The sequence below is a fragment of the Lissotriton vulgaris genome, chromosome 5 (genome assembly GCF_964263255.1).
Source record: "Lissotriton vulgaris chromosome 5, aLisVul1.2, whole genome shotgun sequence".
NCBI classification, from domain to species: domain Eukaryota; kingdom Metazoa; phylum Chordata; class Amphibia; order Caudata; family Salamandridae; genus Lissotriton; species Lissotriton vulgaris.
Window position 1 is genome coordinate 1,772,338,810 of NC_141693.1, and position 72,089 is coordinate 1,772,410,898.

General features: G+C 42.1%; 1 protein-coding gene across 1 annotated transcript; it reads right to left on the minus strand.

The window, feature by feature from the left end:
* Positions 1-40,689: 40,689 nt before the first annotated feature.
* LOC147717137 (glucose-6-phosphatase catalytic subunit 1-like) lies at positions 40,690-50,633 on the minus strand. The gene is made up of 5 exons (XM_086924075.1): positions 50,282-50,633; positions 45,924-46,033; positions 44,943-45,048; positions 43,235-43,350; positions 40,690-43,048 (listed from the first exon to the last, which is right to left on the minus strand). The coding sequence occupies exons 1-5, from the start codon at positions 50,509-50,511 to the stop codon at positions 42,537-42,539; spliced, it is 1,074 nt and encodes a 357-aa protein (XP_086780201.1). The 5' UTR covers positions 50,512-50,633; the 3' UTR covers positions 40,690-42,536.
* Between the last annotated feature and the right edge of the window lie 21,456 nt (positions 50,634-72,089).

Here is a 72,089-nt window from a genome sequence, read left to right on the forward strand (position 1 = left end):
CACATAGAAGGCACAAGAGGGTATCTATTGGAACAACTTGGATTTAGAGTATTAGCAAACACTAAACAAGGGACCAAAACAAGGGGGGTTGCAGTGTTGGGCAGAAACAGTGATATAGTAGTAAGAAGAAAGAAAGAGGATCAATGGGGGAGGTGGGTGATTCTTGAAATTTGTTTTAAAGGGGAGACTTTAACATTAGTAACAGTTTATGGCTCTACTGAGGATGATCCAGATGTCTTGCAATATTTGGATATTGAACTGGCTCAATGGCCAGAGCCTATTGTATGCTGCGGGGACTTAAACATTCATGTACCAGATAGCTCCTTTTTGCAGGCTGGAGGAAAGTATGGGGGGAGGAAAAAGAAAGTATATAAGGCTCTGGTAGATCTGGTGTCACATAATGCTCTGGTAGACCCTTGGGTCAAGCTGCACCCACATATAGATGGCAGTACATTTTTTTCAGCCCCGCATAGGACTTTGGTTAGGCTAGATTATTTCTTAATATCTAGAACATTAATACAGGGCTCGCAAATGGAGAAGCAGACTCGGATAGTGTCAGACCATAGCCCATTGATATTAACTTTGAAAATGGGGCAGGAACAAAACATCAGAACACAATGGACTTTTGAAAGAGCTTTACTAACAGACCCCGCCTATAGAGAACATATGGAGAAATGGATTAAATTCTTTTGGGAGATTAATAGAGAAACCGCATCACCAGGTGTTGTGTGGGACGCTTTTAAGGCTGGGATAAGGGGAGAGACTACACGTTTTGTCTTAGCAAGGCAGAAGAAAGAGAGAGCAAGATTAGAGGAAGTAAGACTGAAGTTGATAAAAGAGGAAGAAGATTTGGCCTTGGCTATAACACAGAATCGCCCGTTAGAAGTATATTTATTTAGAATTATAGCTCTAAAAGCAAAAGCCATAGAAGGTATTGCTGAGAAAGCTACAAAGAATTACCTGACCAAAAAAGAGAATGCATATGAACTAAGCAAAAGGGTAGGGCATATTTTGGCCGTGCGCACTAGACAGAGACTGGCTACTTCAGATATTAAAGAGATTAAGGATCACCAGGGCAATATGGTAGGTGAGACTGAACTGGTTAGAGAAGTATTTAGGAACTACTACACCACCCTGTACACTCCCGAGAAGGAAGGAAGTATTGCTGACATTGCAAGATATCTTAGAGAAATTGATCCCCCTAACCTGTCTGAGGAGGGAAATGAAGATCTAGAAATGGCACTACATATAGACGAATTTAATGTTGCATTGAGTAGTCTACCATCAGGTAAGGCAGCAGGACCGGACCAGATTCCGGTGGAGTTTTATAAAGTATTTAAAGGCTCACTGACAACTGATATGTTTAACATCATGGTTATGGCACAAAAAGGAGAGTCGATCCCCCAATCATGGGGGGGGGGGGGGGGGCGGACATCATCGTAATTCTGAAAAAGGGGAAGGATCCAAAAGTTACGGGGTCCTACAGGCCGATAACATTGATGAACGCTGATGTTAAAGTGTATTTCAAAATATTAGCCACAAGGTTGGCAGGGATTATTGAGAGCTTGGTAAGTCCAGCCCAACATGGATTTATCCCCGGTTAAGGTACAACGCAGCATATTAGGACGGTAGTAACCATGTGTGATGCGGCAGGTGTCCTGGGAGACCCTATGGCAGCGCTTTTTTTAGATGCCGAAAAGGCATTTGATAGGGTCTCCCGGGAGTACTTATGGCAAACTATGAGGTGGTGTGGTATAGGAGAAGGATTTATTAGGGCTATACAGGCGCTATATAAGGAGCCTACGGCTAAAATCAGAGTTAACAGAGGGTATTCGGCAGCAGTTAAAATTGGGAGGGGGGCGAGACAAGGGTGCCCCTCATCCCCATTGTTGTTTGCACTTTATCTAGAGCCACTTCTGCGTAGGCTCGAACTCAACCCACTGATCCCTCCTATGAGGGTGAATGGATGTGTGGTCAAAACACTGGCCTATGCCGATGATGTGGCAATACTTACCCCAGATCCTTATTTGTCAATTAGCGAGGTGGAAGTCGAAGCTGAGTTGTTTGGACAAATCTCTGGATATAGTCTTAATAGATCAAAGACGCAGATTGTAGAAAATGCACATTCTAGCTGTAATGATCCACGGGTGGTTACCTCCGCAGTCTATTTAGGGGTGGCTATTTCGTCAGACCTAGATAAAGTTGTTGAAAATAATATTGCCCCCCTAATATCAAGGGTAAAATCTGATTTGGAAAGACTAAACAACCTGCATTTATCCTTGGTAGGTACTACTAATATTATTAAGATGTTAATCCTCCCCAAGTTTCTTTACTTATTTAGAGCTATCCCACTTTTTTTTTAAATTAAATGGTTCAATTCATTAGAGATTATTTTGAATAGATTCATCTGGGCGCAGGGTAAGACCAGAAGGGCTTACAGATTTATGGCTTTACCGAGAGAGAGAGGGGGGTGGGGGGTACCTGATTTTAGAATGTACTATTTTGCGGCTGCCCTACAATATATGCAGGGGTTAATAGGGGGGGGTGGTAATGAGCAAAAAGTGACAACCATGTCTACAGAAGTCTACGCAGCTGTTTTAGGAGAGGAAGCAGAAAACTGCTTCTTAAACTGCACGGATTATGGGTACTACAAGAGGACCAGATTTAAAACACTTAACGCAGCAGTTAGAATCTGGAATGCTTTTTTAAAAAAGGCAGGTCTTGGAATATTTAATAGATATACCAGGCTATATAAGAATAGGTCATTTCCTGCGGCAGTCTTTGCTGACGGTACAATGGCTAGATGGGTTGAACGAGGAATAGTACAGATTGGGGATTTGAGGGACACGGAAGAGATAGTACAGTTTGCAGACCTTACAGCGAAATATGGTATTGATAGGAGATCGTTTTTTAAATACCTGCAGGTCAGGAGCTTTTTGAGTAATAAACAAGGAGGACCCGCATGGTATCAAAGAAACGAAATTATGGAGAAAATACAGATCTCTGCAGACTGTACAATTAGGACTTTGTATGCATGTTTGGTGAAAGGGAAAGCAGATGATATGGAAAAGTACTGTAACAAATGGGTAGATAAATTGAGCATTCCGATTGAAATATTTCAGGAGTCACTTGAACTGGCGCGTATGGTATTGTGTTCTGCTCCCCTTCAATCCCAGCACTACAAAACTCTGTACTTATTATATTTTACCCCAGCGAGAATAGCTAAATGGGGAGGTACTACTGGTATCACCTGTCCGAGGTGCAATTTCCTGGAGGCAGACATTGTGCATGTCTTTGCTACCTGCCCCCAACTGCATACCTTGATTGGAAATATAGAACGCTTCTTAAATGGATCATTGGATATTCAAATAACCCTCACCCCCTCATTGTTGTTGTTGGGGATAGGCCCAGATTGGGGAAATACGCAGAGAGAATTTATCTTTGTGGCCGCTGCAGTGTACAGATTGACTATAGCCAGAGCATGGCTCGATAAAAATCCACCTGCCATGCAAAACTGGCTGGCTAATTTACTAGCGGCTTATAATTTGGAAAAATCTATATATGCTCGGAAAGGGGTAAGGGGTAAAATGAGTGGATTGAAAATTTGGGAACTTATATCCAGATGGAAAGAGAATATGGGTTCGCATTAAGATTAAGATTCTTATTGTAATGTAGAGCTAAAAGATGTACTGTATATATATAATAGAATGATATATTTTCTTTGTTTTTGTAAACTTATGATTGATATGAAATGTTTAAATGTACAATGTGCAATGTGCAAAGTGTGGAAAAAATCAAATATATAAAAAAAAAAAAAAAAAGAATTCTGAAAATCTATAAAGAAAGCAGGAAATATAGTACAAAACATCCGCAGTACATGGACAATATCACTTTCAGGCAAATAGTGTTTAAAAAACAATGCATACCCAAACTATCAATGTTCTTTCTACAGACAATAAAGATGAATTTTAGAAAACCCTCTTGTATTTTACAGTGGAGATACAATTTTTTTTCCTAAAAAAAAATAAAAGATGGTTGCAAATAACCATGCAAGAACATTTTTCTGTAACAGGTATGTTGCGGACAGAAAACAATTGTACCAAATCAGTCAAATTCTCAAACAGATCTATTTTGTTGTTATATATTGTACAGACCACTCTACAAAAGAGGTATACCATCAAGCCAGCAGCCAGATAACCCAATCAGCAGAACATTATATTGTCAGAAAAGAGAATTCCAAAGAATTAAAACCATCTCAAGTAAAAAGGCAATTTTCAAGCAAAATTTTTTTGTAACTTTCTTTCACAGATAGTAAATGAAAAATCTAATCTTCACTCAAAAATTATGCAGAAAGAATAGAGCATTTGTCCAATTACGAGAGTGTCTCACTAAAACATGTTAAACATTTTCTCCTTGACAAGTGCATTTTAATCAAAAGGAAGTTAACCACATAATTTCAGCAGAACATTTAAAAAAGAAATTCTCTTGTTTTCATACAGGTCATTCAAAAATGGCTTCGGACAGACAAACAACATATGCTCAATCCCGAACAGGTAATAGGTTACTTGAGTATTGTGGCTACCTAAACTGTAAGGAGAAGCTAACTGAGCCCAGGAGTCATTGGTCGTGTGTGAAGTATTTTTCATCCTATTACAAAGGCAGAGCGGTTACTCTGGTCGACACTGTGGAAAGGACGACAGAGGATATCCACTCTGCCTCGGCAATGGAGATTGAAATGCAAAGCAGGGCATCCAACCACCAAATAAAAGCCCAAATCCTGAAAAATTTCTTTTTTGAAAAAAATCGCATTTTCACCCCAAAAATAAAGATAGCAATCCGCAACATAAAAAAAAGTGTAAGCCAAATTCCCATTCTTAAATCCCCAAATCTCCAAAGTTTGCTCCATCCCCTTCGTAACCAAAATTCCCCTAAAAAAAAAGATACAAAAACAATTGGTGAAAGAAAACATCCTGCATTTTGTACATTGCAGCAGGCGGGGCTGTAAGCAGCACCCGCCGCAATGTACAAATTGCATGTAGTGCATTTGCATGCACAAGGTGGCAGGCACCATGCGGTGCATGCCACCTTGTGGATGCACATGTGCACCCCCACCCTCCAACACTCTGGGGGACCACAAGCGGCCCCCTTCCTGAAGGACCACATGCCTTTCAATGGCGGCAAGTCCGCTATGGAAAGGTTTTCCTCCACCTGCATGTTAATATGGATGGCGATGTCTAGCAGACACCGCCACAATATTCAGCCCGTCCGCCACGGACCCCCCAGCCATCCTGATATGGCGGGGGTCATTCTGGCATGGTTGGCGGGCGGATCGCCCCCGCCGTGCCGGCGGTGGCTACCGCCGGGCCAACGAGGGCGATCCACCCGAACACATACTCATTTGCCCCTATGTGTTGTACAATGCCCAAATACCAAAAATGTCCCTTAAAAACAAAAAGGAATTCCATGTAAAAAAATCCAATTGTCATCCATTCATGAGATATCATCAGTTTCCTCGCATAACGTGATGTGTCTGCCGATTCAAATTCCAAAGTGGTACAAAAACACGTCGCAAAAAAACAAAATGTTGTTTTTTTCAAATAGGTTTAAAAAATGAATCACTATTTCTGTATAAACTTTTTATAAACCTATCTTGAAAAAAAATCAACCAACATGGCCATACAAATGCAACCTGCACTGGAATGAGAAAAGTGTAAAAGCATGTAGGATATACAATACTGTATGCACCTACATCTAACTACCTCCCTCCATCTATCCTAACAATAAAGTTAGACAACTATATACTTTTACATTTAAATAAAATTGTTCTTACTGGACCTCAGCTCTGCCTTGCCTCCAATTGTGCAAAAACAACAGTTGATGGACAGAATGCAGAACAATGTCATACATTCACCCCAGTACAGAGATCTGGGCCTAAATCCATCGTATTTTTGCACTCCACACCACCCCAGTTGTTCAGACATGGCCATATGCAAATCAGCCTTGACCCTGTGCCTCATGGGAATAGTCCAGCCTGAACTGCCAAGCCATGTCTTTCCTGGACCGGAATAAAGCATCCTAGGACCGGTTTCTGGCTATCAGTCATCTTCAGCCAGGATAGCTTGACTCCAGTGGTGTGGAGAGCATGGGACTCACGTCTGAGCATACCCATCCCACTCGGGGTGACAAATGCAAAAATAACAGTTGATGGACAGAATGCAGAACAATGTCATACATTCACCCCAGTACAGAGATCTGGGCCTAAATCCTAAATTGCCTCCAATTGTGACACACACACCTGCGAACGTCATGGCCGAAAGAAAAATGTAAAAAGGACAATTTCTCCCATTGAAGTCAATGGGAGTGAAAAATGTTAAAAATTGTTTAGAATATGTTAAGATATTTGTAAAAAAATATTTTTTTAAATTACATTCTATTCTATAGTATTTATTGTATTTTTCCCAGGTTTTTAAGAAAATGTAATAAATATTTGTATACAAAACTTGGTGCGATTTTTTTACTTTTCTAAATAAAATTATTATAAATGTCTTTTTTTTATATTGTACAAATTTTACTGTAAGTTTTCTTTTAATTAGTACTGCATTTTAGGAGTGGAAATTATCCATTAATTATTTTATTAGTATTAAATTATTGATTTTATTTTACGAATGAATACTCATCAAATTGAATGTAATACCTGTGCATTATTACACTTCCCTATACCCCTATATCTCTATATCACTGGTATCCCATGCCTAAAAGTGACTTTTACAATTAAATTTCAATGTTTTAATAATTAATATTAATATATTAAAATGTGTAAATATTAATACTCAAGTAGTAATATTACTACCTGAGAAATTATACACTTTCCCACCCAATATCCCTTTATCCCTTGCAACTTGGGCCATAAAGTTAGTGCTACCATTAAACAACCATTTTTTAAATAATGAGTAATAATTTATAAATGGTTAAGGGCCTAATTAGTAGTGCGTCGGTCCTGGGTCCGCTGTACCCGTGGATGGTGATCCGACAGCCGGCATCAGTTTGAGCCTCCGTCCCGATTACGATGATGGAAATGGGACCGCCACAAGACTCTCACCACCACCAGGATCCATGATCCGGCAGCGGTGGGGTAAGTAGGCAGGAATTGCAGCGGGGCCTCTGCTGGCGTCATCGAGCAGATTATGACAAGCATTTCCACCAAGCATTTCATGGCGGGACCCCAGCAAGAAATTCTTGGATGGAAAGGCATGTAAAGGGGCCACCAATAGAGCCCCTGGGCAAGTCTACCCATGAGGCTGCGTGCAGGGTACGCATGATGTGTCCCCCCCCAAAAGTGCATGGTCATAGGTGCACTGTGTGGCATGCATGACATTATGCATTCAACACCATGCACAGACATGCTAGAGGCAGAGCTCTCCTATGAGCCAAATATTCTTGCTGCCATGCCACCATTGCCACCACACTTCCAGGTCTGGATTCCTGTCTCAATCCAGTGGGCGGGCTTACTACAGCCTTCTTGGGACCTGCGCTGTGGCAGTCCGACAGGAAGATCGCCAAACCCGTAATAAGGCCCTAAATATTAATACGCAGGCATGAAAATTAGTACCTGAATATTATTACTCATCCCTATTATATATACCTATATCCCTGGCATCCTGTGCCCAAAAGTTAGTGTCACATTTAAATATTCATAATTTTATCTTTATTGTTAATATATTCAATTGTATAAATATGAATTCACAGGAATTAAAATTAAGGCCCAAGCATTAATGTAATTCCCCAACCAATACAAGTATACCCCTTGCATTAATGTGCCTAATTATAAGCCTTCCAACAATATTACCCTATTTTTTATTGTTTATATTAAGTTATTAAAAAGTATATAAATGAATATTCAGGTACTAAAATTAATACCTGAATGTTACTACACGTCCCAATCCTATACCCCTGATATCCCTTGCATCCCGTGCCTAAAAATTAGTGTTACAATTAAATTACCATATTAAAATTATTTATATTATATTTTAATATACAAATATGAATACTCAAGTATTATACTTAGAATAAATACCTACACCACCCAATATACTTCCCTATATACTTACACATATAATGTGCAGTAATGACATGCGTGGTAATGACATTCCTGGTTAAGGGTTAAGTGGTAATGGGAAGTGTGGTAATGTTGAATGTGCTATAATGACTTTGTAGTAAAGGCATGTCGTGGTTTAGGCTTCGTGGCAAAGGATGTTTCCCTCCCACGATCGGGCTGATATCCGGGCTGGTTACCTATTTCGCATAATGGGTAGAACTGTTATTGCATACCTCTAGCTAGGGAAATTAGGGCCATATGTATCATTAACCTGATTTGCGATTATCAAATAGCGATTTTTAGGAAGTTGCTATTTGAGAATCGCAAATAGGTATGTATGTACAAAATCGCATTTTTTTGGCGATTTCTTAAAATTCCTTAATTGCGATTAGCAAATTGCGAATCGCAATTAAGGAATACTTTCCCATTCTTTTCTATGGCCCATAGGTATGAATGGGAAGTTATTCTCAATTTGCGATTCGAGAATAATTTCAAGGGTGCAGGGGTGTCCAAAGGATACCCTGTTGCACCCCTGAAATATGCATGGGTGCACATGTGGCGCACATACATGCCCTAAGGGGATGTATGTACGTCACATGGCACTTTGAAAAATGCAAAATTGTGCATTTTTCAAGGAATTCGCAACTTACCACCAACTAGAAGTTGGTGGTAATTTGCGATTCCTTAAGGACATTTTGCAAAAAAAAATTGCTTCTTACATTGCATTTAAGGAATCGCAAAATTTGCGATTCCTTAAATGCAATTGCAAAATAAGGAATCGCAAATTTTGCGATTCCTTGTTTTGCACCAGATTTTGTTTAATACATACCATTTAGTAAATTCTCGAATTTCGGCCTTTGCGAATGCGAATTTGCTTGATACATATGGCCCATTATCTTTTTAACATAATTCATTCTTAAAAAGTGCATGATTATTTCAATTCTAGAGGCTATGGATAGGTTAAGGGAAGTCTTATGCAGAACTTGAGTATTTAACTCACTGTAAGTTACGATCTTTCTTGCTTTTACTAAGTCTACGCCTACAAACTGACAATATTTCCTCTTCAGCGCTAGTTGGTGCTGAAAATGGACATGCTGATTCCTCGTGTATTAACTTAAATACCAGTTTTCTTCACGACTTTGACCCACAATGCAATTTAATGATATTTTTATTCTCAAGCAAATTTAAAAGGAGCTCGAAAGTGAAAAAACAGGGTCTAAAACTCTGTGAATTTCAGTTATTAACTGCAAACATTTCTGGATGTTTGCAAGATAAAAGCTTTGCAATTTCTCACACCCCATATTATGGATAGATTAACCAGACAGAGTAAGCATTGTAAGATCTCTATGGCCGTTTCCTTCAAGAGTCTCCATGAACTCAACGGAATATATATGTTCCTAATTTTTACCCTGAAATCCCCTACTGCCTACATGTCATCAATTTGAAGCAAGCTAGAGGAAGATTAACAAAAATATACCAGGGGACTTTTTTCCCTATCGATTACTATTGAAGTTGAGGCTGTTTTGGGTTGTAGAAAGCTAAAAATGCTGCCTTTTGGTTTTAAAAGTCAGGAGTTTTCGCATCATTCTGGTCTGTTGGCTTGGCATGCATGCCAAAATGCATTATATGGTGTTCAAATGTCCCACAAAATGGTAAAAACTAACCATGGTATGGCCACAAACTTTAAGATTGAAATGCATTCTGGGAGGGCATTTTAAGCAAACTAATGGTTGATGATTCTATACTTTGTTTGTTCGATATATAAATTAATTCTTTGATGAGGCAGGGGCCAGATAAAATCGTGTTCAATTCTCTTGCCACAAAGTTTCTCTGGAAGCATCTTCCAGTACAGTGGGCCTTATGTTGCTCCCTCCTCCATATTGATAAAGACCCCCTCCCAAGGACTAACTGACCGTTCCACCACCCTGGGGTCGAAACGTTGACATTTCTAAACATATTTACCTGTACTTGAAACGTGTCCACATTCAGATAAAATGAAATTTGTACACTGTATCTTATAATTGTGGATTACAAAATATGTTAAAAAAAATTCACACAGGTTTTAGCTCTATTGTCTGTACATATTGTATATATTCACATTTTATATTCTCACTCCCTCTTCATTAATACACAAGCACTCTATCAAGCACTCGCCTTTTCACTCACCTTGGAGCAACTGTTTTATACAGTATATTGTATAATTTATTTGTATGGCATTAAAATTCAATACAAATTGCGAATGAATTCAGTTTGAAAATAGTTTTTTTTTCTGGACTACAAATGACTTTCCAATTTTAATAATTTCCATTGGGTCCAATTTTATTCTGTAACTCAATTTAGGTGGAGCATGGTCCTGCTCTTGCTACCTTGCATAAATATTTTAAATCACAGTAGTTGTTTGTTAACGCATGTCTTTGCATGCTTCCAAATGTGGAAACAGTGCTCCTCAGACTGGGATATGGAGGAATTTAACACGGAACGACAATTTGATCAAAGTTAGAGCCAAGACTTGGGGTAACCCAGCTTTTATGTTACATAGTCAGGCAAACTCCAAATATCCCCAGATGGTCGCCTCCTTCGCCATAAATGCATACATGTGTGTCCTGTAGTAACCTTGTGTTAGTAACAGAACAGTGTCACCTGCTGATATCCCAGTATCATAAAGCAGTAACTTCTCCCATGAATCTCTCATTGTTCTTACACAATAGGCTTCCTGCAATCAGGACTGTGACCTTTGCAGCGACGGCCCGTGGAGGGAGTTACGGTGGGGCAGGAGGGCGGGGAGGGGGAGGGGCAGGGTGGAGGTTGCTAAAAACCGGCATATGGATAATTGCAGGTAAGTAAACAATTTAATTAATAAAACGAATTTCGTAGTGCGCCTTGCATCGCAAAATGCAATGCAGTGCGAGCTACGAAATTCGTTTTATTAATTAAATTGTTTACTTACCTGCAATTATCCATATGCCGGTTTTTAGCAACCTCCGCCCTGCCCCTCCCCCTCCCCGCCCTCCTGCCCCACCGTAACTCCCTCCACGGGCCGTCGCTGCTTACCTGCAATTATCCATATGCCGGTTTTTAGCAACCTCCGCCCTGCCCCTCCCCCTCCCCGCCCTCCTGCCCCACCGTAACTCCCTCCACGGGCCGTCGCTGGACCTTTGTTTCACTGTTAACATATTCTCACGGCTGAGCTGTTGCTTTGCTCGCAGAGTGCTGCCTTCACTTTTGTGCAGCTAAGGGTTTATCTTTTTGTTGCTGACAGTAAGTTCTTCTTCTCTGGGCGTAGCATTTGCATTTTCTTTTCTTTTTTTAAGGTAAAGTAGCATAATTGATACTTAACAATAGTACAATAACAACTATTAGGAAATAATTCAGACATAGGTTTTTTGCAGAAAAATAAAAATCATATGGTGGTTTAAAGTTTTCTGTCGAAATACAATTAGTATAATAATGAACAGCAATATCTAAAAATGAAGTTAAAGGTAGCCAATATAATTCTCTATTAACAGATGGAGAATACAATGAAGCAAAATTAGTATCTAAGCTATGATAATAACAAACATCATACCACCAAGCTTTATAAGAAACCTTTGATGAACATTTCCAATTGAGTGTAATTTCTTTAATGCTAAAGCCAACATAAGATCTAATAGACTCAAATTATCAAGATACGAGGATAGGTCTTCAGATAAACTTCCAGGAAAAAGTTTCAAAGGTGATAAGGGTGATTTGAAGTTAAAGCTTTTAAAAAGTTGAAACCAAACCTTTCTCCAAAAAAAAGCAGTAGAAGGGCAGTGGAATGAGAGGTGTGCAAGATCACCATTTGGGTGCTTACATGACCAACATGTGGGAGAGGCAGTCGTAGAATTTCTGGCTATGGTAAAGTCTGTGATATAAAAATAACAATGATTGTGAAGTAGAAGCCATTCTGGAAATGTTGCGTATTCTATCCCATATCTTGTTCCAGAGAATGTCTGACATAATATCGACAGACAGAATATCAAACTACAAAAATATCGGAACAAAAATATCGACATCAAAAATATCGGAATCCTATCTTCATAAAGGTAAGTACAAAAATATCGAGAAAAAAATATCGTAGTACAAAAATATCGGAATTAAAAATATCGTTTTTTTAAATGTATTAAAAATAATGTAAAAATAATTTTAAAATACATATAATTTTACAAATATTAAATAAAAATATTAAAACAAAATTAAAACTAATACATATACATTTAAAATAAATAAAACACTTAATAATTTAATGTAATTTTTTTTATGTTATTTAATTGATTTAATGTAATTTTTTTTTGTTTTTACCCTGTACACCTGTACCCCAAAAACCCAAAACTGACCCTGAACCCTAAAAATATCCCTGTACCCCAAAAACCCAAAACTGACCCTGAACCCTAAAAATACCCCTTTACCCAAAAACTGAAAACTGACCCTGAACCCTAAAAATACCCCTTTACCCAAAAACTGAAAACTGACCCTGAACCCTAAAAATACCCCTTTACCCATGAACTGAAAACTGACCCTTATCCCTAAAAATACCCCTTTACCCAAAAACTGAAAACTGACCCTGAACCCTAAAAATACCCCTTTACCCAAAAACTGAAAACTGACCCTGAACCCTAAAAATACCCCTTTACCCAAGAACTGAAAACTGACCCTGAACCCTAAACATACCCCTTTACCCAAAAACTGAAAACTGACCCTGAACCCTAAAAATACCCCTTTACCCAAAAACTGAAAACTGACCCTGAACCCTAAAAATACCCCTTTACCCATGAACTGAAAACTGACCCTTATCCCTAAAAATACCCCTTTACCCAAAAACTGAAAACTGACCCTGAACCCTAAAAATACCCCTTTACCCAAAAACTGAAAACTGACCCTGAACCCTAAAAATACCCCTTTACCCAAGAACTGAAAACTGACCCTGAACCCTAAACATACCCCTTTACCCAAAAACTGAAAACTGACCCTGAACCCTAAAAATACCCCTTTACCCAAAAACTGAAAACTGACCCTGAACCCTAAAAATACTCCTTTACCCAAAATAATTAATATTATTTAATTACCAATTAATTATTAATTAACAATAACAATAAAGTAAAATATATTAGCACATTAGCTGTAATTAATTTAATTTAATAATTAATATTATTTTTCCCAATTAATTAATTAAGAATAACAAAAAATTATATATAAACAATTACTATAATTAATTTAATTAACTAATTAATATTAATTAATTACCAACTAATTAATACTTAAAAATATGTACAAAATTATATTAATTAATTAACTAATTAATATGGATTAATTACCAATTAATTATTAATTAAACTATGTACAAACATATATTAATTAATTAATTATTATTAAATTACTTCCCACCCTATTCCCCTATAAACCCATAACCCGCTACAGAACATATTTATCAATTAATCAATTAATTAAAATTAATTAAAAATTATTTCTCAATTAATTAATAATTAATTCCTACTAATTAATAATGAATTTAACATAATTAAATTACTTCCCACCCTATTCCCCTATAAACCCACAACCCGCTACAGTAGTAAAAGACAATATTTAATTAAATTACATTAAAAATAAATAATAAAACATAATAAATACAATATAATATACACTAAATTTATTTTAAAATTGATATTAGTAACATCGAAGTTATTTATTTCGATATTATTAATATCGATATTTAAAACTTCGATATTACCGATATCATACTAATATCGATATTAAGACTGTCGATATTACTACTTACCTTCGATATTTTGTCCCATCGATATTTAAACTTCGATATTATTGTATATCGATATTTAAAACTCGATATTTTGTCTGTGTACTGTTCCAGATAGGCATAGTCCAGGTACATCCCAAATCAATTTCCCATTGAATTTCCTCTTTACTTTTAGGTCAAGAAGGTGGAGAACAATACAAAAGTTTGTAAATAAGAGATGCCTTAGGAATAGACTTAAGGTTAGAGGAAAGGAAGGGTTGCAAAAAAGATGATAACGAAGAAGGTGCCAATGAATTAGGAACATCCAAGAGAATATTAATGGGGAGAAGGTACTCAGGAAAAAATGAGCAAGGACAATTAAACATTCGTTAAAATTGAGAAAAAGAAATAAATAAACCTATGACCCATATTATGCCCCTTTGTAGCCAAGATTTCCAGGACAAGGATTTATTATTAATAGTAATAATATTGTTATGCCAAGAGAGGAATGTAGGTAAGAGTCACGAGTTACAGTTGAGGATTGATAATAAGGTTTTAGTAAATTAAATGGACATTTACAAAGTGGAAAAGCTGTGATAGAAGTAATAGAGGAGAAGAATACGACTTCTATGGGAGAAAAGGAGGTAAGGAAGTAGCACTCATTGTGTAGCCACAAGGGTGAAAAGGGGGAGCGTGATGAAGAAATTCATCTACCTGCTTGTTTAAAGCAGAAAGCTTTATGGTAGAAGCATAAATTTGGAAAAACACCCCACCTTCTTTCTTAGGTTTTCAAAGGTGAGTGCAAGAGATTCTAGACTTCCTATTGCTCCAAACAAATTTGGATAATTTTGAGTCCAACTGTTTAAAGAATGAAACTAGGATATGTACAGGGGTCATGGATAAATGATACAAAAGAATGTGTGGAATCATCATTTTAATGGAGTCCAAATGACTCTATGACAAGAGAAATAGAGGATTCCATAATGAAAGAATTTATCAACCTTATCAAGATATTCATTTGTATTTACATTGATGGAGTCCTTGATTGAATAATTGAACTAAAAACCTACGTATTTCATTTTAGTTGCATTCCAGTGAAACCCTTTAGCTAAAAACTGTTGTTTAAAATAACATTTTGTAAGTGGGAGGATGTCAGTTTTATCCAAGCTGATCTTGTAACCAGAAACCAAAGAAAATTGAGCCATTTTATGAATTAAGGCAGGAACTGAAGAATCAGGGTTAGAAGAATAAGGCGTATATCATCCACTTATGCAAAGAGTTTCAAGTGCATATCTCCATATCCATCAACTTTTGTGTTACTTCTAATGCGAGACAAAAGGGGTTCCAAAGCTAAAATAAATAAAAGGGGAGATAAAGGACAACCTTGGCAAACTCCCCTTTTCAGGGGAAAGTAGCTAGAAATCTTACCATTAACAAAAACAGATGTCACGGGCGATAGATAAAGTAGCTAAACAAGTGAGATGAAATGGGGACCTAGTCCATGCCAAGACAAGGATTTCAATAAAAATGACCAGTCTATAGGCTTTATTTAGGATGTTGGTCGGATCGCAACTGGCGGTCTGTCGGTTGTGATCCGACATCTGCCCCTGCGTTCCGCCTACCGCATTATGATGCGGAGGTTAAAGGCAGCATGCGAAGAAACCTACCGCTGCTGTTCCCATCGGCCTAGCGGTCAGAATGTAATCCCTACAATAAGGGCGGAGCCTTCCCAGGCACTAGATTTCAGTTTATATAGCGTACCTATCCATGCGTTCGTAAACAATCAGGCTGACAGCTGACAGCAGACTCGAACCGTCAATAATCCCTAGATCCTCAGTCGGCAGCTCTCACTGCTGCACCATTTCCTTTCCTTGGCCATGTTGCAGGGTGCAGTACCATATGTGGCCAAAAGAGGTCCCACTGGATACCCAGTGACAGCCTGTGATACTGCACCCGGACAACACTGCTTGTTGTTCACTGCTGAAATATTTTTTGCCAAATAAATAAATATAACAAACTATTACCGGCCACCATTCGCATAACTTTTATAGGCATGGGCGCCATGCTCTGTTTAAACAATTTACATTTACAAAAGCAATTGCGCTAAGTCTCACAAATGCGAGACCTATTGCATTTCAAATGCTTGTTTAAACTAGAAAACATCAATTCATCCACCCTATTCACTCAGGCACGCTGCCATAACCTCTCCAATAACCTCAAAATGTCATAATTAGGGGTGTGTGAAATTTGTGCAAATTTGCCTTTATGTAATTTTTCTAAATTACATAGAATTGCTCGTAATTATTCAAAATGCAAGCCTGTTATATCGCTCTACGTTTTAGCATGAAATGCATCCTCATGTCAATTTTTGTCATGAGGACATGTTAAATAAAAGCCCTGTGAACCCCAGCCTCTCACATTCTGTTGCTCCTGGGTGTAGTTTAATAACCGTTTACCCTGAATTCCGCCATTTGCAGTAAAAAAAAATCATCACAACTGGCATGTAATTATGCAAAGTGGTGTAATAGCATAATTTCAGGAATTTCATTTAGAAAGTCTAATGTGAAATTCTGGAAATTAAGTTAATATGGTCAGCATGATTTAAATTTCACCGAGGCCTAGTCATAATCAACAACGACTAAAAGGGCTTCCTTTATGACATAGTCACACACCTTTCCAACACTCATTCTCCCCTCCCACAAATGTGTTCCCTACATGATAACATGGACTCACACCTAACTTCTGACCTGCATCCATGTATACTGAGTGCGTGGAATCCTCGCTTGAATACTCTGTATCTGAATTGGTATTTGTTCGGAATATCGAGGGAGGAAAATTGACTTTTTAGAATAACGTTTCCAAAATATTGGTAACCTAAATATGGAGGCGGGAAGCGAATATAGGTAAGTATAGATTTACTCTTCCTAACTACACATCTACTTATCTTGAAGAGATGTATATCTTGAAGGTACATATTGAAGATGTGGGAAATTTTCATAATTATGCAAAATTACATGAAATTATGTGTGAAATGCAAATACATCATTGTGCGCTATATTGCAGAGAGGACTGTGTCCTCAAGTCAATTTTTGATACTAGGACACATTTTGTGATAAAACATATATTGTGCAAAAAAGCAAAAAGCACTGCTTACAACGGCTGCTCGCATTTTCTTCTTGTGTGTTTGCTGTGAATTGCTACTGCTAATGGAACATAAGTAAATGAAATGGTGTCATTTTTTTTTATTTCCTGAACCTGCACAAATTATGCCAGTATTATTTACCTTTTGTCCAGGCCTACTACAGTACCCTACTTGCAAAATAGTACCTACACTATCGGTCAACTCTTCCATATGTATGGATGTGCGCCACAGCTCTCAAATGTTCTGTCTCAATTGTCTGCCCTAATGATCTCTTTGGGCAGTCCTAGTGGACGAAGACACTCATGGACCAGAGAATATTGCTGATTCACCAAAGTCATACCGTGGCATAAATGACATCATTAGTGACGGCAGCTTCGAAACATGAGTAGTTGGGAGTGGAAGGGGGAAATTGGATTAAAGAAAATTAAAACATACCTTTATCGCCACCGCTGCATACCTCTCTTCCGTCCTCACCAGCACCGGAAGGACCCAGGCTCCGGGAATCTCTCAACCAATCACGACGCCGCATGAGCAGTGTCATGATTGGTCTGATCGGTCTGTTCGGCCGCTCAGGCAGTACCTGGAAGCCTGGGCATGTTCTCTGCGGTGCAACACACAACGCAGCCCCATGGAGAACATGCTAAATGCGCATGATTATTCGGCTGACCCAAGAGGGCTGAGCAAAAAATCATGTGCACTTTTAGAGTGCAAAAACCACTCCTCACTGTACTCTAGTGTCCCGCCCCTATCTGGTTCCAACCTCTCGCAAAAAAATAAAATGATAACAACGGCTTGTTATTATCAGTTTCTTTTTATTTTTTGCGCTGCTCAAATAGCAGTGGGGCAACGCTCCTCCACCTTAGCGGAGGAGCCGCCACTGGGCATTACGTGCTCTCTTACCCATCAGAGAGCATCAACTACAATAGCATGTCTTTAACACTGATGATGATGCATTATAAGTTTTCGGTGATTGTTATTGAAATCTCGCTTTGGGAGTTTGGTTTAAAAAAGAAAGCTAAAACTTTTCAAAGTTTGACAGGCAGATGGGCTGTATTTCAAACTTTTAACACATTGACAGGATGGCAGTGCCTACCAAGAACTAGAGATGACCACAGGGTTAGCAGATATATGTAACAGGGGATGATGTGCACTGTACACTCAAGATCAGGCCTTTTGCCTTTTCGCCACCTTTATCTCTCTTTCCTTCCTCTCCTTTTTTTTGGGGGGGAGGCAGTTTTATATAGGGTGAACTCGACCCAAAGGTATTGGAGAGCTTTACATGAGCACTGGTTACATTACACAGGGACACATTGATTGTTTTGGTAGGCACAGAGGGATTAAGTGATTTGACCAGAATCACAGGCTGTTGAGCCGAAGCCGAGATTCATACCTGGTTCTCCAATTTCAAAGTCAGCAGCCTTGACCATTACTCCCTACTGGGGCCTCAGTAATAAGGCATGGGAAGATGGAGCGAGTGATGGAAGGGGCCCTGGGCCTTCAGAAACAGGCTCTAGCCCGGTAGCCCCTTCCTGGGGAAGTGCCTGATGAGATAAATGGCTAGTCTACCAGCGGCGCCCAGCACAGGTAAACACGGTGGAGAAGTGGGGCGGGGGCAGGGGGAAAGTTGACAGATGGTGGAATAGGTATAATTAAATAAATTAATAATACCTATTCCGTCGCCTTTCGACTCCCCCCCCTGCCACACTCTGCTCTGCCCCATCACGCTTGCCTGTGCCGGCTGCCTATGCATTTCACCTCTGGTACCCCACAGGAGTGCACAGTCTGCCTTATCTCATCTCCTGAGGAATACCCAGCATTTACAAAGTTGATTAGTGGGACTCGCACAGCCCTGGTTCTCTAGTGTATTCTTATGGTTATGATCTGTAGCGTGCTCCAGGGGAATCGCTGTCTAGTCCATACAGCGTAAAATGACCACGACTATTGCAAAGCTACCCCAACATGGGGGAAGACTCCTCTGTGCACAGCTGTGATGGACGAAAAACGTCTGATTCAATTATCAAAACAATAACGTTTGTTGAGTTCAATAAGTTCAGATGTCAAGTCTTTTGTATTGATCAACTCATTATCTTCATGGTTGTATTCAATCAATTCATTATATCCTCATTGTTGACATCATGGTTTCGATTTCACCAATAAATAATCCTCCCATTTTTTATTGTTCCCAATGCATTTCGGGATCTGTGAAGGCCCTTCATCAGGGGATGACTCTACAAATAAAGAAAGTGTGTGTCAGTAAATGACTGTATCCAACTGTCCTGATCATAAAGAGTAACGTGGTATAGTGAATCATGCGGTTACTAGATGTGTCTATATCAAGCTGTGAATTGGACTGTGAACCATATCATGCTTCTGGTGCCTGCAATCAAGGCATGCGTCTGAATCGAAATCTGTGATCATGCTCGAAATGCTGTTCTATCTATCATTCGGTGGTGTCAAACGAGTGAAGGATGGTGCTCGGGAAAGTGCGTGCATTGATGATAAAGAGTGACGTACCAATGTTTTATTGTAACATCTCCGTGTGAGTTACGTGGCTTTATTAAAAGGATATGACAACAGAAGTTCACTCACGTAAACTGTGGTGTAATCGGCTACATGCCTAGGAAAAACTAGATGAAACGCCGATATTGAAATACCGCTAGCGTTTACAGCATGATAACCATTAGCGCGTCCTCGTGGAGGTACTCACTGTGATACGATGTGACTCTACAACGATTCCGCGTAGTGCTGGTGCTTCCGCGTGTGTCCCGCAGTGTATCTGAAGATTATCAGAAGGGTGACGTGTAGATTAAAGCCGGCGAGTGAAACTAACTAGACAGTGAAGATGGACTATGAATACGGTCGCCATCTTTGAGTGGTGAGATCGGCCTGAAGCCCTCAGACTGGAGGTAGTATATGTAAACATATCCCCAACTGTAAATGATGACCACATTATTCAAAAATTCAGACGACTGATAAAATTAATAAAGCATGAAAAATAAAAATAATAATGAACGATGGATATATGCAATGCATGATATTGTTAAGACATGTCCAGCTGTCTTTCTTTCTATGTCCCCACACGCACCCTCTGTTCTCAAGGCCAGGCCTTTGCTGTAGTCCCTAGATTTAGGCTCAGCCGTATGGGGGGTCGCTCCTTCAGCGTAAAAGCTGCACTAACCTGGAATTCTCTTCCGGTTGAAATTCGTTTGCTGGAGGACCTTATGACCTTCCGGAAAGCAATAAAAACTTTTCTGTTTTAGCTGCCCCTTTTAAGTCTTGTCTTTTCCTGTTGTGTTATGTTCCTCCTTGTCTATGCGCCAGGACGCTCATTGGCTGGAGTAGCTGTGCGCACAACAAATAACAATAACATAACATAACATAACAACATAACATATTGTAAAACGACATTGTGCATAATAGTAACCACTGATGAACGTGTCATGTTACAGGTAACATAAGAACTCCATCCTGTCGTTCAACCCGTTTGGTTGCATCGTTGCCATGTAACGGATCCAATAGTTTTCCCTCTTCAAAAGGGTGTTTTTATTGTTCCTGGTGGGTTTAATCTGCTCCAAAATGAGGAATTTCAACTGGGCCACAGTATGTTTTTTTTCCAGAAAATGCGCTGCAACGGTAGATTTAATGTTTTTTGTCCGAATGGTACTCTTGTGTTCGAGTATGCGCACCATGATTTTCCTTTCAGTGTGTCCTATGTAGCATGAGCCACATAGCATTTTGAAGAGGGAAAACTATTGGATTCGTAATATGGCAACGATGCAACCAAACGGGTTGAACGACAGGATGGAGTTCTTATGTTACCTGTAACATGACACATTCATCAGTGGTTACTATTATGCACAATGTCGTTTTACAATATCTTAACAATATCATGCATTGCATATATCCATCGTTCATTATTATTTTTCTTTTTCATGCTTTATTAATTTTATCAGTCATCTGAATTTTTGAATAATGTGGTCATCATTTACAGTTGGGGATATGTTTGCATATACATCCTCCAGTCTTAGGGCTTCATGCCGATCTCACCACTCAAAGATGGCGACCGTATTCATAGTCCATCTTCACTGTCTAGTTAGTTTGGCTCGCTGGCTTTAATCTACACGTCACCCTACTGATAATCTTCAGATACACTGCGGGACACACGCGGAAGCACCAGCACTACGCGGAATCGTTGTAGAGTCACATCGTATCACAGTGAGTACCTCCACGAGGACGCGCTAATGGTTATCACGCTGTAAACGCTAGCGGTATTTCAATATCGGCGTTTCATCTCGTTTTTCCTAGGCATGTAGCCGATTACACCACAGTTTACGTGAGTGAACTTCTGTTGTCATATCGTTTTAATAAAGCCACGTAACTCACAAGGAGATGTAACATTAAAACATTGGTACGTCACTCTTTATCATCAATGCACGCAGTTCCCCGAGCACCATCCCTCACTCGTTTGACACCACCGAATGATAGATAGAACAGCATTTCGAGCATGATCACAGATTTCGATTCAGACGCATGCCTTGATTGCAGGCACCAGAAGCACGATATGGTTCACAGTCCAATTCACAGCATGATATAGACACATCTAGTAACCGCATGATTCATTATACCACGTTACTCTTTATGATCAGGACCGTTGGATACAGTCATTTACCGAATACCCAGCATTTCCAAGCAGGACAGCAAAAGGGCTGACATTAGTGTGAATCAAACAAAGCAAACTTTTTTTTGTTGTTGAATTTATTTGAATTGTATTATTGGTGCAGGCAAATCAAATACAATACAAAACCAAATCGTAACATGAATCACATTCAAAGGCAGCATGATAATAGCATCACAGGATTGTCAGCAGTGCTCTCATGTTCTATAAAACACTTCCCATTATCGTCATGAAGCTACATTAGATGGTTACATCATTTATTGACCTCATTCCTCTATGGGTGGGACGTTGACATTGATTGGTGGGCAAAGCGATCCCCTTGCTAAATTCCACTTCCACATATCTTAGTCCATTTATTCGGGCACCTGTGCTTCGTATACCACCCTCTCTGCCTGCATACACCGGTCTATATCGATTTTCCAAACTCTCAAGGTTGGCACCAGTTCTGCCATCCGTTTCCTGGCTATGTTGCGCTTTGCTACTGCAAAGCTTAATGTAACCTAGATTTTTTCAACCGCTATTAGATCTTTTTGTTTCCAAATATTTAATAAACACCATTGGGGTGACTTTTCCATCTGTTTTCCCCACACCCTGAGCATGCATGCAGCAACCTTGCTCCAGAAGTCTTGAATTTTTGGGTATTCCCACCATAGATGGATGAATGCACCTGTCTGCCCACATTGTCTAGGAAAGAGTGGCGAACTCCCTCCACCCAATTTAACCAACGTGATAGGTGTGTAGTATGTTCTGTGTAAAACTTTTAACTGGACTACTTTAAATCGAGAGCTCATGGTGACTTCTCGCGGGGATGCAAGCGCCTCCAACCACTCCTCATCAGTTAGGGTCCCCACGTCTTCCTCCCACTTTGCCCTGATTTTCTGTAGGGTGTCTAGTAAATTATGGAGCAATTTCCGGTATGTCAGGGATATTGCCTTATCTTTAAGGTAATCATTGAGGAAACGGTCCTCCAGGGTGGAGGATTCTGGGAGAGTCGCACCGAGCTGGATTACTTTTGATAGGGCGTGGCGTATCTGAAAATACGGTAGATTTCTGTCTGGGACATCTCATATTCCTTTTGGAGGTCTACAAAGGGCATAATTTCCCCTCCCTTTCGTAGGTCACCCACCCTGGAAAGACCAATGCAGTCCCATTCAACAAAGCCTGGCTGGTGCACCAAAAGTCCCAATTTCAGTGAATCCCATAACAGGGTGGCTAGAGTGATTTTACCTTTTCAACGCAATGACACTGATGCCATGTGCAAAAATGTGATCTCTGTTGATGTTGGAGTGTAAATCGGCTCATTTCCTCCTCCCATCTCCTCTAAGGAAGCCTCCTGGCATCATATTCTGTCTATCTAATCTGTACGCAGGCTCGTCCTGCTCTATGTGGGCCCATTTATTGACCACTATTATCTGCGATGCCCAGTAGTAATATTGGAGCACCGGGAGGCCGAATCCGCCATCATATAGGCCTTTAATCAACTTGTTTTGCCCTATTTGGGGGACTCCTATGTCTCAAAGAAGCGTTCGTACCTCTGCTTCAACAGTGCAGAAATATTTTGAGGGTAGCAAATAGGGCATATTTTGCAAAATATAAATAAATCGAGGAAGTGCCATCATTTTCTATAGGTAGCCTCTGCCCAGTAATGGCAGGGGCAAAGTCCTCCAATGCTTAACATCCTCCCGCAACCGTCGGAGCGGCAGGTTCAAATTGTGGTCATAGAAGTCTGTTGGGTCTATGGTGGCATAGATCCCAAAATACCGAAATCCATCCATGGCAATCTGGACTGTGCGGGATTTGGGCAGCAGAGGGGGTGGTCCACTAATAACGTCATATATAAACGATTTGTTTCAATTTATGTTGTACCCTGAATAGTTTTGGAATAGAGCGAAGATATGTAGCTCCCTGTGTAAAGAGGAACGGGGGGTTGCCAAGTAGAGAAGAATATCTTCGGCGTAGAGGGAGATCCGATCCTCCCAATCTTTCGTCCATTTTAAGCCCCTTATCAGCGGGTCTCCCCTAATCCAGATCGCCAATGGCTCCAAGACCACGGCAAAGATCAACGGAGAGAGGGGACAGCCCTGCCTTGTCCCTCTATGCAATTTGAAAGGCCTTGATTTACCTCCATTAACAAAAACCTGCGCAAGGGGCTCGAATAAAGGAGTTTGACCCATGCCATAAAGATCTGAGACAAAGCAAACTTGATCAGCTGGGCGGCACAAGCACAAAGAGTAGCACTGATTGGTGATAACACATTAAACAACCCTCTGGCTGGGAAGATACACTATAATGAGGACAAAGGTCAGGAGAGCATTCCTGCGAAGTTGTTTTATAAGCAGAAGAAAAAATCCCCGGGTGGTTTTTCATAGTGGGATATCTGCACAAATTTATATCAGTTACTGTGACCCTAAGGACATTGTAGAACAATCCAGCCTTGCCCCCCTGTATCTGATGCGTATGTTATATTGGCCTGTTTGCTGCTGGGAAGGTTGAGTGTCATGCTACTAACTTGTCTTTATGCATGATTTAGGGGGAGCAGGAACTGCTTGGAACAATTTGAATACATATAGATACCTAGGTTCATGTCCAGAGAACGTGGGTGTTTGGAAGACATTGGTGGGGAAACTGCAAACATGTTTGCTAAAGTAAAACAATAGAAACTAAAGGGAAAGAAAAAGTCTAAAAGCTTCACTTTGATTGGTGCAATATCATCAGATTGACGCAAGTTCATGGGTCTGGCACACCATACAAATTGAGCAGCATTTATATATAAATATAAAGCAGAGTGCATTATAAGGTAAAAGGTGTGGGTTAAGGCAATGACGATAAACACCACAAATTTCCAGCTGCTCCCACTACATGTCATCAAGACACTTCCCTTCCTGTAGTAAATCCAATCAAGTATACCTGGATAGAGAGATGATCAGAGACAAAGTCATTCTTGATGAAATAAGGGTTACCAAGGATAATACTGATCAAATCTAAATGGATGTACTGCCCTAGCCATAGAGATGACCCACTTCACAATGTAAGCCTCAGATCTTGACATATATAAAAATGCAATAGTGCACATTAAAGGAGGAATCCATTAAAGAACAAATAACAATCCTCTTTACTCAGTCCTGCAGCACCAACAATCCCCAACAACTGGCATTCTACAATCTTCTTTGTTTTTGTTTTTTTTTAAGTTTGAAGTTTATTGAAATATAAAGAAACAAAGACAGAAAATGAAAAAACAATCAAAAGTTATGAGAAAATGAGAGTAATCTTACATATTAACGAATTACATTTAGGAAACTGAAGCATAAAATATGAATAAATAAGCAATGAGAATGAGGAACATAGGAGGATGAGGAGACATCTTAAAATATGAAAATAGATTAAAAATATGATAAAACATTTGCTGTAAATAACAATATGATAATCGAATAAATTAAGGTAATGCATTTATGGAGGTTTACAAACTTCAACCGTACGTATTGGAAGTGGAGGAGGAGGTTTAGCAACTGAGGATAGATAGTCAGTGAGGGGAAGCCATAAGAGATCACGTTTGATTGCTAAGGAGATAGGAGAGACAAAATTAGTGTCAAGTCGGTGATTAAAGCACACTGCATTCCACCATGCAGTAAAAGAAACATCCTTAGCTTGTTTCCAATGCGATGTGATATGGTGGAAAGCAATGGCTATGCATAAGTCAAGTAATTTGTGGTTGGAGCTGGACTCAACAAAGGTGGGAGATAGGGAACCTAAGAAAATGTGTGAAATGGAGAATGAAACCGTAAATTTGAAATTTTTTTGTAGCTGGGACCAAACTAAGTGCCAGAAACGTAATATAGGGGGACATTCAAATAGCATGTGTTTCAAATCAGCTGAAATGGATGTGCAGGACCAACAAGTAGATGGAGTGTCTGGGGAAAAGGAGGACAGGAGCAACGGAGTGAATAATAAACGATTATAAATAAAGAATAAGGTTTGTGTGGTATTTGCAGCTCTGGATGTACTGTGAATCTTGGACCAAATTTTGTCCCATAAAATGGTGGACCATGTGTGAGAGAAATCTTCTTCCCAAGCCAACTCAACCTTAGATTTTGAACGATCAACAGAGGATTGTAGAGATTTATAAATAAATGATGCAGAAAGAGATTGATCAATAGCATTAGAAATCGATAGATATGTGGTAGGGATAGAGTTAGAGGTTGGGAGTGAAGAAAGATATTGAGTAAGGGATGGGAGTATCGATAAATATTGTTTACGGGATGAGGCAGGTAACGAGAATTGAATTTGAAGATCTTGGAAAGAAAGAGGCTGATTGTCCGAGAGAAGTTGCGAGATCCATTTTAGACCAAGGGAATGCCAGGATTTCCAATATAAGGAACGATTGCGAATTTTGAGGAATTTATTATGCCAGATAGGTTGAGCGTGGGTGGAGGAGGCAGATGGGTAAGTGGATAATAAATATGGACGAAGAAGAGAGCAAGAGTGAGAGATGATGGGGGAACATATGGAGGACACCTTAGAGGTAAAGGATAGAACTTCTCGAAAATCGTAAGGATGCAGAAGAGAAGATTCCAATGTGAGCCATAGTGGAGGAATGCGAGGGAGATCTGAAGAGAGCCATTTCATAGATTGTTTTAATGAAAATGCGTTATGATATGACTTAAAGTGGGGGAACTTGACACCACCAAGGGATTTGTCTTTTTTCAGGGAGGAGAGTGCAACCCGAGATTTTTTGCCTTTCCATAAAAATTTTAATAGAAGGGAGTCTATCGATTTGAAGTAATGATCTGGAATACGGATGGGAATCATGGAAACAGAATAGAGGACTAGGGGTGCTAACATCATTTTGATGGAATCTAGTCGGCCCCACCAAGAAAGGAATAGAGGATTCCAACGTGTTATTGATGTATTGATTTTGTTAGAAAGAGATTCGAAATTAAATTTAAGAGTGTCTGGAATACGGGGGGCAAACCAGATACCCAAGTATTTAATCTTTATGGGTTGCCAGGAAAAACCAGAAGAGTCAAAGAGATGTTTTTGGCAAAGGGGGTTTAAAGGCAAAATTTCACATTTATCAATGTTAAGACGATATCCTGAGACGGTAGAGAAAGAAGAAACTTGACTAAGGAAGGAAGGTAGAGTTGTTTGAGGATTTGAGCAATAAAATAAAATGTCGTCAGCGTATACAGATAGTTTAGCTTGTTGCTGAGTACCATATTGGAAACCAGTAATCGTGTCATCAAGTCTAATCTTAGTTAGAAAGGGTTCTAGGGCTATAATAAATAATAAAGGAGACAGTGGGCATCCTTGACGAACCCCTCTTTGGAGAGGAAAGTAATCGGAAATCATACCATTTGCGAAGATTGAAGCATGGGGGCTGGAGTATAGTAGAGAAATTAGAGAAATGAATTTAGGGGGGAAGCCAAACCAATGGAGAGCTTGGAACATATAGTCCCAACCAATTCTGTCGAATGCTTTTTCAGCGTCAAGGGAGATAGCAGCAAGGGGGGAGGAAAGGGATGGAGCTTTACTCAGGATATTAAAGAAGACACAAGAATTATCTGATGATAGGCGACCCTTGACGAAGCCGGATTGTTCAGGACCTATAAGATCAGGTAATAAGGGATCTAGTCGGAGAGCTATAATTTTGGCGAAGATTTTATAATCAGTGTTTACTAGTGATATGGGGCGGTAATTCTTACAAAGGGTATGATCTTTATCTGGTTTAGGTATTAAGCAAATCAATGCTTCTTGGAAAGTTCCTTGAGAGGATCCGGAGGCCGCAAAAGATTGGAATAGGGAATGCAATTTTGGGAGAAGAAGGGAGGAGAAGTGATTATAAAATTCAATGGTAAAACCATCGGGCCCTGGGGCTTTACCTCGACGAAGAATAGAAATTGCATGAGAAATTTCCGATTGGCTAATGTCCAGGTCCAATGAGTGAAAGTCAAGATGGGAAGCTTCTGGAGGAGGGATGTTTTGAAAATATGAAAGAAGATCTTGAGGGTCGGGAATAGATTCTGGGGTGTAGAGATTCTGGTAAAAGGAAACAAATTGAGCAAGTATGTCTTTATCTTTAAAGAAAGATACTCCATTTGGGTTTTGCAAGGATTCAATTTTTGTACGTTCTTTACGTATCTTAAGGTAGTTAGCTAGGAGTTTGCCCATCTTGTTTTGTCCGCCATAGTAGCGGGAATTGCATTTTAGAAGAGAGTTAGAGGCGGCGTTGGTGGTGAATTTATTGAAGTCAAATTTGGCTGCGATTAATTCACGTAAAGAAGCTTCAGAATTTGAGTTATAGTATGCATATTCCAATTTCTTAATTTTATCCAAGAGTTGAGTTGACTTAGAGATTGATTGTTTTTTCTTTTGGGAAACGAAATTAATGATAAAACCTCGTGCAGCTGCCTTAAACGAGTCCCAAATCATAACAAAGGGGGATTCAGGAAGATGGTTATGTGTAAAAAATTCAGTGGAAAATTGTTTAAATTGGGTGCAAAACTTAGAATCAAGAAGTAGGGAATTATTAAATCTCCAACGGCCTGAATGAGGGGAGTAGGGAAGAAGATCGATGTCTACAAAAACGGGAGCATGGTCTGAAATTAGGATGGAGCCTATATCTGAATGAATGGCGAGTTGGGCCAGTGGTTTGCTAAGAAAAAGGTAATCAATACGTGATTGGGAGTGATGTGTAGGGGAGTAAAAAGAGTATTCTCTGAGGTCAGGGTGACAAAGCCTCCAAATGTCAACTAATGCATTATTCTGTATAGAGGAGATAAACTGGGTGTGCATCTTGGAAGGAACAAATTTAACTTTTGAATTTCTATCAATAAAGGGGTCATAAACTTGGTTACAGTCACCACCAAGAATAACGTATTGGTCATTGAGGGTAACAAGTTTGTCCGAAATAGCAGGCCAGAACAGTTTATCAACACCAGTTGGGGCATAAACATTGAAAATAACTAGAGGTATTTTATCTATAAGAAGATTAACAATTACCCAACGACCATCATCGTCACACTCTTGAGATACAATTGAAACATTTAACTTTTTGTGACAGAGTATAACAGTACCATTTTTCTTACCTACAGCAGGCGAATAGAGAACATGACCCACCCAACATCGTTTAAGTTTAGTAGCCTCTGAATCTGTAAGGTGGGATTCTTGAAGGAGGGCTACATCTGCTTTAAGTCTGGTTAAATGCGTTAAAACTCGTTGACGTTTAATGGGGTTATTTAACCCCTTAACATTCCAGGTGACTACTCGGAATGTAGATTAGCATGAGAATGATATAAGAGAAAAGATAAGGTGGAATAAAAAGGTAGATGAAAAGTGTTGAGGAAAGCAGTAAGATTACAAGAACAGATGTATGAAAGAGATAGAGAGAAAAGGTGAGAGTAAGAAAAATATGAGAGAGAGAAAAGAGTATAAAAGAAGAGAAGAGAACAAAGCAAGAGAAGAGACATTACAACAAATACAAATGAGAACTGGGGGGTGACGACGCCAGAAGAGGACGACATCAACAACAGAAACTCACGTCATCGAACACCGGAGGAACCAGCTTAGGATCAATTGAAGGGAGCAGAAAACTACACCGGGATGGGGAACAGAAGGAGAGAATCTGTGATGAGACAAAAAATGGAGAAGAGAAGTTAGGAGTACATAAGAACGCTAACTGTAGGAACTACGCAACATTATAACATAATAAACAAGGAATATGTGTGAACAGTAGGATAAGGGAAGTCGATACTAGGCACAGTAGGGAAACAAAAGGATAAATACTCAATCAATCAGGAAAACTCATGAATTATTAAACTGGTCTGGCAGTGTCCATGTTGATGGTTTCATGATGACGAAGGAATTCTTCAAGGACTCGTGGATCTTCAAAAGTCGTTGTCTTTTCTTTATACGTAACCTTGAAGAGGCAAGGATGTAGGAGACCGAATCTGGCACCAAGGTCTCGCAGTCGTGGTCGTAGATCAAGAAATTGTTTCCTTCGGTCAGCTGTCACTTTGGCTACATCTTGAGATAAATACAGACGATGACCTTCCCAAATAATCTGTTTCTTTGCCTTGGCTGCCGAAAGAACTTGAAGTAAATCGGTATATTGTAGGAAGAGCATGATGACTCCACGTGGTTTGGAGGAAACTCTCGGACCCAGTCTATGAGCACGTTGAATATTAAGAGTGACAGAAGATGGAAGGTCTAAAATTTTCGGTAAAAAGGTTTGGAAGAAGGAGGTTGGATTGGACCCTTCGGTGAGCTCTGGAAGATTATAAAGGCGTAGGTTATTGCGACAATTTCTATTTTCCAACTCTTCTGTCTGTCGTCTTAAGAGAGAGACATCCTTCTCCAATGTAGAAATTCTAGAACAAGAAGATTGTAGAGCCTCCGTTGATTGTTCCACTAACAGGACTCGGGATTCGAGAGTGGACCATTTATCATGAAGAAATTGCAATGTTTTTGTAGTTTCAGCCATAAAGGGTTTAAGAGCTCGGAGTTCTTCAAGAATGAGATCCATGGATGCGGAAGATGGTTCAGAACCTGGAGATGGAGGATCTTTCTTGTGACGCTTCGTGGAGCCAGGTTGTGGAAGTTTACTGGTGACAGTAGCCTTAGGTATTGCCCCACGAGTGATATCCGCTTTAGAAGGAATAGTGTCCTCCATGACTTGCGACGTTGAGTCAGAGTCAGAGGAAAGAGGCAGTTTGGTTTTGGAAGCCGTGAGCTTGAGAGTGCGCAGTTTCCCCATATATGGTATGGGAGATAAATAATAATGATGTACCTGTAGACTCCGTAGATATAAGTTGTGTGAAGACGGCGCTCCTCAAACTGAGAAAATAGCAGTGTTGTGGAAGGTAGAGCTCAAACACAGTGATGTCAGGGCCGTGTACGCATGTGAAGAAAAACGCGTCACACAAAAGACATCAATAAAATAACACCGCTGGAATTACACTGCATATGGTGAACATAATAATGGAAACCGTCTGCATCATGTGGAAGAACTGATAGTAATTATTGAGGGTAGCCAGAAACAAACGGTATCCTGTTCAGTGACTTTCATTGAAGAGCGGCGTCCAAATGATGAAAACAGCTTGAAATAGCATTAGTGTGGATAAAGCTTGAGGAAAAGGAGGTACCAAAGGCTGAAAAGCGCCAACAGGAAGAATTAGCCACTGAAGAACAGGAACATTGTATATTTCATCATTGCTGCATTGAGCGCGTGTCACCTGGAAAGCGCCGCACTGTGGCGCAGGTTTTCCGCTGACAGAGTCGGAGACGCGGCAGAGTTGAGAGAAAATGGCGGCCGCTGGGAAGCGCGCCGCGTTAGTCACGCAGAAAGTGCATTCAAGCGGAGCAGAGGGTCGCAGGCGGTATCAGTCTGCTCACCTCATGCTCCGACGTGTGAAAATGCAGTCGGCGTCCAGAATGGTGCAGCAGGAGAGGAGAGAGCCGCTGGTGTCGGCGCTCGATGTCCGGAGCTCCGCAGTTAAGCCGCCATCTTGTGCGGCGCTCAAGCCACGCCCCCAATCTTCTTTGTTTTGATGATGTCAGCTTGGGGTTTGACACACATTGTGACAAGGTGCCTCATTCAGAGTTTGACTCCACCTCAAAGGTGACGGATATCTCATCCGCTTTAATACACGTGCCATAGCATATAATGCACTTGTAATACGGTGGGCGGGATGTCAGTCACACTGGTGACAGAGTAACCCATCTGTCGATCTCAAATCAGACCCAAAATTCTCCAAATGCCCTCTTTAAACCTGCAGTTGACTTGGTGTCAGTGATTAAAAAATTATTCGGTGTGCTTTTTTTTCTTTTTTTTGCGGCTTTATATAGCACAAACTCGACCCCAAGGTATCAGAGTGCGTTACATGAGCACCAGTTGCATTACAGATGGGCACATTCATTTTTAGACACAGGGAGATTAAGTGATATGCCCAGAATCACAGGATGTTTGAGCCTCTGTTACAATCAAAGATGTAGTCTCATAGGTTACAAAAGGAGTGGGTTTATTATGTTCAGATCAGGTTGCAAGTAAATCAGGCACAGCCCCACCAGGAGAAGCATCTTGCTGCTCAGCCCATCTCACTCCAACTATCTCCTCATCCAAGCACAAACACACTCAACATTCCAACCATCCAATGACCTCGCTCATGGGCTGAGTAGCAAGAACTTGGAACTCTGCAGACCAGGGATCACATACCCTCTACTGCACTTACAAAACTCACTTCAGGACCAGGGACTTCATACCCCCTCCTGCATCAAATCAACTGTTGGCAGGACCAAGGAATTGGAACTCTGGGGAGGAAGCATAGCAACTAAGACAAGTCACAACAGCCTCCCGCCAGACTTGAACCTGGTTCCTCAGCTTCAAAATCACCATTAAGCCACATCCTCACTCCAAAGCTGCTGTAATTGCCTTTTTCGAAGCCTTTCATGGTAGACACAATGTATTATGACCCCTCCAAAGGTGGACAAATGTGCTGCATCTTTAATTTTTGGTGCTAACAAACAATGCCCAGAATCTTGGCTGAATTACTTTGTCCTCTAACATTGAACCTGAGGGTACAATATAAAAGTTTGATTGTTCATTTTAAATGCTGATGTAGCAGCTGGAGGATAAATGAGAATCATTATGTCCAAAGCCAATAAGCCAGGACTAAAGTTGAGATCTCATTTTTTTTTTAAAGAAAAGAATGGATGTCATATTTGTTGTAAATAGAAGTCCTTGGGCCAGGAGTATAAATAGGTTATCTTTATTCAAGTTGAGTTGCAGGTCAAGTTCTTAAGATGTAAATATGGAAACTCCACCAGGAGTGACCTCCCTGTCACTCAGCCTGCCTGCCACCAACTGCCAGTTAACACACAGGCCAAGCCCCCAACATTCCACGATGTCACCAAGCATTCTAGCAGTGACACCATGTGAGCCACAGGGAAAACCCAGCCAGGGAAAAGAGACATAAATCAAAAATAACAATATTCCTATCACTAACTGGGATGCATTATAAGCTTTAACTATTTACATTATAGGCTTTCACAATAAGGTAGTCAAAATGTCAGCAGTCTCACAGTGACTACTCTCACAGGACTGATGGCTGTTAGATTTAAGTACAATACGATTTTCAGTACAGGCCCTGAGTGGCATCAGCAATAAAAAGATGCGTAATGTAAAGCCAACAAGATGGGCAAGATGGTAGTGTTTCTTTAAGGGCCGAAAAAGGGCCAAGTAATAGTTCAGTTACTTAATAGTATACACAATGAAGTGAAGGTGAGTAAAGGCCCGCAAAGCACCATTCCAATGTGGTCTTTGCTAAGGCCTCTCCGAGGGGATTTAAGCCCCTCGGGCTCCAAAAGGCCTTTGTTTTATTTGTTCGAACATTCTGCCCTCTAGTGGCAGAATATTCTAATAGCCTTATAGCCCATCGTAGCTGGGTTATACCGGCTAATAAAGTCCTGCTTCCTTGTTAAAGGCCCGAACTGGCGGGCTGTAAGGCTACAGTAAAGGACTAGCTTGTAGAGGAGCCGAGAAGTAGCTAAAAACAGCGTGCTAGCATTCCGAACTCTTTTAGAGACCATATAAGGCCAGGGGAATATACATGCATCCAACTCTAATTGGAGATGTGGGAGAGAACTGAAAATTGTTCTGTTGGTCAAGTGTGGGGGGATAGAAACATCAGAAATCTTTCTTTTGTGTCTGTATTTAGAGTAATCACAAATGAATAAATAAGATGTTTCCTCAAATGGCAAATCTTTAATCTCCAAAGAGGTTGATAATGGAATGGAGCTGGAAACATCGCTTGAATGAACAATGCCAATAGGCCTATTATTCGGACCAGCTGCCTGAGGGAAGTTTGAGTGAGGAAATGTGAAAGTTCCTTCCTAATCAGGGACATTGCAACAGAAAAGTATAGACTTTTTGGGAAAAAATCAGGGTTGATTTGCTTAGATTAAATACAGTCTTTGTCAGAGCATGGACAGTTGTTTGCTGAGGAGAAGACAGAAGGTCACAATCCTGAGTCATGACATCACTAAGCAAATGTCTTGTGTGTGTGTGTGTGCTATAACAGAATGTAACTGGCTAACACCAAGCTGCTGAAACAGGCAGCTAGACATCTGTGAGATCCATAGTAACCATCCAATCTCCTCCATCATAAAATGTGGATAAAGAATAAAAGGATTGAAATGTCTACAATGTATACCTGGTCCAACCTTTTTGCTCCGTGTTTTTGATCAGCAATATGACAAGAAATCCCCGAGGAGGTACAGAAGAGACCTCTATGAGACTTGAAAGGAGATCAGCCTCTGGAACAAATATGCCTTCTGGAGCATCTTCATGGTGGAGAGAGCATCAACCTGATTGATTGATGATTGAAACTATAGTGCTGCAGATTTGAGAAATGCTGAGACTGGCTGTTTTATGGAATCAACAATGGTCCCATGCTTATGTGATGCAACAAACAAAATAAATATAGACGAAATCGCTTCTATATTTTCAGAAGGACATGTCCAGCCGGACAGAGGTCTTCCAGGTTTACTTAATAAACACAGTATTTCAGCAAATAAGATGTCAGGAGTACCTTCCACAATGCCCCTGTGTGGTACACAAGCCTGTGCCCGACACTAACGGGGTGAACACAAGTGGAGATAGTAGGAAAGGTTCAAGGCAAAACAAACGTTTTTTCTGTTTACATATAAATTTGTACAGAAAATATCACGCTGCACCATTACATAAAATCAAACAATCAGATTTGTATCGGGTGCATAAGCAAGTCGACGGCGTTTCGGTTTCATCAAGAAGTCATAGAAACCATCATCAGGACAATCAAATACTTTGCCTTTACATTAAACCTCAATTTTGCCTATGAAGAAGAAGATAAAATATACTTTAGAAAACAGAATACATACAAGAATAAGTGACTCTACGTGCGCTGTGCACATGCTGGATCATCAGGGAGTGATGTTATACATAACCTTGCTATTAAGGTAGTGACACAATTTCCAAGTGTGTGGTCATGCGTCCAAAATTGCTATAATGTGCCTATAGGGCGTTAGTGATTATAAGGGGATGTTGTCCGCGGTGCTAGTGACCTAAAATCGTGGTAATATCGTGTATCAAGCACTTGCCGGAAAGTGGGGCTACTTCAGAACGAAGGGTGCCTTGCACTGCTTACCGAGGTAGAGCGCGTGTAGGCACCGAAAGTCAATACCGTCAAGATGCCCGTTTTTAAAAACTTTGGCCAGTCACCCTATAAAACGAAGGAGTTATATTAAAGCAGGCCGGTGGTTGGGGACAGCCCGGCGGGCGAAAAAGGAAATAGTCTTACCACAATGGAGCGTCAGGTAATGCCGGTTTACACAATCGTAAACGGGCGACGCCAGGACAAGCCTAATAAAGAATCAAAATAGCGTCTATCAAAAACAGGTCTTTAAAAATTAAAGCGGGGCAACAGATTAAAGCCCGAAACCAGTACAGGACGCGGAGTTAACACTTACCGATAGTTACGGTCATGGAGTGTGTCCCTGGCGTGCTCGTGTCTTGGAACCAGGAAGTAATGAAGGGAGTAGGGAGCGCTGTGATTGGAGCAGTGCACCGGAGTGAGGGGCATAAGAATAAAGGAAGGACTTAGTTCCAGGGGCCATATTGAAGTGAACCTTAAGTGAATACCATGCAGAGTGACATTAAAATGTAAAACCATTTCAGCAATTATAAAATAATTCCAAGAAATAATTATAATTAAACATCAATTTCTGAATGGCATGAAAGAGGGATTATTCCAAGACAAATTGTGTTTAAGGAAACAATAACAGGGGAGCACTTGTTTTTGACAGCATGTAGAGGAGAAAAGGTCAATTCAGATTAATGATGTCCAGTCCTCTTGCAGATTCAGCCCGGAATTCAGGCTATCGGTCTTTAATATCCATTTTAATTCCTCTTTGTTGAGCAACCGGCTCAGGTCACCACCTCGAGGCGGAACGATAACCTGTGTGATGACAGTCCAACGGATATCATTCTCAGTGTGTCCCTTGTCCAGAAAATGTTCAACCAAGGGAGCGTTTGGGGTTTTACACCGAATGCGGCTGCGGTGTTGGGAAATCCGTAATTTGATCTTTTGCTTTGTCTGACCAACATAAATGCAATTGCAAGGGCATAAAATCGCATATACAAGATTACAGCTATTACAGTTAGTAAAAGTGCATAAAACATTTTTTACATCCCTATAAACAAACTCTTTTCCTTCTATTGTATACTCACAGACTACGCATGAGCCACATTTAAAATGACCCCTTACAGGTGGCAATGACCAGTGGTCATGTAGTGTTACATTCTTTCCAGGTGTAGCAGGTAATGCCGCCCTCACTAACTGGTCCTTCAGGCTTTTATTCTTCCTGAAGGCAAAGAGAGGGATTTCCCAGTCAAGGGGGCCTGAATTCAAAATGTGCCAGTTTTTTCTGATGCACTGCGTTACCCAGTGAGAAATGGTAGAAAAAGTGGTTACACAAACTGTTTTCACATCAGTAGTTTTCTGTTTAGGCTCTAACAGGGTGTCACGGGGGCAATACCAGGCCCTCTTCATAGAGTTCTTAACCAGGCGCTTGGGGTACCCTCTGAACCTAAGTTTCTCCGATAAAGTATTTGCCTCTAGAAAATAGTCCTCTTTCTTGTAACAGTTCCTTCTAAGCCTCAGGAACTGTGAGTAGGGAAGGCTGTCCCTAAGAGCTCTTGGGTGACAGCTCCTGTAACTGAGTAGAGTATTCCTCTCTGTGGGTTTACGGAAAAGGGATGTGTATAAAGCCCCTTCCTGATGTTGGATGTTCAAATCCAGGAAAGGGATACAGTTTTTATCAGAGGTTAAGGTAAATGTAAGCCCATTACAATTATTGTTGAGCCAGTGCGTCAGTCCTGAAAGATCTTCCATGGACCCACCCCAGATCAACAAAACGTCGTCTATGTAACGTTTCCAAAGTAGTAACCCTTGATGGAATGGGTTACTACTAGGGAGGATAATGTGAGTTTCCAACCAATCCATATACAGAATTGCCAAAGTCGGTGCAAAAATGGCTCCCATGGAGCAGCCCCGTACCTGCTGGTTTTTTACCAGCAGGTACGGGGCCGCTCCAAATTACGGATTTCCCAACACCGCAGCCGCATTCGGTGTAAAACCCCAAACGCTCCCTTGGTTGAACATTTTCTGGACAAGGGACACACTGAGAATGATATCCGTTGGACTGTCATCACACAGGTTATCGTTCCGCCTCGAGGTGGTGACCTGAGCCGGTTGCTCAACAAAGAGGAATTAAAATGGATATTAAAGACCGATAGCCTGAATTCCGGGCTGAATCTGCAAGAGGACTGGACATCATTAATCTGAATTGACCTTTTCTCCTCTACATGCTGTCAAAAACAAGTGCTCCCCTGTTATTGTTTCCTTAAACACAATTTGTCTTGGAATAATCCCTCTTTCATGCCATTCAGAAATTGATGTTTAATTATAATTATTTCTTGGAATTATTTTATAATTGCTGAAATGGTTTTACATTTTAATGTCACTCTGCATGGTATTCACTTAAGGTTCACTTCAATATGGCCCCTGGAACTAAGTCCTTCCTTTATTCTTATGCCCCTCACTCCGGTGCACTGCTCCAATCACAGCGCTCCCTACTCCCTTCATTACTTCCTGGTTCCAAGACACGAGCACGCCAGGGACACACTCCATGACCGTAACTATCGGTAAGTGTTAACTCCGCGTCCTGTACTGGTTTCGGGCTTCAATCTGTTGCCCCGCTTTAATTTTTAAAGACCTGTTTTTGATAGACGCTATTTTGATTCTTTATTAGGCTTGTCCTGGCGTCGCCCGTTTACGATTGTGTAAACCGGCATTACCTGACGCTCCATTGTGGTAAGACTATTTCCTTTTTCGCCCGCCGGGCTGTCCCCAACCACCGGCCTGCTTTAATATAACTCCTTCGTTTTATAGGGTGACTGGCCAAAGTTTTTAAAAACGGGCATCTTGACGGTATTGACTTTCGGTGCCTACACGCGCTCTACCTCGGTAAGCAGTGCAAGGCACCCTTCGTTCTGAAGTAGCCCCACTTTCCGGCAAGTGCTTGATACACGATATTACCACGATTTTAGGTCACTAGCACCGCGGACAACATCCCCTTATAATCACTAACGCCCTATAGGCACATTATAGCAATTTTGGACGCATGACCACACACTTGGAAATTGTGTCACTACCTTAATAGCAAGGTTATGTATAACATCACTCCCTGATGATCCAGCATGTGCACAGCGCACGTAGAGTCACTTATTCTTGTATGTATTCTGTTTTCTAAAGTATATTTTATCTTCTTCTTCATAGGCAAAATTGAGGTTTAATGTAAAGGCAAAGTATTTGATTGTCCTGATGATGGTTTCTATGACTTCTTGATGAAACCGAAACGCCGTCGACTTGCTTATGCACCCGATACAAATCTGATTGTTTGATTTTATGTAATGGTGCAGCGTGATATTTTCTGTACAAATTTATATGTAAACAGAAAAAACGTTTGTTTTGCCTTGAACCTTTCCTACTATCTCCACTTGTGTTCACCCCGTTAGTGTCGGGCACAGGCTTGTGTACCACACAGGGGCATTGTGGAAGGTACTCCTGACATCTTATTTGCTGAAATACTGTGTTTATTAAGTAAACCTGGAAGACCTCTGTCCGGCTGGACATGTCCTTCTGAAAATATAGAAGCGATTTCGTCTATATTTATTTTGTTTGTTGCATCACATAAGCATGGGACCATTGTTGATTCCATAGAATTGTTCCCCGAGGTCCCTGTTTGACTTGATTGGGGTCCCTTGTTGTTTGAGAATTGAGACTGGCTGTTTAGCAATTATTAGGGCAAACTCTGCTCCTACCGATCCTGCCAAAATCATGGGGAGAAATGGATGTTTGTAAAGAAGCCTGGGTTTGTCTACTGAGGTGAAATCTGTGACATATTTCAGCATGTCTTTCAATAAATTGTCATCAAATCAATGGCCTTGTGCCGCTGGTCCAACTTCAGTGGAGACGATAACCTCTGGATTGCTGTCAGTCCTTAGTAATAGTCATTTTCTTCTATCAAATAGCAGTGCAGCCTGGCACACTCAGATTTCATTCTACTTCTAAATGCTCTTTTCTAGAGAGTTCATATTCTGACACTGAGATATTTGGAGACCTGAGGCACGGGAGACCATTCAAAGAAATGAGGGTACCAAATTAAGGATGGGTCGAAAATGGTTTCACCTGAACCTTCTAAAATTTCAAAATTGGGTTTTCATCTACACTTTCACTAAAAGCTTTATTTCTAGCTGTGTAGAAACCAATGTAGATGACTGTCACCATCTGTGTCTGTAAGGTTCTCTTGGGTATATTGTAAAACATCTAATTCAATGTCTAAATTATCTTCCACCAACACAAAATAGGTTATATTTCTTGCATGATTTCCTACCTCATGGTAGGATAGTCTCTGGTGTTAATTTATCTGTTCTACAATTGTCTTTATTGTCTAAATATTGTCACCAATTGCTCTTCATGTTAAGCAAAAAAGTGAAGCATAACGGAAACTTTGGTCTTACCCTAAAATTGCTCCTTTAGGGCCAGATGTAGGTAAATCCGATTTACCGACTCTTAAATAGCGACTCATACCGATTCGGTTTTTAAGAGTCGGTAAATTGGAAGGAGGCAGATGTAGGTAAAAAATTACCGATTCTGTAAGAGTCGGTATTTACCGAATCGGTAGGTACCGATTCTGTATTTCCCATTGATTCCTATGGGCCTTGAAGCCCATAGGAATCAATGGGAAATACAGATTCGGTATTTACCGATTCGGTAAATACCGAATTCCGCAAGGGTGCAGGGGGTGTCACTTTGACACCCTCTAGCACCCCAATTCCGGACTTGTGTGCCATGTGGCACACAGAAATGCCCTAAGGGCATGTCTGTGTGTCACATTGCACAGGTGTGCATGCACAGATGTGCATGCACACCTGAATTCGGTATTTTACAACTCAATAGGATTGGGTGGTAAAATACCGATTTTTAAGGGCCTGTGGCACTCTTAGGAGTGCCACGTACATGTGGATATACCGAATCGGTAAATATACCGATTCGGTATTTTACTGATTCTGTAAATTTACCGATTCGGTAAATTTACAGAATCTGTAAAATATAGGCCCCCTACATCTGGAATCCCTAATATTCGGCCGCTACCGACCGGTATTAGGGCTCCTACATCTGGCCCCAAGTGTCCTGTAACAGAAAATGCTTTCTAAAAACAACAGTAACGGTACGCACAAAGTGCCCTCTACCTTGACTTTGGTCCACCAAAATGACTACTTCTGTGGCTCATTTTACCAAAAATTCAGAAGATATATTGTCACAATGAGTTCTTTTTCCCAGCACTACTCTGGACACCATCCCAAAAGCAAAGTAAATTACCTAATCCATAAACTCCTTACGCATTTCTTTGCGCAACTGATGGAACTATGGTAAAAGGGTCCGAACCAAAGCATGGGCTTACCACTCTCCAAACAATGGAATCCATGGTGTAATAAAACAACGAACAAAGTATCAAACTGGACTGCCATCTCAGTAATTTCTCTGCCGCAAGGAGACCCTCTATTTTTATTTGTTGAGCCAATGAGAAGAATCAATTTATGGGTGTTGGAAATATAATTTTATTGATCATGTTTTGAAAGGGTAATAAATGTTATGAAATTATGTAGTTAGCTACCTTTTCAAAAGGGATTCTTCAGCTACCGCTGGGGGAAATACACACAAAAGGTACCTTTTCCAGAGTTTACTCCTTTCTTTTATAAACTCAAAGACAACTGTCTGAATTTGGTAAAGTTAGTAAATTTCAAGCAAAGACACATGAGAAGCTGTAAAAAGACACCTATACACATTATGCACACCTCAATATTAGCTATCACACTAGTGACCACCCTAAATCCTGTCAAAAGTCAAATTTGTCAGTAATACAAGACACAAACATTGACCTTTTTAACGTTTTTTATTACAAAAATATTCTTTTTCAATAAAATAATACTTTGCTACACATGTCGTTTCTGTAATACACGTCCTGTGCAAGATGGATTGTACATTTCATTAAACAAAATAAATAACATTACAATTTATGCTAACAATCCTACAAGTGTGTTTCACAAACTGTTTGTGAGGGAAACAACAAAAACTTGTCATTTAGCTGTTGAATACATTGTGTACTTTAATACAACAGTGGAAAAGATAGTGGCAACATCAGCTAGAGGACAGATCCATTTGTTCTTCTCAAAACTATCAAGAGTGGAGACATTATAGATGACATTTCTTTTATACCACAAAACCTAGACATTCACCTCTGTTTAACACTAGTTGGTTGTTGCATGAATCAGTCAGTAGTCTGTACCTTTTCAGCTAAAATATAGATAATTGTGTTACACTACTTTTGAAGGAAAACATTGTTTTCTGTAATGTTTAGAAAAGTCACACTAGATGCTCATTGGAATGAGGATTGATCTACCCGGCTCCACATTATTTTAATGTTTTAATCTAACCTTGAAATGGAGGAATGAAAGTAAGCCATCTAAACAGCATTGAAATAGGAACACCAGTGCTAATAGTACATACAGCCAAACTTCACAGTAGGTCAGACTGATTGAATAATACGTTTTAGGGTATTTTCAACGTAATAGTTAGCATATACAGTGAAAGACAACTAATGCCAGATAACTTTAAGGGCTAAGGCTGTCTGGTCAAACGAGAACAGAAATATCAACACATCTACTAAAGATTCCTGATATTCTTGACTCACAAGCATCCAATTCCTAAACTCATCAAAACACAGTCTCTAAGTCTAAATTTACTATGAGGGTGGATGCGGGTGGTGCAATAGGATTCACATTGCCTCTTCCGCCACACCTTCATGCTAAGTCCTAAAATGACTCTCTCTTGATCTATTTTGTTCACATTTGTTGGTATTTGGATCTGTTATTGTTAAGGATATCAATGTAGTCTTTCATTGGTCATTGTCTTGTGAACAAGAGGTGTTTGTGTGTCATTCCAGCCCCTCATTCATCTGTTTAAGAGACAAGCGTCACCTGAGCATCGCTGTAGTGACATCCACCAAGAACGAGGAACAACTCCAGGAGACCCATCCTGTCGACAACAGAAAGGGCTGTCTATCATCTTGTTCCATAGTCTTGTAGCCAAAAATAAATAACTGGTCACTAATAGAATGCATTTGAGTAGGCATGTTCTGTCCAATTGTAAGCATTTTAAATTGAAATGAACCTAAACATGTAAAGGTCTGTATCCTATAATGAGAAAATGGTTTAATATATCCTTGACTTTTAGCTTGAGCGTCAATGATGATGCCATTCTTGGCTTCAGTCTAGAAAGAAGGCTGTAAAAGAGTCTAATAAGAGGCTGACCTACACTTGGCTTTGGAACGCTTGAATTGGCTTGCAGAGTTTACCTCTTGCGAGGAGTCACATTTCACTTGGGGCTGCATGAACCTGTCTGCTGCACGGGACCTTAGAGAGATGGCGCCTTAGACTGAGATTCCCATGCACCAAAGATGACGGCATGAATGCAGATTACATTCAGAGTCTTTGGCTCTGGGGCGATAACTATTTGTTTGCACCGGTCCCATGTCCAAGACCCTTGATGGACTGCCAGTGAACTTGTCACGTTCTGGATGCACAAAGATCCCAATGTCATTAGAATCTGTTGGTGCTTTGCAGAACGCAATGATAGGACGACTGAGAAGAGAGGACCTGCTCTCAAGAATTTTAAAGTCGTTAGCCCCAGCGAGGATGCATAAGTAAAATTCAGACAAACTTCTATAAAGATTTCTTGTCCTGGTGGCTCAGAACCTGTGACACACAATAAGGAATTATCCCGACGGCAGCCATCGGCACAGCAGCACTTTTGCAGAAAGACAACATGTAGAACAGCAGCTCCACCTTCGTTGGTGGCTTGAAGGAATCGAAGAGATGGAGGACGATGAGGGAGGAGATGATGCAGCACAGACGGAAAGTGAACTGTCCCCCTTTTTTTCCTCGGCAGCTCTCCTGATACATGCGTGAGTTGAGAGCCAGACCAAGTCCACAGAAGATTCCCAGGTTCCTGAGAAGGCCAGCGAAGGGAGTGGTGTCGATGTGGATCCACTCTGGCTTGGCGCACCAGCGCTTGGCTTTCTCCAGTGTCCAGAGAAGATCCACTCCCAGGGCTTTCAGCAGGAGGTAGAATCCCAGAGCGAAGACGAAAAGGAAGAGGGTGGTGGAGAGGTATCTCTTCAAGCTTGTCTTGTAGATGGAGGGGATGTGGTGGAAAGCTTCAGCAACGGCCATGCCTGGAAATATCACATAATGAGAGGAACATTAGAGCCTTGAAGAAACTTCAAGAAAACCCATGCTATAAATCCAATCAGAACAGTATTTGCGATCTGGGAAAGTTAGTACAAACGGAGAAGCAAATTCAGGAAAAATGTTTATGATAAAGGTGAATGGAGGGAGGGTAGATTATTTGTTTTACTGACCTGAAACGACTCCAGTGATAACTTGGTGTGGAAAGTGAGCCGCGAGGAATATCCGAGACAAACAGACGCAGATCTGCACCATCCAGAATCCTGCCCAGAGGACTCCACGCAGACACCTGAAAGACATACGGAGTTTGGAAGATTTGTGTTAAGACAGTGAAATAATTCAGCATTTTTTCAAAAGAGAAGCATAAAGAGATAGAATCTCTCAACTACAATGATGTGTGCTCTCTGTTTGCACTAGGTGTCAAAATGCCGCTGTTAATGTTGAAACAATTGTGCACAACTTCTATGGTCTGGTTTAAAGCTAAAATGTAAAGCTAGGCCTTTCCCTTTCACCTCCCACACCCAGTCAGGAACACAGTGAAATAAAATGCATAGTGAAGTAAATTACTGGAACTCAGAGAAGTCTTGTGATTAAAGTTGTACACAATTGTTTTGAGACTCGTTTTCACACCATTTCATCAGGTGATATTTGAACACATAAGCTTGCAAACAAATGATCTATTTAGCCAAATCAATGTGGCAATTTACTGCAAGCTATGCATAATTGCTACTTTATGTTAAGTTTGGCTAACAAAGTATGCACAACCTCAACTCATAATCCAGTGTAGGGTAGAGAGGAGGTTAGATATACAGGGCATTTCTGAACCCACCTCCTCAATGCATTCTACTGGTTGCACTACACTGGCAGTAGCCAGGAAGGCCACCACAGAATCATAAGTATCACCCAGAATAGGGCACATTGAGACTTCCCAGCGTGCATAAAAAGGCATCTGAGAAGCAAGTTAGCTTCCAAGAGGCCAGCAAGCTGGTTCGCTGAAATGGTGAAAGAACTACTCGTGCTGTCCACACATGACAAGTTCAGTTGAAGAGTTTCTTACAATCTCCTAAACTCCAGACTGACCAGCCAGAAGAAGACTTCCAAGTCTACCGTCAAACGAAATAAATAGAAGACCTGGTGAAACTTGTCTAAATGCAAGTTATACCAGCTTTGCCAACTCTCTAATGCTACCTTTACAGTTAAGGGCCAAAACACTGTGTCCTAAATAGGGCTGGGCGTAGTTCGCGAAGTAGCACTACGCGAAGCTATGCAAAGTGCACTTCGCACTATGTGAGCTATGCATAGCCTGTTCTCACTGTGCAAGATGCCATTTTCAATGATTTCACAGTGCGGACAAGCATTCGACACTGTACAATTTTTGAAAACGGCATCTTGCACAGTGCGAGCTGCAGTTTTCTGCTGCTCGAGTAGATTTTTACTCGAGCGGCAACTTTCTCGACGCAGACTGGTAGTTTCTCAACGCGAGCGGTGGCGAGCTTACGCGACCACTCGCAATGAGAAAACCCGAGCTACGCGCGTTGAGAAATCTCGCCGGGAGGTTTATTTTGCACGCTCGCGATCGGCAACTTGATGTTGCTGATCGCGAACGAAGAAAAAGTCTTGCCAGGATGAAATTTTGCTTGCTCGCGGTCGCCAACTTGACGTTGAGGACCGCGAGCAAGCAAAAAATGACCATGGCACTAAGATACGCTACGCAACGCTACGCGTGTTTGCACTGTGCTATGTGCAATTCGCATAGTGTGAAGTAGCGGAAACTTCGCAAACTACACGAGCGTAGCATAGTGCTTTGCCCAGGGTTAGTCCTAACATACTGTCCACGTGTACACTTTTTTAAATGTCACTGAGGGGTCACCCATTGCTCACCAGTTCTTTAACGCAGGTGGATTCCGCTTGAGGACAATGGAGAGAACAGCCGTCACCATCACGTAGTAGACACCAGCGGCTCCCATGGCGTGACCAGAGGGACTTCCTGCGGGAATGAGAAAGGAAGCGCCGTTAGTGATTGGCTACCTGGAAGCCATTTTATTGAAAGGTAACAAAGAGTCAACGAAATCCCTTGACTGAACACGCAAAATATTAAATCATGTGCACCAAAAGGTAACAGTTCTGTCTTCCATAGTGCACCTGCCTTAAAGCATGAGTGCCACTAAAATAAATACTTGAGCGACTCCAATTTCTGCTTGATAGTTTTGCAAAAGGGTGAATCTAAAAATACCTTTTGGACGAAGGCACTCTATTGAATAAGTTGTCAAACTAGTAGCCTCGAGTTCTAATACCAGTTTTCCAATTTGGCCGCAAACGTCTTTATCTCCCCATGCCTCAGTTTCCTTGCCTGACAGATTGGGGAGCACTTGGGAACAGGCTCACTAAGAGTCAGTCTTCAGAGCTAAGAAAATAGTATTTTCTTTATATTCATCTGGAATATAGTAGCAGCATAGTAAATGTTTAGAGGACAATAATATGTCAAAAGAGCGTGAGTTATGGATCCCAAACTGAATGGTGGCCCACCTTTGCGTCTGTGTATATGAATAACTGCTGCTAAACAGGCTACCTTTGGTCTACAAAGGATATAGTGCACTTGTATTATGGCGGACAGGATATTGGTAACGTTTGTAATGTAGTATCCTATCTGCTAAGATCTAAGTCAGTTCCGAAGTCATTTTGAAGGAAAAAAAATCAAATTTAAAAAATTGCCCTTGAGGTCTTGGAGTGGGGCACTTTGCTGCATGGTTCAACTCAGGCTCCAGTTTCTTGGGCGCCACTTGGTGCGAACGTGTAATCAAGAGGCAACTAGTCCCATGTCTTTTTTTTTCTGAATGGCCACATGGAAAATCAGATTCTCACCTGGGCCAGTCTCGCAGGTGGTGGGATACTGCTCGATGACTGGCGCCGATGTGTTACTGTAGTAATCTGTGTCATGGACCCACCAATATGGCCGCTGACCAAACAGGATCCTGCAATTGAAAATATTAAAAGGGTTACTCTCCGTTGAAGAACAAGCCAAAATCAAGAGTTGCAGGACTTAAATCCCACATGTGTACTCAACATCAAGTGACCCAAAGGTACTGTGCACTTGGCTCCCAAAGTCATTCAGTATTATAATAAAATAACAATCACTGTTCAAGGTATTACCAGTGTCTCTCCTCATTGGCTATGAGCGCTTTTGCAGGCGTACACTGTAAGGAAATGTATGGCAAACACATGGATTAGATCCTCTGCCAGGATTGCTGCAGTAGGTGCTGGGGACACCTGATGGTGTCAGAGGCCTACTCTATGTGGGGTTATTTAGCACTTACTACCATTTGTATGGTCCTTTCGCACTATCAGAATCTTGGAGCCATTTATGGTTCTGGAGTACAAGCGGACTGGAGTCACAGTGCTCTTTTGACCTGGTATTTGGTTGTGTTTCTTATTATTATTAAATATTTCATATTGGACTGTGGCCATGGAGGATAGAATATGTATTGTTTATCGGCTGATTATATTTTCATACCTAATTTAAGAGTTTACAAAATGGAAATTGGCTCATGTCACGGTCAAACATGGGAGATTAAGATGATGTTTGAGAAATTTTGCACAAACTTCTTTAGGACAAATGCTGAATATTTTAAACTTTGGGGGTTGTCGTATTTCATGTGATAAGTATTTCAAGTAGGATAACAAATCCATGAAAGCTGTCAGGGGAGAAGTGTGGTGAGAGACAGCAAACGACTATTGAAAAAAGTATTTTTTTATACTCAGTTACTATTGATGTAGTGAACAGCTGCACTAGAAAAGATCTAAACCAGAAACATTTGAGCGCACATTCACTGATGCTTGGACAGAGGTCTCTCCAAAACTGACATGCAATTGAGTCAGTCCAGCCTTACTCATGTCACAGATCCTCTGCTGGACAAACGTGCAAAATCAATGATTGTTATGCACCGGTGCATAGGGATAATTGATATTGTATTGATTTATAGATCATGCATATTGCATCATTAATATATCTGCTAGTGGGGAATAAAAATAAATGCCAGTGCCTTCCAAAACACTTGGGAAACTCGAAGGAGACATGGGGAATAAGGAACAGAACGATTTTATACAATTCAACACGGCATTTTGGAGAAGACTGAAGTTAATAGACATCTGTGTACACAAAGACACACACAGGCACCCCCCCACACACGCTAAATATAAATGGAGGATGAAAGGAGACAGATTTATTAGAAATATATGTAAATATTATTCGTCAATGTAATGTGAATCAATGGAATTTTAAAATAATAATGGAAGCACGTGGCACCAAAACATAATAGGGGCATTTTTGCGGCCACCCATATCCAGTAAGGAATAGCTGACTGCCTGTACTTAGCAGCCAGACAGCGATGAGCACGGCGCATCACGAAGGCTGCAAAGGCAGCAAGAAACATGTTGGGGTATATTATCAAGGACAGGTGTTAAAATTATCGCAGTTTTATCGGCAGGAAACTGCCGATAAAATGGCGATAATGGGCTTGATAATACGCCCTTGTTAATTTCCATTGAAGCCCATGTTCTTGTGTTAACATGGGCTTCTATGGGAATTAACAAGGGCGTATTATCAAGCAGTTTCCTGCCGATAAAACGGCGATAATTTTAAAACCGGTCCTTGATAATAAGCCCCTAGGTCTTTAGATAGAGAACTGTAGGTAGATTAGTTCAATTTGGAATTAAAGATTTGCATTTAAAAAAAAAAATTCGACCGAAAGTATCATGTGAACAACATATTCCAAATCCAAAACTTTCAATTAAAATATTTTATGACAACACATTTAAAAAAAACATGAAGACAACTCGAGCCACCGAAGAGACGTCTCATATGGGGGCACACAGTTCTCTCTCTCGCCTCTAGACACTTCGCTTAAACCAGTTAGTGTCAGTTTTAAACATTCTGCACACGTGGTGATTTCACCCAAGAACAATTTCGCGGATTAGGTCAATAAACTAATGTCTTACTTTCCTTTCTCTCGCTGTCTAACGCTGCTGCTATCTACAGGTACCATGTTATTGTAAATCATAAAAGGGGCAGCGCAGGAACACCAGATAGCCCAAGACACGGGCGGCTGATGCACCCGCCACCCATGTCACCGCGTGCTGCCTGGTGAAAGGGGACAGGCTGGGACTGCAGGAGGCAGCCATGTTTCACGGCCGTGCAACAAAGGCCGGACACTGTTGCTCCTCGTGCCTAATGCACTCACACTCTCTGTCCATGTGCTCGACCTCCTGTCTCATCCTGCACCCCGTCTCCCTCACACTATCCGCCCACGCGCCCAACCTTCTGTCTGTCCATGAAGCCCATCTTCACACTGTCTGTCCACGTGCCCGACTTTCTGTCTCTTCCGGCACCAGACTGCCTCACGCTCTCTGTCCCCGTGTTCGACCTTCTGTCTGTCTCGGCAGCGCATCTTCCTAACACTGTCTGTCCACGTGCCCGACTTTCTATCTCTTCCTGCACCAGACTGCCTCACGCTCCCTGTCCACGTGCTCGGCCATCTGTCTGTCTCGGCAGCGCATCTTCTTCACACTGTCTGTCCCCGTGTCAACCCTTTTGTCTGTCTCTGCAGCCCATCTCCCTCACACTCTCTGTCCACATGCCCAGCCTTCCGTCTATCCAGGCTGGCCATCTCACTATCTGTCCATGCGCCGAACCTTCTGATTGTCCCTGCAGCCCATCTTCCCTACAATGGCTGTCCACGTGCCCAGACTTATTACTCAGTATAGCCTAATCGTATGTGGTCTGTTCGTGGAGCCCAAGCTCACACCATCTGTCAACGTGCCCAATGCTCCTCACAGTGCCTATGTTACACTTGTTATTTAATTATTTCTGATGTTCCTCAAATTCCTCCTACTGTCCACCACCAACCTCCCGTATTTCACAACTGTGCCCCAAGCTCCTCACACTGTCCACCACCAACCTCCCACAGATTAGACTTGCGCCCCAAGCTCAACTGTCCCCAGCAACTCACACTGTCCCTGTACCAACCGCCCACAGATCACACCTGTGCTCCAGGCTCCTCACACTGTCCACCCCCAACCTCAAACAGATCATACTTGCACCCCAAGCTCCACTGTCCCAAGCTCCTCACACTGTCCACCACAAACCTCCCACAGATCATAATTGTGCCCCAAGCTCCAACTGTCCCAAGCAACTCACACTGTCCACCACCAACCTCCCACAGATCACACCTGTGCTCAAACCTCCTCACACTGTCCACCTACTAACCTCCCACAGATGAAACATGTGCCCCAAGCAACTCACACTACCCATCTACCAACCTCCCACCGATCACAGCTGTGCCCCAAGCTCCTTCACACTGTCGTCCACCACCAACCTCCCACAGATCATACTTGCGCTCCAAGCTCCAACTGTCCCCAGCAACTCACACTGTCCATCTACCAACCTCCCACAGATAACACCTGTGCTCTAGGCGCCTCACACTGTCCACCTACCAACCTCCCACAGATCACAGCTGTGCCCCAAGCTCCTCACACTGTCCACCACCAACCTCTCACAAATGACGCTTTTGACCCACTCTCCAGGTGTCCCAAGAAACTCACACTGTCCATCTACCAACCTCCCACAGATGAAACATGTGCCCCAAGCAACTCACACTGCACATCTACCAACCTCCCACAGATGAAATATGTGCCCCAAGCAACTCACACTGTCCATCTACCAACCTCCCACAGATGAAACATGTGCCCCAAGCAACTCACACTGTCCATCTACCAACCTCCCACAGATGAAACATGTGCCCCAAGCAACTCACACTGTCCATCACAGATCACACTTGTGCCCCAAGCACAGGCGTGAAGGCTTTGTGATGAGATATGGAAGCAGTCCTACCCTTCCCTGCTCCGGGGAGAGTACTGGAAGCCGGTCCATTTTATTCCACCCAGGACAGAGCAGGGAAAGACCTCCTATGCTACACGACCAGCGAGAGAGCAGTGAAACCATGTACTATCCATCCCCTGGGATTTGAAGCCACCCTGTCCAACCACGAAGCATCAGAAAGCGAAAAAACTGCAAAGACTCTAGTAGTGTTTCTAGTGTCTCCCGTCACATAGATGCCAGTCTATAGGTAGTCTATAGGCAGACTCCAAGCTACTTCTTGGAACCACCAGGTGAGAGAGGCATCATATATTCTCCTTCCTTGCAGTAACATCGCCACCACACTCACCATTTGAAGACGAGGTTGAGCCAGTCGCCGATGACGGCCACCCAGATGAGCTTGATGCCCACCGCCTCGCACAGGTGGAACCAGATGGGGAAGAAGACGAAGAAGGTGTTGCGGAGGTCGGCGGCGAAGGAGACGAACATGAACCAGTCCTGGGAGCTCTTGTAGTTCACCTGGAGGTACTGCACCATCTGGGCGCCGGAGTCGTGGAGGAGGTCCATGCTGGTCTCCATGTCGGTGCAACTACAAATTATGCAACCTGGTGTTAGCTCAGTCAGTGTCTCTCTCTCTCTCTCTCTCTCTGTCGCCTCCGCTGACCCTGCACTACTCCTGCTCTGCTCTGCTGCTCCCTTTATACCATCCAGACCTCTTGTTTGCCGTTCAGTGATGTCACAGCCAATGATCTTTGGACCCAAAAACACTTTCAACAGAATGAAGAAAACAGCCAAACACTGGAACATAGACGTAGGTGGTGGACCCGTTCAAAGAAGGGCTTGCGTAAAAACACCCTCCTCTGACACACACTGCACCTGTGGGACATTAACCCCTTTGATTGATTTTTTCTTAGGTGCAGGTTTAGCAATAGTGTAGCCTCTAGCACCCTTAATTAAACAAGTGCGGTTCCTTCTACTTAAGAGGCTCTAGTGCGCTTTGGTTTTGCCAATGTACATAATTCCTGTTGAGATAATTTGCAAATAAATAACTATGGGCCAGATGCATCAAGCTAAAAACCAGTGGCAAACGTCAGATTCTCAGAATCTGCCCCTTTGCGACCGGTATTTTTGCATTTGGATGCATCAACCCAAATGCAAAAATCGCAAATAGAGAAATCGCTAAATTGCGATTGTTTGCATTTAAGGAATCTCAAATTGAGATTCCTTAAATGCAATGCATGAAAGTTTCAAAAATAGCGAATTCGCTAATAGGGCACGCAAATTACCACGAAGTACAACTTCATGGTAATTTTCAAAAACATTGAAAAATGCACTTTTGTGCATTTTTCAAAGTTTCATGTTGCGCACACACATGCCCTAAGGGCATGTGTGTGCGCAACATATGTGCACAGATCAAATTCAGGGGTGCAACAGGGTGTCATTTGGACACCCCTGCACCCTTGAACTCGCAATCTCAATTTGCGAATCGCTAATAAGCATGAGCGAATTTTGCGGATCTCGCGTTCGCGAATTTTGCGGATTTGCGGATTCGCAATCCGCAAAATCCGCGAATTCCCGCGAATTTGCGGATTTTTTTTTTTGTGTTCGCCCGTGTTTCTGCCAGTTCGCGAGGGTTTTGTACACTTTCGCAAATTGCGAACTTACCTGTCGGGTCGCAAGTTTCGCGAACTTGTTGTTTCTACGTGTCCAGCCTGTTTGGGACACTCTTCTTCATCACTGCCACTCTCTGTCACCACTGCCACTCTCTGACTACTCATGCCACCCTCTGGCCCACCCATGCCACCCTCTGTTTCATCACCACACCCTCTGGTTGTCCAGTGTACATTATTTTCGGCAAAGCAAATCACACCTTCCCTGCCTCAAGTGACCTGAATTAATTTGGGGCTGATTAATGTGTCACAGAATATTTTTTTAGCTGGCACCTGCTTCCTTAGTGCGCCCTGATTAGTGATCTTTTGCACTTGCTAAGTGCTTTCATTGTTGCAAAATTAGTTACAACACCTGCCCTGCCCCAACTGACAATAATGAATTAGGGGCTGATTAATGGATTTTAACTTCCAGCCTGGCTCCTGCTTGTCTCCCTTAGCTGTAATTCAGGACCTTTGTGGCATATGTGTAACTATTCTGAGGTTCAGAGCAGGGTCACATAATAGTTTCAACTGGCAACTGAACTCTGGAGGGGCCCCTCAGGAAGCACTACAGGAAATGGCTACTAATGATGAGCCTGAACTTTTGAACCTGGTAAGTAGTTACTTTCAGTTTTGCTAAGATCGTATTTCTGCAATTTTGCACTTATTCGCGGGGCGCGAACTCACGCGAACTCACGCGAACAGTGCGAGCAGTGCGAGCAAAATCCGCTGCTCGCGGATTTGCGGATTTTGCGGGAGATTCGCAAATCTCGCGGATTGCGGATTTCCCGAAAATCCGCAAAATCCGCGAGCGGAACGGATTTTCCGCCCATGCCTAATCGCTAATTGCGATTCGCAAATTGAGATTGTCTTCCCATTCATTTCTATGGGCCTCTAGGCCCATAGGAATGAATGGGGAGGTATTCATTAATTGTGACTCGCAATTTGCGAGTCGCAGTTAAGGAATTCTAAGAAATCGCTATTTTTGTAGTGATTGCTTGTTGCATTCCATTTTGCTATTCCTTATTAGCGATTCCTTATTTTTCACTAATAAGGAATCGCAAAATGGATGCTTGATGCATCTGGCCCTATGAGTTGTTTATCGCCCTTACCATGTCACTTGTAGACTAGCCACGCACATCAAGGCCATTTTTACAAAATTCCATAAGTGCTCTAGTTCAATACATTGTGCAGCTTTCCACAAAATGTACTTACTCTTCAACATGCAATGTCAATGAATTAGAATTACCATATGTAAATGTGAATAATCTGGATGTCAATCTATGCATTTACATTGCAAAACATTCCAGAGCTTCTAGGTGCTGTAACAATGTTTGATATTGGTAAACTTGAGGCTACTCAACAAACCCGCCGTGGGGCAAGGAAAGTCCGAGCTGAAGCTACCATGCGATACAACTTAAATGTTCATTGATGATATAAAGGGGTTACTTACTGATGGAGCTGTGGGCTGTTATAAGGCTAAGTAAGTTGATGGAACACTTTGCGACCCTTTATGCCACAATCCCACTCAAAACTATAGTAAATAACCCCTTAAATGTGTTGAATTCTGTCGTTTAGATTCAAAAGTTGAGGAAAACCGTAATGTTTCAAAAGAGCAACCTGAGATCGCATAATTGCTAAATAAGTGATCCAGTGGGACGGTGATCTGTCATTTCCACTTCTGGAAACGGCATGAGACAGAGGAGCAGAATGACTGCATCTGGGCACAGCTGGTAGCTGCTGTCCTTACCCAGGCTTCTGATAGTTTACAATCCGCAGAGATTGCTTGAGATACATTGCGGGCACCAGCTTTGGCTACTCGTTTGTGCATGAAGACAAGTCCCATGGGCTATAGGTGCATATGTGGGATTAGGCACCACTGCTAGTCTTCAACAAGCGTTATCATTTGCTTGGTGGACCACTTACCGTTTGTCAGCAGGAGCATTATCCACGGTCCACCGCGAATACAGCTCAGTAACAACTTACTGCATCAGGACCCAGAACACAGACATCACTGAGGGGAGTTCCTGATCGGTCTGTCATGGAGTGCTAAGGGTGCGACCGACGCCTCTAAGTGGGTACTGTTCTAGTAAGAGTTTGTATGTGTGTTTTCTGATCCTGACCTTTACTTGCAGGACTGTATGTCCTTGTCCTGCAGTCTTTTTTCCCGCAGGGAATCACAAAGCGGTTGTTACAACGACTGCGTTGTGATTCCCCATACCATTACTGTGCAAGTAGGAACAACGACTTGCGGCGGGGGGGGGAGGGGGGGGAGGCGGGCGCCGGATGTTGGAATAGTATAATTAACTATTCCAACTCCAGTCTGTGCGGACAAGAGGGAAGGTGTTGGATTTTAAATCCAACACCCCCCCAATCTGCAAGTCGTTGTTCCGACTTGCGGAGTAATGGTATGCGGAATCACAGTGTGGTCATTGTAACAACTGCATTGTGATTTCCTGCGGGGAAAAAGATTTGTGGTAAACGTTGTTTACCTACTTGCAGTGGCGGCTCCTCCGCTAAGGCAGAGGAGGGTCACTCACTGCATTTTTGCAGTGAAAGACAGAGAAAATAAAAAAATACTTGTATTGTTATCATTTTATTTTCTCCTACTTCTGCCCACAGCTTTGAGTGAGGCGGCGTGGGCACGGGAGGAGTGGTAGCACCCTCCTAAAGTGCGCAATGACTGCTTGGACGTCCCTCTCGGGTTGCCCAAAACAGTCTTGAGCACTTTACATGTTCTCCATGCTGGCTGCATTACAGCCTACGTGGAGAACATGCTCAGGCCTCCAATCAGCGTCTGAGCACCAAAACACGGCGCTCAGACCAATCACAACGCTGCCAAGGTAACCTTGTGATTGACTGACTGGGAGCCTGGTTGTGCTTCCTGTGGCGCAGCGAGGGAGGACTACGGAGGAGAGACAGGCGAGGAAGCGGAGAGAAGTTACGTTTTGTATTTACATTTTTCATAGCCGCTTCCCCAGGGTCCTGCCCCTACCGTCACTTTACCCTCTACCTCAAGCATCCTCGCCACCTCCAGCCCCCCTACCTCCGACCGGTGCTGGCTGCACCTATTCACTTGTCCAAACGTGAAACAGAGCCTCCTTTTTTTCTTTCATACTGACCTACATCAGTTTTTTTTTTATTTATTTCTTGTATACCATTTCTCAACACAGCTTAGGGTGTCAGAGTGCTTCATAATTTACAGATGGCATAAATGGTACATAAAGGTAGATTGGAAGGTACTATATTGTGTAGACATCATATAACAGCTGAAGGGATATGAAAGGCAGGCATTAAACAGGAATGATAATATAAGAAAACGTGGAATGTGTCAATCATAAACCAGCAAAGAGGCATGCAACAGCCAAGTAAGGCATCCATAGATCTGGCTAGGAAGTGTTCAGATAATGTGGATAGATTTCTAGAGAACCCAGAGCAGGTGTGTGCATGCTAAAGCTCTAGGTCAGGCTGCCCATCTATCCCAGGGAATTTTAGAGCTATTCTCTGAGAAAGCCTGATCCCAGTTGTGATTCCATGATACACAGGGAGGCACACCAAGATATAAGGAGACCAGACCTGAATGGGAAGTACCTGGGAGCCTTGAAATAAAGTAAAGTATGGCTGGGGAAAAATCTCACTGGCAGCCATCAGTACTGAGACTGGAGAGTCCTTCTACGTAGACACTGGCGCCAAATTTCACTGGCAGCCATCAATGCTGAGAGCAGAGAGTCCTTCTACCTAGACACTGAAGCCAAACTTCACTGACAGCCATCAATGCTGAGAGTAGAGAGTCCTTCTAAGTAGACACTGATGCAAAACTTCACTGGTAGCCATCAATGCTGAGAGCAGACAGTGCTTCTACGCAGACACTGATGCCAAACTTCACTGGCAGCCATCAATGCTGAGACCCATACTTTATTGGCAGCCCATGATATTGGAAGTCTTGCATTATAGGCACACAATGGAGTTTTTCCATTATCACTGATCATAAACATCAGCACATCTTTCAATAGTGACAATCAGTGCCATTTGCCACTGACCCCCAAATGTCAATAGAGATTGCACAATACTGTGTTTTCATCCCTTGGGATCACCAGTCCCACACTTTGGAAACTCACGATGCTGGCACCTTTGTCTGTGGGAGTTGACCCAAAACTTCAGTTGGTCTCTCTCCTGTGAGACCCAAGATTCTTCTGCAGTGGGAGATAATACCCTGCGCTTCTTAACCCAAAGGCCCGCCATCTGAAAGAGGCATCCGGCGGTAAAGACCACCCTTCGACATCCTTCTCTCAGTATGGCAACAAGCATTGTCCAAAAAGACCTCAATGGTTGATCCTACTGGGTGATGTTTTAATGCAGACAATAAAATGAAAGCGAGACCACCCACCCCTTGTCAGTGCATAGATACCATGCTTTCGAAGCAGTAAAACGTCTTCAGTTCTTTTCATCCAGTCTCCAATAATTGTATGCACCCACCCAACTACTCATCCGTTCATTGTGCCATGCAGCCAAGTTCTAAGCTCCTTCCATCCATTCAGTGGTGGGCAAGATTCTATAATGAAAAAATGTGTTGTAAAACGCACCCTTTTTGCATTTTTTTTAAATGTCTTTTGGGGATAAATCTCCCGAGTCCAGTGCTGATTCCAAGGCTTAGTCACTGCTCGCTCACTGCGTGCAGCAGGGGGGCTGGTTTGAGAAGTTATTGGATCCCACCAGCACTAAAAAACGCTTCGACGCCTCGTCAGTGGTAGTAAGCGCTATATAAATGCTATTACACTACAATACAATACAATCCCTCCATACTGTTCTCGTGTCGAGCAATGGACAACTAATCTCACTTGTGAGAAAAACAGAAAATTCCTGTGATGCACCCACCCAAATACAGGAAACACCACAAGAAACACCACAAACTTCTGCCTAGATCGAACTCCCCTTTTCATATTAATCTCATTTCAAACTTAAACATTCCCTACTTTAACACACGTGACCCAAGGGTTGAGGGTTCTCGAGTTCTGTAAGAAGGGATCCCCAGATGAAAAAAAGCTACAGTGCTTTAACAAACGCTGGCAACACTATACCAGCATAACATACTATGACACAACATAAAATAAATATATCCTAAAATAGCCTCACGTAACATAATGTAACACTGATTTTAACTCATCCATAAGGAGAACATATGGTTGGCCCAAGATCAAACTTTGCAATGGAGTTGTGCGCTGGGATTCAAACAGAGAACTGCTGACTGCGCGCCAGTGTCTGAGGTCCTCTATCAGAATGTGCTGCACGCTTCTTGTCAACAGGTGCGAGGTGTTTTTCAGTAAACACAAGCACCAGATAAGAGCAAGTTTATAGCAGCAATAAGAAATACTCATTGACAAGATAATGGCGCACTTGCCCAATTGTGTGAAGACATGCTCCAAACACGCGGGCACATGCCAGGCTCGGGCTCGTTAAGAAGTGGACTTTTGCACACTGCATGTCCCTTCAATCACGTCAACGTAATTCTACCAGCCAGCATTTTCCTATCAAATATTGACAATGCAAATTATCAAATAATCAGGGCAATGTGCGCTATGGCTGAGTGGATGGTGCACAGACTGGTGTACTCTACAGATAAAGGTGCTGAGAGGCAGGTAGGGCTGGGGCAGAGTCAGCCATGCATTCTAGGAAGGTGACTTGTAATCTCACCCACCAACACTGGCATGCTGGGGGCTCAGATTGCCTGGATTAGGCTAGCCCATTCAGAGCAGAGGGTTTCCGCTTTGAAAATGTATAGCCACCCTTCAGGGCCGAGCCAGAAGCCTGGATTGGCTCTAAAACCCAAGCCTCTAAAGATGAGACAGGTTAAAACACGCATCAAACGGCATGTAAAAATACAACACAGGCAACTTTAGCAAGCAAAGGCAGCAAGTTTCATCCTAAAGATCTATTGGTTTTGCCAATGGTTTTAGCCATTGCACTTGTTTAGCCATGCTGTAAGCATCCCCAATGCTGTGGAGCATGGCTAAAAAAGAGGGGAGGGGGGAGGAACCACCGAGCCTGCTACTTAGACGCCCCCCCCCCCCCCATATTAATTTGTATACTTTTGTCGGTATCTGTCTTCTCTGGTGAAATTTTACCAGCCCAGTCGATGTCTCAGGTCGACTGGTGCTACGCTTCCTGCAGTCCCACGTGTGAAAAGAACCAGAATGGGTGGCTGCTTTTTCGGTCTTTGAGCTTCAAAATTGTGGAACACTTTACCCCTTCATCTCAGATTAGAGCCTTCAGAAACAACCTTTCGTAAGAAACTTAAAACGTGGTTGTTTCAGATTTCGGAAACTGGTACTGCCAAAATCTGCTGTTTGGTCTGTCTGGCGCGGTTCTGTTTAGTCTTGGCTCAATTTGTTTTTGTAGTGTTTCTGTTCTCTTCTAACTTAGTTCAGTTGTAGGCCATGCAGGGCAATTCTGGCGCGGGTAGCTCCATTTTAGACTAACCAAGCGCTTTATAAATTAAATTATTATTATTAATTCAAACTGGAACTGTAGTCTCAGTTCTATTTTGCTTGGAGTCAGTCTGCTTCTTACTGTTCGGATAATAGCATAATCTACTGCCATTTTTTGCTGGGCGAGACTTCCTGTGTGATATTACTTATTAAGAGTGAACCAAAAAAGGCTGGCTAACCTGCAATTAATCCATTCCCTTAACATTTCCTTACGCATGGACAGGCAAGTACCTAGCAGTACCCAAAGGTGAGTCAAGTAAGTAAGGAAGATAGGTCCCCCCCCCCCCCCCCTTATTGGTCTCCAACCCCAGGACTCACTTGAAGGCAGGGCTACATGATGGCTCCTTGTCACCACAAATGTAGCGCCCCAACTCTAATCTCTTATTCAAAACCAAATGTATTTTGGGTTCAAACTCGACATGCTGTGATTAAACCAATAGCAAACAAAACAAATTCTGGACGGAATGCCGAATTAATTAAACATTCCCCCTAGTCACAGATCTGGGTTAAATCCATCATTTTTTTGCACCCATGCCATTCCAGTTTAGACCCAGCCATATGCCAGTCAGTCTGCACCCTGTCCCCCATGGGACCAAACTAGCCCGAACTACCAGGCAATAGGACCTGTGTACCAGATCATAACGGTGCACTATAGTGCCTTTGATGAACATACAAGAGTGACTTTTAGTCAGTTCTGACTACTCTGAAACCAACAATAATAGGCATGCTGGGACTTGTATTTTCACATTTCTGATTACAAGTACTTCCAATCATGTACATTGTTGAGGAACAAAATTACAAGACTGGAAAGCACTGCTGGGCCAAATTGGCAGCTAGTTTGGTGACATGCAGTCATGCCAGGGGCATATTGAGAAGCCTCAAGAGGACTGAACGGAATGCCAACTGAGCAGCCTGTCAGGTATAATTCTAAGGATGGGCATACCTCGTGTCATTTTGTGTAGCGTGATCATGCAGAATTACCCCAAAATTCTGCAAGATTACTCATAATTTAGCTTCAAGAGCAATTCTGTATTTAGTGCTATTTTCTTCGTGCTCTTTAAATGTGCTCGATGTAAGATTTATTTTTTCTTACCAAATTACTCCTAATTATGTAAGCAGGTGCAAATTACTCCGATTACTCCAGCGTAATTGAAATTGCACCCAGGTTTAGATATTTCAAGCACCCCAGTTGGGTGTCCATCCCATTCTACACTGTGTAGTTAGTTATAAGGTGCCCGTGAGTTGTTAGTTGCATATAATAAATAAGAAACGACCATGGCTTTGTTGTACATAATTTTGAAAATGCTTCTGTTCCGAAATGATGAGATTGTGAAAGAACTAAAACGAGTCTCTTTGAAGTTAAATCAAAGTCTTTGAGCAGTGGTACTGCTGCAGAGTTAACATTTTATTTTCCAACCGGAGGGTGAGGGCAGAAATGGAGATCCCGTCTCGGCACCTGCTTTTAAGAACACGCACCGGCAAGACCCGGCCCACTGAAAGCCCTAGCCATGACCTTCAATGCATGCACGCAGGAAAAATTGGCTCCTAAATCCCCCAGTTAGGTGTAAAATTAAGACACAAATGGGCTGAGGCTTGGTGTCACTGCACTTACTGCACCGCCTTTACAGATACTAATTAGGGGATCTGAGAACACCAACAGTAAAGCGCCCAGAAACGTCAGCTAAACCTTTTTTGCCAGATTAATTTAATGACCAGTCCTCTGCTGAGTATGTCACTCTCGCTTCGAGTAATTTCTCCGTGACTTCTCGAGCTAAAGAAAAATCACCAAGTTTTCTAAAAATATTGCTAAAAAAAAAAAAGTCCAGTCACTATACTTACTGTTTGTCAACTTGTTGTGGCCCCTGAGTTAATACGAACCCGTGTGGCCTTTCCCTTCTAAAATGGCGGCAGTGACGCCCTGTTTACTATCGAGTCACCTCATTCCGAGCGTTAAACTTTTACGAAAGGACAAAGATAGGCGCGCGGTTCAGAGAAAGCAACGGTGAAAACATGTTGATGTCCCACACAGCGAGAAAACGAGGAAAACAGGGCGAGCGGCTGGATTAATGATTCGCAGGCTGGGAAAACTGTCTGCATTATCTGAGAAAGTTTAGAACGAGGGCCTTGAACTGACATAGGCCCATGGCAGTGCGTGACGTATGTCACATTATCACGTTACCACAGGGAGGGGGCTGGGTTAGCTGTTCTCTTACCTGACAGAGGCAGAGTACCTAAATAAACAAGTAAACAAGAGTCAACTATGAAAGGTTGACCAGATCAAACTACAAAAGTAACACATGCGTTGGGACAAATAGTAAAATTAATTGGAGTTTTTAAAACATGTATTTATTTGGGAGTATTATAAAGCGCTATGTCTTACTTCAAAGCGCTGCAAAGTCTATATGATGATTGTGGCAGGGGGTCAGGGACGAGCGCTAATTTCTGGAATATCTATGCTAGGCTTCTCTAAGGAGTAGCCTTTGAGCTACTGATAGCTCTTCAGCTATGTGTAAGTAGCTCTCCTGTGAACAGCAACACCTACTACATTAGAAGCTTTTGCTTGGTTGAATGAATATATGTATATCAAAATCGAAAAGTGTGTATTAGAGACGAAAATGTGTATATTTTGATTTCAGAACTCATGAGCCTATGTTTGGAGAAAAATGGGTGAATTTCCAAAATATATTTTATGTTGTTATTTGAGTAATATATCATATAGCATTGTATTTACTTATTGCTAATATTAACTTGGGGCAAGGGGCACTATAGCTATGGCTGTTCTATATTACCCTTGTGGCGGAAGTCCACATTGACAAAGCATTTTTTACTTTACTGTTTCACCCTCCTCAACCAGTAGCCCCATTTCCTACAGAAAGATATACAAGTGGACAACCAAGAACCATTCTGCTTTTGTGATCTTTGGCAGTGCGGACTGTTGCTTTGGTGTAACCTTCTGCTTCTTGAAAGATGACCGAAGTATAAAAAGCCATCCATTTTATATGCATCCTTCACCTAGGCCAGGGTCCTCCAAAGTTGGTCCAGGAGGGCCGGAACCATGCCAGATTTTTAGCATAACCCCTATTTAAACAAATATAGTTATCTTAAAAATCTGGCATGGGTCCGGCCTTCCAGGACAGACTTTAGAGAACCCTGACCTAGGCATAATGCATACTGTCCAGTCTCTCACATAACTGCTGGTTGTGGAGGCAGTTAACAGCCATGGAAATGAGGCATCCACAGCTGTTCCTTGCTACTGGTATTTGTGAATGTTCCTCCAGAACATCAGAAGCTTTTGTGGGGCTGGGGCGAAAACTCTTGCGGGCCTCGTTTACGAGTAGCAGCTCATAATTAAAAATACATATTCCATACATGCCAAAAGAAATAATTCAGGCAAGAGACCTTCAATTTTTGAATCCAGAAATTGCCTTATTTTAGGTGTCTCCCACCTAAAATTACTCCGGCCTCAATGCACGCCAATGGAGAAAATACATTCCCGATTTGTTTTTCAAACCTCCCACTTCCCAATTGGAAATGTTTCCAAGTATGATGTTCTCTGGCGAAAGATAAAATACATTATTTGGCGCCACCTAGTGATTGTGCCATGATAACTGCATCAAGAAGGAACCTGTCAGGCCCTCTCTATTAGTATGTAAAATAGATTGTAACAGGAGAGCGAGCTCCACACGGCAAAGGGACCAGCTACCCTCCTCTTCCGATGGCCACGCCTGCAGGCTTAAACTATGGAGCTCCATATATTTATTAATGTATTTTCAGAAGCTTCTTCTTTATTCCTATTAACAACATTACACTGGAGGGCTTAAGGGAGGGGGAGGTGACCAGAGTTCTATTCAGATATCCCCAATAACGTCAGTCACCTCAAAGCTCCTTTGTCCCAGCTGCATTGCCTTACTTGTTGCTTTTTTCCCAATTACGAAATTTTCCCTTGAAGAAGATCCCACTATTGTGCGATTTAGCAGTTGGCAAATCAATATACGCATTTTAAAGTTTTGTGAAAACAACTGTTTTACTATAGACCGGTCTGAATTCACAACAAATTAATGTGTTGAAGTGTAGGAATGACATTTACAACGTTTCTGAAGATATAGGAATTGTTTGTAAACTTCATGGAATTCTATGAAATGTTACAAGCTCTTCTATTTAAACAATGGAAGCAGAAAAAATTGCAGGAGAAAGAATTGACGAATTGCCGTTCTCCAGATTGCTTTATAATCCATAGAGATTTGAACTTGTTTAGTTAAAAGAAAATCAAAAAATGTACTTTTTTGAGGGAGAAAAAACAATTCATAATTTTCTCTTCCACCTTCCAACAATGATGTCAGACCCTCAATGTCTAATGGCACCTAGCCAAACGGCACTAGAATCTCTCCATGAAACAGTCTTGTATTGTTACCCAGTCTTTGCTTTATTTGGAATAGAAGGAGTATCGTAGTATCATGAAGGTACGTCTACTCAATATCTGATTTATTTCTTGTGATTCTTGCAAATTGTAAAAAATTATTCAGGGTTTTGTTGTGCTGAAGAACATGATCATATGACACGAATGGCAATGGGGAAAACAATAGTGGAAAGAAAAACGAAGCAAAATAGAACACATCTGCATTGACTTGGAGTAAAAAGAAGTTCTAAGCCTTGAATATTTCTCCTAGGTGCCCCCAATCAGCTTATTTTGCCCTCAGTCATTAAGAGCATCTTCCTAGAATTTTACTTAACAGAACACTGAATTCTGTGGCCTACAGGCAAATATATAAAATGCTAAACACAAAACGAAAAGTTCAAAAATCCAGAGAGTTGTTAGCTATATAGGCACGGCAGGCAGAAGGTGCTCCTTAAAGCATGGGAGCAATTGACAATACTTGATGGCAAGGGTCTGACCGACAATGAAAGATAAAGCTAGGAATCAGGCATCAATCACACATACACGTAGGACAGGAGACGTGACCATGCTTAGGACGAGGAAGGCAGTGGGGTTCATCAAAGGCTGACCATAGCTCACAGAGATTCGTGAATTTGTATCCTATAATTAACTGTTTCATTACTGACACAAGTCTCCCTGTGTGCCTCTGGACGTAACTATCACCAGATCAGAGACAGTGACGGCCTACTTTAATTCAAGAACATATACCATCCTTTACCAGTCTCTTACAGACCGTGCCTTCCCTATTTTCTCACGTCTCTTGTTTTATTTCATCCTGTTCTCTGGGGTCTACTCTAGGGACCCGTCAGGTGCTCCAGGGGTAGTCCTCATGGGAATGGTGGGGTTTATGTTGAGTCTACCGGCAATTTCACCCATTCATTCCAACTTCTCTTGATTTTATGGTGCTTGCATCTCACAGTTAAAATGAAGGCTCTAACCTTTTACTTGGAGTCAATGGGTTCCACCATTACTAGCAAAGATGAAATGCAGAGGCAGAGACTGGTTTGACATAAACTTTCTTACTATTGTCCCAGATGCTCTTTGAGGCTTTACCGCTAGTGCACCTCCCTCTGGCAAGATCCCTATTGTCAGATCCCCCACTCAGCCGCAGTGGAGAATCAATGGCCATTTCAGCCCCAACTAAGGCTTTGCTATCAGATACTGGAGGCACTTGGGGCCCGAGTCACAGAACTAACTTAAGACAAAATCCTAAACGTACTACTTTTGGTATTCACAGAATAGTCTTAAATTTCAGATTTTGTCTTAAGTTTGTCTTAAGACAAATTTAAGATAGACTTAAGTTAGGATTTTGTCCTAAGGCTGTCTTAAGTCTGTCCTAAGTTTGTCTTAAGACAAACTTAAGACAAAATCCTTACTCCTGTGCATACCAAAAGTAGTAAGTTTAGGATTTTGTCTTAAGTTAGTTCTGTTAATCGGGCCCAAGGAGTATTAGAGTCATCCTTGAAGGCATCCGCTTCTCTGCTGCTCCACAACAATTAAGGATGTTGCAGCGCTATCCTCTCCATACTATCAAAAGCGCTCTGGCAACGATCCAAATTGTTTTAGAAATGCACAAAATAAATAATGAATACATAATTAATCATGGGGGCACACCCACTGATTCCCTACAAAAAGTGAAATTATAAATTCCCGAAATCTCAGAGATGTCACTCACACGAAGTGGGGCAAAATGACAGCTATTTAGTTAGCAGTGCATTAGCCCTGGGTAGCGTGCAAGCTATGACTTATGGTGATAATACTGCAATATATTATTTTCTGCTCCTTTCGTTGGGACTCTTCCAGCAAAGCCTCATCAATAGAAGCTGCACCCAAAAACGGGGCAGGGATTATCAGCGCAACAGACAACTATGCATGTTTCGCTATCTCTCCTCCAGGAGCAAGAGAGTCCAATGTTCAGCTCTTTGGTGCTCCTGAGTCCACAGACCCTGACTTCTGATTCTGTCGGGTTCATCGTAGTTGTTATCATGTCTGCAGCAAATGCAGGCCCCTGTTACAAGGCCCACTGCGCCCCTATTATGGTTGCTTTACTACTACGTCACTGATCAGTTTATTCGTTTTTCGGAGAAGCCTGTCGGCCAATGTCATCTCACCGCCACGCTGAGAGGCTGAGGGTCGAGGGCAAGGTGCAAACGAACAACATCCGCAGACAAACAGGACGCGTGACGCAGTCAGGACGGGGTCATGGCGTCTGCCCGCCTGTAGATTCGGTTGAGTTCAGCGCTTCCTGTGGGCTTCCTCTGCCCTGCCGGGCTACTCATTAAGCCCAACTCCTATATCTGAACATTGCTCGATGTTAGGAAAGTTCACGTTTTTATTTACCACGCAGTGAGCGCTTATCACTGAAAATGCCATCTGAACAGAAAACATGTTATGTTTCTACAATCGTCCAGTCAAGGACATTGGGCGCCAACATTTCCCATCTACCACACCTCTCTCAATGAACCCTCATTTACAGGGTGTCAACGCCCTTCTACGTATCTTCACCCTCTAAGGGGTTATTTATCAAGTGTTGCATGCGAAATAACAGACTCATATGTCCACCTCTCAAATTAATTTAATGTTTCCCTATACTAATTCACCATTAATCCCTTTTGGGTACAGGAGTAGTGTGCTATTCGCCGAAAAGTGATTCAGCGCCTCGTCAGGGGCAGTAAGCGCTATATACATGCAATTACAAAACAATAAAGCTTGTACAGTGCTTTGTGATTTTGTACTGCACTTGCGAGCTTTTCAAATAGTAAATGGAAGTGAAGTTTTGTGTAACTTTGCACATCTTTGTGCTGATTTACACCATAAGCAAAACTTCATTAATTAATAGATTGCAATTGCATGCCTTCCCTGACTATCTGACACCCGTTTCTAAATATTTTAATTCCTTGGTGTTAATTTCTTGGTGTTATATTGATTTCAATATATACCACATTTCAACCAAATACAAGAACAATATTGATAAACCAAAATGAATATGCAGCACTAGAAATGTATAAGAAGAACCATAAAAAGTCTTTATGAATTTTGAGAAGGGGAGAGTGAAAGGAGAGAAGGGAGAGGGAGGAAGGGAAGGCATAGGAAAAGTCATATTATGAATCATTAATAATAACAATATTGACAGCAAGTTTCCTCAAAGATAATTTCATATAATTAACAATATGCATTTTAACATATACAATGCAGTAATTAAAGTTTATAAGAAAGACAGAGATACAGTTCACGGAGGACGAAAATTCTCAGAAGATACAGGTCAAATATTTAGTTTGCAACACAAAAAGATGATGGACGGAATGTTGAATATTGTCAAACATTCACCCCCAGTCACAGATCTGGGTTTAATCCATCGTTATTTTGCTCACCACGCCACCCCAGTTCAGACATAGTCATATGCAAATTAGTCATGACCCTGTGCCTCATGGGAACAGTCCAGACCAAACTGCCAAGCCATGTCTTCCCTGGACCGGAATCAAGCATCCTAGGACCGGTTTCGGGCTTTCAGACCTCATCAGCCAGGATAGCTTGACTCCAGTGGCGTAGTGAGCACGGGTTCCACGTCTGGGCATACCCTTTCCACTTAGGGTGAAACCGGTCCCAGGATGCTTGTTTCTGGACCAGGGAAGACATGGCCTGGCAGGTCGGTCTGGACTGTTCCCATGAGGCACAGGGTCAAGACTGATTTGCATAAGGCTATGTCTGAACTGGGGTGGTGTGGTGAGCAAACTAATGATAGATTAAACCCAGATCTGTGACTGTGGGTGAATGTTTCACAATGTTCAACATTCCGTCCATCATCTTTTTGTGTTGCATTTTCATCCAGAGTGGGAAGGGTATGCCCAGACGTGGGTCCTGTGCTCACTACGCCACTGGAGTCAAGCTATCCTGGCTGATGAGGGCTGATAGCCCGAAACCAGTCCTAGAATGCTTGATTCCGGTCCAGGGAAGACATGGTCTGGGAGTTCGGTCTGGACTGTTCCCATGAGGCAGAGGGTCAAGACTGATTTGTATATGGCTATGTCTGAACTAGGGTGGCGTGGTGAGCAAAATAACGATGGATTAAACCCAGATCTGTGACTGGAGGTGAATGTTTGACAATGTTCAACATTCCGTGCATCATCTTTTTGTGTTGCAAATATTTAGTTTATCACTAGCAAATTTGTTAAGATATGTACTAAGTGGTAACTATAGTAATTGTGCATTATGAACAGATGAGCTTTGACTGGCATACAAGCTCATTTGTTCATAATATTTTAATTTCTTTTGCTTTCAATGGGCTTGCAACATTCAGAACTAGTATATCTCACCTACCTTGAAGACACATAGGGTTCCAATTGTCAAAGGATTTGAAATGTGGGAAACCTACTCCAGACTGTAGTTTATAGTGACTCCCCCACGCAATATTAATCCCATGCACTCAGCCACAACTCCAAGAGCAAGTGTGCCAAACATTGGTGCACTGGGGTTAGGTTTTCAGAAGGTCCCATTGAAATTCTCTGTATTTTTTCAAGTGGATTTCCTGAAAACCTGGTATTGCCCCAGCCTTGCGTACCAATGTTTTCACACCCCAGAAACACCACCACCGCACCGCCCCAGCTGAATGATAACCTTCCGTGTTGCTTGTTGTCCTGACTGCCCTTTGATTGTTATTTACATTGCTGGAAATAGAAAAGTTTACTGTGGAATCCCATATATTAGGGGCAGCAGAAAGGAGTGGGGGTCGCAAGCCATAGGGGCATGAGGGGCAGAGTCATGCAGAGCACGGTCACTGAAAGTGAACCTATGCATTATTTTTTGAAAAAGTCTACCCACAAACAATTAGCAGCATGGAAAATGTAGGAGTAAATCTTTCACTTCATGGGCTACGAACAAACTGCATTTAATATAATCTAGAGGGTCAAGCAATGCTTTATTGAATTGGGTGGTGAAAGGTAGGGCTCTCTAAAGGGTGTTTCAATGAAGAATATTAACTAAGAATAGTTTATAAGAGATGATGACTCTGTAACTAAGGGTATATCCTTCTACTTTGGACCTTGAGTCCCACCTGCTTTTTGCTTCTCCTTCCGGTCCTCCTCCTCTGTCGTGTCCTTATCCACGGCATGGTCTTTCTACTCTTTTCCATCAATCTGCTCCTAGTTGCTTCACTCTCAAGGGCCTCCTCCGCCTCCTCATCATCCTCCTTCAGGCCTGCTCCTTCTCCTGATCTGCTTCTTCTTCCTCTTCCAGCTGGCCCTCCTCATCATCTTGGCTTTCCTTTTGGTGGTCCCCCTGGTCCTAGACCTCTGGAGGGAACTGGCCAGGTCCTTGTCCTCCTTGCCCTGGACGCCTTCATAGGTCTTGTCCTCTTCTGGTCTCTGATCTTCTTCCTCCCAATCCTGATCTTCATCCTCCTGACTTTTCCGCTTATCTTCCGTCTCCTTCTGATAGTCCTACTCCTCCCCTCCAAAGCTGACTCCTAATCCTCCTTGTCAAGCACTAGCTCTCCAAATCGTCCTGCTCCTCTTGGTCTTGTCATCCAGGGTCTGGCCCGCTTGGTCCCGATTCTCCCGCTTTTCTTGGCCCTGGTTCTTTTGGTATTTTTTTCCTTTCAGGACCTGCTCTTTTTGGTCCTGCTTCTTCCTCCCCTGACAGGGTCTTCCTAGTCTCTCTTGGTCTGGTCCTCATGGTCCTACTGGTTTTCGTGGCCCTTCTTATTCCTGGTTCTCCTGTTCCTCCTTGTCTCTCCGATCCCAGCAGTCCAGGTGTTTATAATCATCTGCTCCCAGCACTCCAGGACTCCCTGGCCCTCCTAGTTTTGATTCTGCTGGCTAGGGTCTTTATCCAGGACTGTGTCCTAATTTCAGTCCTGTTGACCATGTTACTCTGATCATCTTAATCTACTTAGCAGTAATTGTCTTGAAACCAGTCATCCTGGTGTCCTAATGGTCCTGGTTTACCATAGTCCTTGTTCCCCTGGTGTTCCAAGTCCTTCTGGTAAGTGTTGTCCCCACCCTCATCTCATGGCTCTTGTCTCCCTAGTCATAGTCTTTCAGCTCTTCTTTCTTTAGGTCATCCAGGTTCAGATCCCTTTGTCTCTTTGCATCTTTCCTCTTAAATACCAAATTCCTGGTCCTGCTTGTCCTCTCGTGGTTATTTCACTTGGTGGAGAGTGTCAGAACCCTGTTCAGAGGGCCACGGGCAAACAGGAGCTGGGCCCAACCATGGGGTTGAGGGCTTTTGCTCCTGATGTCTCAGGACCCAACCTACTATGGATCCTTCTCCAACTCCAACTCTTTCAGCACTTGACTCTCAGTGGTAGCGCGGGCCGAACTATCCAAGGCTTCTTGGGGGGCGGCGGTAGACACAGGAGGTTGAACACAGATACACAACTAAAAAATGTGTTCAGCAGCAACAATAAATGTCAAATTATTGCTTTTATAAAAAAAAAGGGGTATTTATATACGAACACAAAGTAAAATCTGGCATCTGCAAACAATACACACAGTTCCCTAAGGCCAGGGCTCTAGTGTTTTATAAGTGGGTACCTGAGTCCAACTCCTCTCTTGCTAGCTGTATTAGTTATTCTCCATTCACTAGATTCAGGTTAAGCCCTACTAGTAGTCAGAGTCTCAGGACTCCCAATCCAAATATTTAGTAAAATCAAAAGAGTTCCAACGCTGAAACCCTATATGACAGGCAAGTTCCCCGAGGCCATCTGGCCCTTTAACTAGTCTTACAAGCAGCAGCAGGATCCGAGCTACTAGAGTCTCCAAGGGCACCCCTTTCATTGAAGCTGCAGCGGCTGTCTATCGCATGTTACATACACATTGCTCAGGAGGGGCAGCTGTCAGGTGTCCTCGAGTTACTCACACATGTTCCTACAAACGCAGCAACTGTACACCACTATACAGCAGACCGGTGTAGGCCAATGCTGTGTTAAGCACACAGCAGCAGAACTTTAAATGAGTGAACATGTAGGCACCATTCCAGTGACACAGGTAACAAGCATTGGCAAGCCAATAGGTCTCGCCTATGAGATCTATTGGCTTTAACAATGTTACGCAGCCATGCTTTACAGCAGCACAGATACTTTGCAGTCTTGCTAAATGCCACAACAAATTTTAAAAAGTGCTATGACGGAACAAGAGCTAATGAGCTGTTCTTTTAAAAAAAAGGCATTAGTGCTGGATACATCAGTCTTTTTATTTTCAATCACGGGCATTAACTTGCCATCCACCTCCAATAGCACCAGAGGGTAAACAACCATTACTTCGCATCTTTTTCTTCGCTATTCTTTTACTTAGCGTCTTTTAGTACGCATTGTCTTTTACTTCGCATGCTTTTAATTCGCACGCCTTTACTTCACAATGTTGTTTACTACGCGTAATTTTACTTCGGTTTTCGTTTTTTAAAAATAATGTTAAAGATGTAAAATTATTTAAAAATATATTTTGGATCCATGGTTGATGGTGAAGAGAGGCTTCTACGAGGAAAGAGGTAAGTGGGGCAGTGTATTTAGGGTAGTGTTGTAGTGTATGTGTAGTGTAGGGTGTAGTGTTTTAGGGTTTAGGTTAGTGCTGTAGTGTATGTGTAGTATAGGGGGTAGTGCTTTAGGGTTTAGGGTAGTGTTGTAGTGTATGTGTAGTGTAGGGGATAGTGTTGTAGTGTATGTGTAGTGTAGGGTAGTGTTTTAGGGTTTAGTGTAGTGTTGTAGTGTATGTGTAGTGTAGGGGGTAGTGTTTTAGGGTTTAGGGTAGTATTGTAGTGTATGTGTAGTGTAGGGTAGTGTTTTAGGGTTTAGTGTAGTGTTGTAGTGTATGTGTAGTGTAGGGGGTAGTGTTTTAGGGTTTAGGGTAGTATTGTAGTGTATGTGTAGTGTAGGGGAAGTGGTTTAGGGTTTAGGGTAGTGTTGTAGTGTATGTGTAGTGTAGGGGGTAGTGTTTTAGGGTTTAGGGTAGTGTTGTAGTGTACGTGTAGTGTAGGGTAGTGGTTTAGGGTTTAGTGTAGTGTTGTAGTGTATGTGTAGTGTAGGGGGTAGTGTTTTAGGGTTTAGGGTAGTATTGTAGTGTACGTGTAGTGTAGGGGAAGTGGTTTAGGGTTTAGGGTAGTGTTGTAGTGTATGTGTAGTGTAGGGGGTAGTTTTAGGGTAGTATTGTAGTGTATGTGTAGTGTAGGGGAAGTGGTTTAGGGTTTAGGGTAGTGTTGTAGTGTATGTGTAGTGTAGGGGGTAGTGTTATAGGGTTCAGGGTAGTGTTGTAGTGTATGTGTAGTGTAGGGTAGTGTTTTCGGGTTAAGGGTAGTGTTGTAGTGTATGTGTAGTGTAGGGGGTAGTTTGTAAAGGGTTTAGGGCAGTGCTGTAGTTAAACAATATTTTTTAAATTAATTACCCACCCAAATCCCCTATTTCACTGGCATCCCGTCCCAGAGGTTAGTTTACAAATTAAAAAAAAATGTAAAAAAAGACTTTGAACGCATAGTAAAAACATGCGAAGTAATGTACTGCTAAGAAAAGCAACTTCTAATGATATTAATAATTTTGCGAAGTAATGGCATACTAACTAAAAAAATGCTAAATAAATGCTTTTGCGAAGTAAAAACATCGTAGAAAAAGCATGCTATGTAAAAGCATGCTAAGTAATATCATACAATCGCACCAGAGATGTGCATTATATTGCTGCAACTGATATTTGGCCAATATACCTTGTACTCTGCAGGCCAATTTCTCCTAGCATGCACATTTTCAGCGGTGGTCTCTACAGTACCCCCTTCAAAAGATGGAACCGACATCCTAATTCAAAGAGGGGTCAAAAGTATCTTCCACAGTCAAAATAAATGAACTGCCCCACTTCCCTGTCTGAGATTCCCCCGTGATGGCCCTCTATAGTAGATCTGACTTTCCCAAAATATTGAGATATTTCATGTTAGAAAGGCGACCTTAGGTGGGAGGGCAGAGACTATCTGCCAGACCACCCCCAAGTTCTACCCCTCCTTCAGAAGCTGGCCGAGCGCGGCCGAGAGACCTCCAGCGAGGTTCCTCTCTTTAGAATCGTACAGGTCGAGCAATCACACCACTACAGATGGACACCACACAAGGATGGATTCTTAAAGTCTTTATCAGTAAATTAAGCAGGTGATCTCAAGGTTACAATACACTAGATCGAGGGGTTCTCAAAGTCTTGGGTAGTTGCGGGAAGGGGGTAGCGGGACAGTCTCGGTACTAGTCTGGTACGGGGATACCTTGCGCTCAGCTCTCAATCCTCGAGCCGGGAGGTTCCTTCGGGTTGGGCCGCGGCAGTGCCAGCAGCGCTCAACAGATAGTCTCAGCGAGGTGGGGCTGCGGCAGCGCCAGCAGGGCTCCAAAGATGGTTTCAGCGAGGTTGGGCCGCGGCAGCGCCAGCCGGGCTCCAAAGGTGGTTTCAGCGAGGTTGGGCCGTGGCAGCGCCAGCAGGGCTCCAAAGGTGGTTTCAGCGAGGTTGGGCCGCGGCAGCGCCAGCAGGGCTCCAAAGGTGGTTTCAGCGAGGTTGGGCCGCGGCAGCGCCAGCAGGGCTCCAAAGATGGTTTCAGCGAGGTTGGGCCGCGGCAGCGCCAGCAGGGCTCCAAAAG

Excerpts from the sequence above, each read along its gene's own strand:
- LOC147717137 (XM_086924075.1), bottom strand. The coding sequence starts at position 50,511 with ATGGAGACCAGCATGGACCTCCTCCACGACTCCGGCGCCCAGATGGTG. Across the intron at positions 43,351-44,942 it reads CCACCTGCGTTAAAGAACTG|GTGTCTGCGTGGAGTCCTCT; the intron begins GTGAGCAATGGG and ends TATGTCTTTCAG. Across the intron at positions 43,049-43,234 it reads TATCACTGGAGTCGTTTCAG|GCATGGCCGTTGCTGAAGCT; the intron begins GTCAGTAAAACA and ends TGATATTTCCAG.